This window comes from Diospyros lotus, chromosome 15 (genome assembly GCF_014633365.1).
Source record: "Diospyros lotus cultivar Yz01 chromosome 15, ASM1463336v1, whole genome shotgun sequence".
Classification (NCBI taxonomy): Eukaryota; Viridiplantae; Streptophyta; class Magnoliopsida; order Ericales; family Ebenaceae; genus Diospyros; species Diospyros lotus.
The window spans coordinates 18900488-18972576 of NC_068352.1; the positions used below are offsets into that span (position 1 = coordinate 18900488).

Sequence of the window (72089 nt, forward strand, 5' to 3'; positions counted from 1 at the left end):
CGAATTGGAATTTCTGTGTTGCAGTAGTGCAGATTGGTCCTTAGACTTGAGACATCATGGTAGTCTTATATTTGACTGGTTACGCTTTGGTTCTTTTTTGGATTCCAATGGAGTCATTAACAAATTATCACTGGGCGTAACCTTATCACATATGAAGGCTTGTGAATGTCGAAATAGGATTCATCACTTATCGACAAGATGAGAAGATGTCCTATGTATTCCGATGATTTCATGACTAAGGAAATCCTTGGCCAAGGTGAGATGGAAATCAAAAGGTGTTTTGATTTAATCGAACAAGTCATAAATCTGGAATGGATACATAGTTATTGAATAACTAGGGTTTCGTCATAAAACCATACCCTAAATTCAATCGGGACATAGTTAATGAAAGGATTTTACTGTACGGTAATTGCAATAAAAAAGGTCTGTGTTTTTCATCGTTGGCTAGGCGTTCATGGCATGTTGCTAGACGTTAACCATGATATGTAGGGTTTTAGAATTAATATGATTAATTCTAAAACTATTAATTAAAGAGTTTAATTAAGAAGCCCATGAGATGAGTTAATTATGAAGCCCATAAGTTTAATTAAAAGAGTTTAATTATTCTAAGGAGTTGGGCCTTCATATAGCCCAATAGAATTGGCCCTACATCTAGCCCAATGGTGGACCTAAGGGGTCACACACTTGGGTCGAGTCCGTTCCACAAATTAAAAGAGAGATACGGCCCAATATGATTATGGGCTAGACCTAAATCGTTTAGGGTTTTTCCAAAGGCATAATTAGGGTTTTTACTCTATAAATAAGCCACTTAAGAAGCTGGAAAAACAAGGAGAAATTCGGATCTCTCATTGGAGGCGCCTAGGGTTACTAGCATTACTCAAGGCGTTCGTGGAAACGGCCGATCGTGTGGACCGACTTGGAGGAGTTCGTGTTTGCGGCTCTACGGATCAATCAAGGCAGAATCATATCTTCACGGTTGCCCGGTTCCTAACACAATGTGCTAGCTTCTGCCACTCATATTGTTAGCTATGGTCTGATACCAACTGTGGCGACCCACTCCCACCCACAGGCACCACCAGTGAATAATCGATCGGGTTACTCACCGAGACAATAACTTAAGAGATGAATTATGTTTCAACAAGAAATGTCGTAGGTGGGGACTAGGATTTTTCATTCTCTTCTCTCCACTCGAGGGATCAGTCCCAAAATAATTAAAAAAAATACAGCAAAACAAGACTCGAAACTCGAGTGAGCTTCATCTTTCTTCAACTCACCTCACAACAAGCCAAAGGTGACCCAAGCACACAAAACAACATATCACAAATCTATTGAGTACTGGGGATTTACGGGAAATTTCATATCAAACCTTACACAATCACGATCTTGGCTCACCCAAGCTAAAGCCACTTACAACATGAAACCTCACAATCACATAAGCACAACTACACTATGCTAATTATAACAAACTAAATACCATCCAACACCCAATAACATATACATTCAATACTCATGAATACACACAAGAATATGTACAACATACAAAACTCAAGCAACAACACTAGTCGCCGCTTCATCCGCTCGACATCACCCCGGTCTGCATCTGGACTTGCAATATCTACAACACAAGGTAAAACCTCATGAGTCATAAAGAATTAGTAAGGGTGTAAATGAATGTAAACAAGATAATATATGGGATATAATGACAAGTAAGTATGCATGAATGGCAAGGCATCATTGCCTTCTGAACCCACCTATTTGAGGCATTAACCTCTCATATTACCCCTAGCATGCATCTAATCTCTCCCATGACCATAGGATTCCACTAGACCACCTATAGAACATGCACAACACACAACTACATACAACATACATTCATCAAAGTTTACCAGACATTTGTAAGGTTGCCACCCTTGGGGTCGTCCCTTACCTGGCTCGAAGGCTTTTCTACCAAGAGCAAGAACGTCTGTCTAAACTCTGAACTCTTCTAGGATCACCACCTCCTCGGTCGAACCTAGATGCAACCACACAAAAATCCTCAATATCAAAAATTACACTAGGGTTTATGTTTTTTCCATACACTACAAAAACCACCCATCTACAAATTCCACCAATCCCAACCAAGGGTATAATCCAACCAATGCTAACACATTATCTCACATAATACAATTTACTCAAAAAGACATAATTAATTTACCTCAATCAATCTGGAGGAGAAAATCGACAAAACGCCCACATTAGCGAAGCCCTAGTGCAGTAAAAGAGATAAGTACCAGTGAACCCACACAAAGGACATAATTTTTTAGAACTCAATTCCTTCCACCAATTGGTGCATCGATATACTGGGCTAGTGGAGCAATCATTTTAAGGGAGCAACATTAGTCTTTACATCCAAAGATGATGGGATTATCCAAGATGCGGGAGCGTTGGGCCCGTAAAAGAAATTTGGGTGGAGAGGAAAAGGACCTTAATGGCATGAAACGCGTCAAGGGGTGCTTTATTTTGGTGATGCAATTTGGTGGAAATTTTCCTAAGCCACTTACATCTGCGAACATAATACCAATATTTTGTCAAAACGGTTCGGTGGAGTGCCTACTTCTACAATCATAAGGTTTTGTCGAAGCGGTTCGGCAGAGTGCCCACTTGTGCTATCATAAGGTTTTGTTAAAGCAGTTCGACAAACTGTCTATTTCCACAATGATGAGATTTTTGTTGAAGTGGTTCGGCGAGATACCTACTTCCGCTATGATAAGATTTTTTCGAAGCAATTCGGCGGAATGCCTACTCCCGCTATATAAAGGAATATTTTTGTTTTAACGGTTCAATAAAGCACCTACATCTGTGAGATGTATCAGGGCACGACTCTTGTGGCCCAACATATGAAAGATAAAGATATCAATGTTTCGGTGTTTTTATTTCAACAGTTCAGATCCTTATCTACGTTCACTCTTAGAGGCTGCCTTTAACAAATGGCTATGATGTTACGAGAATTCCTCTGCTCAAAAATCCTATTTTATTAATATCTGTCCGATTCTGAACTTGAGATTATAGGAGATGTGCAATGGGTTAAGCCTAAGGGTTTTCATCCCATTAACTCCCCAGTCCGATTCTCAGTCTTTCCCTAAAATACTGTAAAGCAGATGATACCAACATATATATGTTATCCTATATCTTTTACATCACCGGACCATGTTTGTTTAGGCGGTTCAATATAGGCACCTACATTCGCCATTTATAATGGGTTATGTTAAGCCAACTTGCTCATATTAATTAAGTTTTGATGATTAATAAAAATATATTTATGATATAAATGTATTTTCTTTCTTATGCAAAAAGTAAATTTATTTTGAATTAAAGATAATTATTTTTAGACATATTTTCTCTTACTCATGCAAAAAGTAAATTTATTTTGAATTAAAAGAGAATTACTTTTAGACATATTTTCTTGTTTTAATCATTTATGTCTCAAAAGCTTATATTTGAATTTTCAAATTTTGAATTAAAGGGGAATTATTTTAGACATGTTTTCTCTTACTCATGCAAAACGTAAATTTATTTTGAATTAAAAGAGATTGTTTTTAAACATGTTTTCTTATTTTAATCATTTATGTCTCAAAAGCTTACATTTGAATTTTCAAATCTTGATTTCTCATGCAAAAAATAAATTTATTTTGAATTAAAGGTGAGACATGTTTTCTTATTATTTGAGAAAACCTAAACATTTTTTGAATTTAAAACTTCATTTTAATTCTTTCTTTAATGGCTAGTGTGTTTGGAATATGTATATATATATATATGGTAAGTATGGAGACACAAGTAGAACAAACTTGATAGAACATTCAAACAAAAGTGAGAAGGTTTGAAGTGATGGAAGTGTGTTAGCTGGTGGAATTCTCAATCGTTGGTGGCTTGTTTGTAATTATCTCTGGTTGTAAGTTTATTATTTTTACTCATTTGTTATGTGAGAGGATTATATTTTCTAGTAGTATACTCGTGGTTCTTGCATAGGCAAGAGATTGTATGTTGGTTCTAGCTTCAATTAAAAGCTAGTGTTAATTCTCCCTAGTGGAACCATAAACTAAGTCTTAAAAGCCTCAAGCCAAGTCTTGAGAGAGAGGATTAGGCTCTTTAGAGCCAAACCTCTATAAATTTCTCTTGTTCCTTTTGGTTATGTGATTTTATTGTTATTAATCATACTCCAATCACCACATATTAAGATCACAAATTTAAGAGTTTTTAAAAGAGTTAAAATTATTATTTTTTTAAAAAAACCCAGTACACCTCCTCTTAGGTATTTTTCTAAGCAACAGGTTAGTGTTGCCTTCTTTTGGTTGTTTTTGTTTATGGTTCGATAGCTTCCACTTCCAACCTTGGAGTTGATTGGCTCTGTCTTTAGATATGGCGTTCCTTAAAAGAGCAATATAATGCTGCAAGCGCCTTTGTAGTATTACGCGATCTTATGCCTTTCAAGGAGCTTATGGCCTTCTCAATCTGTCGATCACGGCTTGCCAAACACCTTCCAAAAAAAGAAAATGAAGGGGATTAGTCTAGGAGTGGTTGCAAAAAAATGCCTTCTTAGGGTTATCTTCTAAGATCGACAGTTTGGCTCCTACAGGGTTACTGCAGAAGGTAATGATAATTAATCTCCTCTCATCAGCACTTCGTGCAGCATTACCAACTCTTACCTACCATACTTGATAGAATCTCCCCGAACTCTGAAGATATATCCAAGGAAGTTGGGAAAGTTCGGGGGGGTCCCTCATTTGGCATAAAGGGAACGTATCTAAGGGAACTGCCATGCCAAATGGGCTACCTCCTGGGTTCATAGAATGCTTTTACAGACACATCCTACGAGGTCTTTTCTGCTGAAGAGGTTTTCACATACTTAATTATTCAGAATAACAGTTCTCCATAGGTGCTGGCATTGCTAGGGAGAACGATCATTGGCCATCAAATACAAGTTTGGGAATTAATGCGCTTTCAAACTCGACCTTTATCAATAGGGGGACCATCCTCCTCACTTCCCAATTGCCTAGCCTGAATCCCTACTTTGATGAATAGCATGGACACCTAGTAGAGATACAGGGTGAGGAGGTGCATTCTTCTCTCGAAAACCAACGTAATAGTAGGAAAATAACCTTGGAAGGCTCATAATAGCAGGAGAAAAACCTCATGCCTTCTTTGAGGATTCAGAGCGTGGCTCATTGGGAGACACTATAGAATGAAGTGGGAGCACATTATCTTCACACAATTGACCCTTATGGTGGTAATTAAGGGATGGATTTTTGCTTGATTCCCATAGATGGCTCCAAATTGTTGTTACCTAACTACAACAATTAAATTTATTTGTCTTGAAATTAGTCAAAGCAGAGTCCTTCACCATGGAAAAGGGTTTGAGATGCCACGAGCGAGGTCAAATGGATATGGAACAAGTCAGAGCTGGACCCCGATGAGGCAGGGATCCGGATGGGTCTTCGGGGAGTCAAGAGGAAGGTGCCTTGATAGGTCTTTGGGAGAAGGGGATTTCAATCCCTCTGATGAGCTAGGTTGGATCTTATCCTGCAATCACAAATGAAAGTCAGAAAGGCACGCGGGAGACTCCTTTATGCGGGCCCTCTGAAGCCTAAGTCAGACAATGGTTTGAGAGAAATATCAAAATGTATATCCAATGTCACAGAGATAATGCAAGTGTATGTATATGATCAGTATCTCGATGGGGTATTTGAGTTATGTTAAAGTTCCTAGATGGGTTTTATAGAGTGACGACCAAATGGCTAGAGAGAGTCGGGAAAATAGTTTGAGAATCTAAAAGGTATGAGAGTCTAGTGAGATAGGTTTATCCCAAAAGAGTCTTAGAGGTCTGAAAGGTTGAGTCCCAAAAAGAAACCTTTTGCCTTTGAGGAGGCACCTATTTATAGGGAAAATGGTGGGACCCACAATTGAGCCGAAAGGCTTTTTTGTGGAGATCCATCGAATGAGGCTAGAGGGCCTGGAGAAGTCTTCAGGGTGAGGCATCCTAATGGCTATCTTTGGGTGGTCCCGAAGAGGCTTCAGGCCACCGGATGGCTTTAGTCTAGGAGATCCCGAATAACGTCCTTAGATTTGGGCAAAACTGATGCATGATTTGGCCGATTTTTGAGAACCTATCAAGGGTCTGGGAGGCTCTCGTTCCAGAGACTATCTGGGGGATGATGGACTCGAAAATTGTTTTTGAAACTTAGAAACATTTTAGGGTACCCCATAACACATTTGACTCCAGCTGGGAGGGATTCGTCTCTAAGAGACAGAACACCTTGGTAACCACCAGGTGAATGGGAATGTGTAGGTCGGTCTCGAGGGTATTTGCATAAATCACTAGATTAGACCAAGGAGCTTCATGGCCACGACAAAATTTTGGATAAGAGTAGGTATACTCATCCTTATCAAACCCATAGCCATGAAAGTCTTAACTACCTCCTTGCTAAGGTAGGTAACCTCCTTGGTCAGGGGGCATCTGAGTCCAACTTAGAACTCTCAGGACTTCCTCTCTCTCCCTAAACACTATTACCTCACCATGGATGACAACGTTAGGTGGGTCCCCATAACTAGTAGAGCTTGAGTTTGCCCTATTGCTTAAGCTTATTCTCTTTATATCTATAGACTAGGATAAATAAGACATACCTAATCACTCTTAGGAAAAGGAAGCTAAGGAGAAGGTCAAGAACTCTAAATGCTAGAAGATAGAAGAGTAAAATGACAAGTGTGGGGTAGGTTAGGGTTACCCCCATACATATAAGCATCTTGAGGGAAGGAAAACCGATGTCTCTTCCCCTAATAATGATGAGGCGACACCCCTTCGTTTACCTAGGAATAAAACAGGAATAATACATGTATGTTTGATTGTGATAAGCCAACTGATGGCCTACTTAACAATAAATGCTAAAGAAGGATAGGTAAAAGTTGAAAGATCCCCTTTAACCTCAAAAGTGGAGGGTAGGAGTCGAACAGTTTCAACCTTAACCCTGATCATGAAGTAATCAATAGGGAAAAAAGATCCTTTGCACACTATTCCCTAATCTAACTCAAACCACATAGAATAAGGACTATAGAGTGAGTGATAATGGATATTACTAACAAAGCCTAGAATGACCCAACACAAAGAGTTGGGCCTCGAGATAAAAAAAGGGCTCAAAAGTAGCTTAGCCCGCTGACGGGACTCCCAACCTCTAATCCAATGCCCAAGAAGGGCACATAATTGGTCATCTAGGTCGTCTAATAAATCTCATCTCAACCGATCATGTGGCTTCATCTGGACTACCACCACAGTGCGAGTTACCTATATAAGGCATATTGTTTAATTAATGTGTCAATCCCAATCATAGTGACTAATTTAAATGTCAAAGAACTTACTAGAGGACGAGACCTTGCCTTTCTTTTTCCTCACAAGTATACTTGAGACGTGCTCAAACCCATAGGTAACTAGGAGAGTCTTAGATTTAAGGGTTACACAGGGAAAGTACAAACAAATCACGAATCAAATGGTGATCGACCTCTCAACCTTCATCAATTGATTTGCTTCTTTTAGCTTGATGGGTAAAATAACAAGCTCACTTGTTGGCATAATAATGATATTTATAAAAGAGGCCCTCTGTCCAACGACTTTCATTTTCCAAAACTATGTTATTAAAACTAACAATCTCTTCAAGTTTCAAAATAATTTAATAAATCAATAAGATGTAATATGATTTATTAAATCAATAACCTTTCAAATTTCAAAACTAATATAATAATAATAATAAATTTAATAATTGAAACCATTAAATCAAATAGCTCTAATATTATTTGTTCAGTAATTTGTCTTAATATTTTTATTTTTTTTTAATATAGTTTTGATATTGTCAACGTTCAGAAATGATCAATCAAGTTTCATCGGCCAGTACTAACCTAGTAATCACGAATATGAGGGGAAGAGAACAATAACACCATCAACAAGCAATGCGCAAGAGTTTTTTACATGGTTAGGCCAGAATGAGGCCTAGTCCACGACTGTTCTTTGATCACTTTTGCAGAGTAATAGTATGTATTTTTTATCATACCCGTACAATAGCTCTTGATCCCCTATTTATAGTGTGGGATATAGACAATTTACACAAAGTTAAATGTGGTGGGGCCACCTCGTGAGGGACAAAGTGCCCTTCTTATCTCTTTAAAATAGGGAGTAAAAGTTTCGCACCATGTGGGGTATGGCTTTCCATGGATAAGGACAGGTAAACATCAGATCCAGTTATTCTGCTTCGTGGTCTTCTTTGCGAGCTAATCAAGTTGACCAGCGAGCTAGAGACATCGCCGAGAGCTTGCTTGCTATCGTAATTGGAGCTCGTGCTTTAGCAATTATGCGACATCGAAGAATCATCTTCATTCTTGGGTCCGTTGTACTCCGAGACGTTGGGCCTTATCATTGGACCACTCCTAGCCCAAAGTAGTCCTGTCAATAACCCAAGGCAGTTCAAGAAATGCCTGTAATGTCGGTGTATGTGCTCTAGAGCCAATCAGATTGGGCATGTTATACACTAACAATTGCAATCATATTTATTATTGAATAAGGAGTTATTCAATCTCACAAGAAGTCATTCTACTAGTTTCTTGTTATTATTGTAATAACTAAATGAAACTAGATAGAAGTCCATATGATGTATACTGTGATTAATCGATAAAGATGTGAGATGATGCATCACAGTTTCTAAACATCATTAAATGTCCCAAGTCGTAGCAATGTTAAGAATGGACATTGACAATTGCGGTAAGACATGTATGTGTTATGTTTTTGCTATGTGATAGTAATGGGGGTCTCACACCCATAGGCATGGGGATGTCTAAATAAGTACATAGGTGACTGATGTTAGAGAATATGTCACTGGACATGACTCGCCATGAGAATCCATTTTGATTATATGTTGATGGTATTCTCATACGAGATGGGTGTAACTAATCCTTGGACCTAAGGTTGTTACGGTCATCTCATAAGAAGACCGGTATGCTTTAACATCGTTTCGATGGGCCTAGATAAAGGCTGCACGTGGGCGATCATTGAGCATATCGTAAGGCTTATGGAGATGGGTGCATAGCCAAGATGGGACTCGTCTATCCCTTGATAGAGGATGATGTATCTAAGGCACATTCGGTGGATATTCACTTTAAATCCATGGCTATGGTGAAAGAGATCAATAAGGAGTTATTGATTCACTTTCTATTAACTGATGATATCCGGATGACCGAGGAAAAACTTATGTGATCATAATCAAGCAACACATTGCCAGACTTGAGATCACATAAGATACATTGACGAGAGGATCGAATTACACAGTAACCATACTCGTGAAAGGTTATTTGCGGATTATGAATCTTTCTAAATAATTGGGTAAGCATGATGCATTGCTAGAGGGCAATCTTGTCTTATGTGTTCATACCAACACATTGCCAACATATTCAGAACCCTAATGAGTCATACGCAACAGGTACGGTCCCTGGCTTAAACCAGGAGAGCAGATGTATGGTTAAGTGGGACACTTCGACAAGAAGTTATGTTGTCATAGGTTCTCACCGAAAAAGAATAAATAGACATAATGACGTTGATATGACGAAGGGTCGTCATAAAGGAAAGAGTTTCCTAAAATAGCAATTGATTAAATTAGGAAAGAGTTTCTAATTTAATAATTTTCTATTTGTTGAAGTGGCAAATAGGAAATAAAATATATTTAGGCTTAAATTAATAATTGAACTAAATAAAGTATTTAAGCCAAATATTAAATTAAATATTATATTTGGGCTAAATTGGATTTAGGCCAAATATTAAATATTATATTTAGGCTAAATTAGATTTGGGCTGAATATTATATTTAAACCCATAATAGGATTTGGGCTATTTAATTATATTTCTAGTTGGACTAGAATAAACCCATTTAATTAAGTTCCTAATTGGACTAAATTAAATGGGTCGGCCCATATCTATTAGGGTGTAAGAAACCCTAGAGCTCCTTATAAAGATCCCTTTATGGGTTGCCCAAAATAGAGGAGAGTGATTATTTTGTGTAGTTTTTCAAGAGTTGAAAAACGAATGTCGTTCACTCTTCCTCGTTTCTTTTTTGACATCAATTTGAAACGTGGGCATTCTTTTTCGTCCATACACAAGCCACTAAAAAGAGAAGGAGCTAACACTCTTATTCCACTCTTCTTGCCAATGGACGCATACCGCATATCATGAGTTAGAGGTCGGACGCTTGGACGACTTGAATCCATGAATGACTCGAAAATCTAAAGGTTAGATTTATTTTATTTGTATGTGAATGATTTAATTTCGACGTTGATCCAATCGCTGGGACTGGGGTAAGATTCAAAAATTTTGAACAACGTTGCTTGCCCCGTAGCGATCTTGCTTTACTTTCACGTAACACTAGTCCCTCAGCTAGCGGTACGATCTTCGGAGTGCGAGTTGATAGATGCCGACTGGATTGGGCTATACAAGCTGTCAATCCACCTTTTGGACTTCTGCGTAATCATTTCAAATTGCGCCATTTCATGCCACACGTCTTATCTGAGGCCCCATTAATGCGCACGTTACCCATAATCGCTTAATCATTATGTCCATAGGCCCCATGCTTTAGCGGCCCACCATTGGATCTAGGGCAGCTCGTTGGTCTCTTCATCCAACGGTGGAGTGCCCCAAACTATAAAAGCGTGGGGAAATTCCTTCCCCCCCTTTTACCGTGTCATTTTGAAAATATTCTCTACATTTGCAAACTTCTTCTTCCTCATGGCTCCAAGACTCCATTGCCGACGATTCCGAAGCTTCTTCGCCCTTCGTCTTCGCTTTCTAGCTGGTTCCTCCCCTCAACTCTTACAGCAATCGGTCAAGAACAGTAAGTTTCTCACATTCTTTTAGTCTATTTCATTTCTACTCCCATTCTTTCTGTCAATTCTGTCTCCATGCCTTGCCTCTTGGCGATGGCTATGCGTCTCTTGGGACTAGCTTTCATTTATTTCAGGAGGTTTAATAGGCTTAGAAACTCAGTCCCTTTTCTATCAAGTCATACCCTGTTGCGAAGCGCGCAACCTGATAGGTAGGAAACCTTCTTAGGATCTTTGGTTCGTGAGGACTGGTCTATTCTCAGCGACTTGACTCTTCTTTTCTCTTCTTATTATATTTTCATCGTAGATGTCTATATCGGGTCAGAAGCGCCGCAACCACAGGGTAAAAGACGATGATACCTCTAGCTCCTCGGGGCACATCGGAGGGATGCTGCCGCGGACTACGCAACACATGGTTTCGTCTAACTCAGAGGTCACTGAGAAGGGTCCTCGGCGTATCACCCCTGCAATTGCTCAGCGAGCTTTCGAGGAACGCTCAATTCACGAGGTCTTCAAGCGCTATCCTTAGAAGTTGACGATCAGTGAGCTGAAGTCGTGCGCCTCTACTTATCACTTCCTTTGCGGCACACGTCTGATGGTGCTTTCACCTGGTGACCACGTAGCTTTTCCCCCTGCGGGGTTCATGGCCATCAGCCTCCAACATTTAGAATTCGATTTTAGGTTTCCACTTTAGCCCTACCTCATAGCCATTTTGAACAACCTAAAACTCACCCATTTCCAACTAACCCCCAACTCTTACGCCCAGATAACCTCCTTAACCCTTCTCTTCAAAAAGAATCAACTTCCTCTTCCTACCCCCAAAATCCTCAGATACCTTTACTCCTTCAAAGGTACCAAGGACGAGTTGTATTACATGGCAGCTCATTCTTCATACTACAAGAAGCTCTTACCTCAAGGGAAAGTGAAGGGCAGGTCCAACGTAGGGGACTACAAGTCCTAGTGGTTCTACGTTTCCTGCTCTTCCCTAAAAGACCTCAATAATTTCAGCTTTGTCCTTGTACCACATAAGTAGTTACCAGTTCGCACTTGCAGTAACAATGTATCTGTTGTCATTTCTTATTTATGGGTGTTTTTTCAATTTGTAGACGTCGCTAGTGGGCACCTCGAGCTGACCATCTTCGAGGCGCAAGATCTTTAAACAGCTTCAGAAACGAAGACTAACGAAGACGACTGCGAGTTCTATGACTCTCTACTTTGCGACTACCAGCTAGCTCCCCCATTCGGCATCAAGGATATCAAGAAAGAGGACATTGGAGTTCATGGCCAAAGAGAGATTAGGTCAACTTTTTATGAGGTTGACTTTGACGGGAGCCCAGCCAGGGAAAGCGGAGCTCGTCGAGAAGTCACGGTTGTAGCCCTACCAATGTTATCGGAAACAATGAAGCTCCATCTCGAAAGACCTGGAACTTCCCCGATCTCGAGCTTACCCGAGGTCATCTACGCATCCTCTTCTCTTGCAAAAGTCCAAAAGTCCAAGGGGCAGGAGCTCGTATTGAGGTAGCCGACTCAAGTCACGACCTTGACACTTTGCCCGATTTTGACCCTACACCAACTTTCATGGTTCCTTCAAACCCTGCTCCAGCAAGTACCTCCTTACAGCGAGGGGAGGCCATAGTTGTTGCTGTAAGGCTGTAGTCTACGAGGAGGCTCCTGGTGCTGGGAGTAAAAGAAAAACTCCCCCGACTTTGCAGGCCATTCAATAGGCCCAGGAAAATAAGCGGAAGAAGACAAACACTCCTGAGAAGCCGAGCGGATCTGAGGTCATGACCGGTGGGACATAATTCACTCCTCTTCTCGACAGCTTGGGTAGGGTCCTTGGTAACTATACCAAGAATTTGGACAAGAAAGAAGTATCGGGGGATGTGCTTGATGACTACATTGCTTGCCATAAACTTTTGGTAAGGTTCTTTACCCATTCTTCGTACTTCTTGTTTTATCTCTTTCAAGTGTACTGACCTCTCAACTTTATAGGCTTCTCTGGGCGTCTTCAAGCAGAAAGAGGAGAGAGCTCGAGCCATCAAGGAAAAAGAGAAGCTCGAGATTGTTGTTGAGGTACTGAGGAAAGACAAGAAGAAACTAGAGGAGAGCCTGGCTTTTGTGACCAACAAGTCCAAGAAGTATCGGAACATGGTCGAGGGCTTGGAGCATCGAGTAGGAGAGGCCGAGAGAGCCAAGAAGGAGGTCGAAGTCGAGTTGTATCGCCAGAAGCAGATGCTCAACTCAGCCTATTCCCAGGCCACTTCGAAGCTAAATAAGGCTTAGGTAGAGTTGGCTACAATGCGAGGCAACTTGGAGTAAGCCCGACAGGAGGTTGAGTAGCTGAAGGTCGACGTCGAGGTTCGGGTCGCAAAGGAGCGCGAGAAGGTCGAGCTCTAAAGTCGCCGCCACCTCATCCAAACCCAATCAGGCCGTTGTCAATCTCTCTTCTGAGGACGCTGGCAATCCTGCTCCCCAAGATGCAGCAGCCCCAAGCTCAAATCCTCTAAGCCATTAGACTTTCTTTTCTTTTCTTTTTTTATTCTTGTACTTGGACTTTGGATGCAATACACTTCTCTTATTCAATCGAATTTTTGCTTCTTTGTCATTTTTGCAAACTCAAAGCCGAACACAAAGACGAACTTAAATCAGTTAATTCAAGAACCCCTTTAGCTCGCAAATGATAAATCTTGAAACCAAGCAACTTTAGATAATATGTTAAGATATCGTTAGTTCGAGCCATATGTCCATTAGGTCATGATCACAGAATCAAATCTAAGCTAACATACAGTAGCTCAGTGAATGTTAAATTAATTCGCATTTTGTCGTCAAGTTATATGCCCAGGTAGATCATAATTCGATCCCAGCTAACGTACCATGACTTTTAAGGGCTTAGCGAGGTCAAGATGAACATCCAGGTAGGTCGTAATCCATGACTTTTGTTAAGATGAAAGGACCCCAGCTAGCGAACCATGACTTATAAGTTTTTAGCCGAGGTGATGGCTTAACAGTCACCAAACAATGACATCGTGGTCAAGATGAATAGGCTCTGGTTCGCTGACCATGGCCTAGGGCAAAGACTAAGATGAATGCTCAGATAAGCCGTAAACCATGGCACGTTGGCCAAGTTGAACGGGCCCCAGCTCACAAACCATAACCTTATAACCCCAAATTAGAATTATTTCTACCACTTAACATTTATCGAAAAGCAAAAATAATAAGTGCTGACAATAATGATAATAAATTCAGTTCGTTAATGAAGCAATATCAGCATAAGCAGAACATCAGTCAAACATCATGTAAAGAAAAGACATTGCTTATCAGAAATATGGTATGAGATGCTCCATGTTCCAAGCTCGTGGGAGAATAGCTCCATTCATATCTACAAGGTGGTATGCTCTATTGCCAAGATTTTCTTTGATAATGTAAGGGCCTTCCAAGTTTAGGCCTAGTGCTCCGTCGCTGGCCTTGCGAGCTTCGAGAAGAATAAGGCGCAACACAAGATCACCGACACTATAGCATCGGGCTCGAACTTTCCGGTTGTAAGACCTTGCGATTTGCTATTGATAGCTAGCTACCCTCATGCGAGCTAACTCCCTTGCTTCATCGAGTATATCAAGATTTGTGGCCAATAATTGGTCATTGTCTTCGAGATTGAAAGTGGCTCTTCATTGACTGATCACCTCATTCTTTGCAGGGATCATCACACCTCATATCCATAAACCATAGAGAAAGGAGTTTTTCCTGTTGTGGTCCGAGCTATTGTTCGGTAGGCCCAAAGTACCGTTTGCAATTCGTCTACCCAGGCTCCATTTTCTGGCTTCCAGCTTCATTTTTCAAGATCTGTTTGATTATTTTGTTGACAGCTTCAACTTGACCGTTAGCTTGAGGATGAACCACTGCCAAAAAACACTTTTGGATCCCCAGCGATTCGCAGAACTAGATGAACGGTTCGCTAGTGAACTGGGTTCCATTATCCATAATTATTTGTTGGGGAACTCCGAACCTACAGATGATATTACTTCAAACAAACCTCTCTACTTTTGTTGTGGATATTTATGCGAGCTCCTTCGCTTCTGCCCATTTGGTGAAGTAATCAAGCGCTATTATAGCGTGCTTACATCCACTGTGAGCTATTGGGAAAGGGCCAATTAGATCCATGCCCCAAATAATGAAGGGCCATGGGCTGCTTATCTGCTGCAGATATGCTCATGGAGGTCTTGGGATCTTCGTTAATCTTTAGCATGTGTCACATCTCTTCACTAGGTTTATAACGTCTTATAGAATTCTAAGAATTGTAAGATAGCTTGATTTAATAAGCAATAGTTCCAAACCAATTACATCTGAAATAGAAAGAAAATAGGGCAATTCGAAGGCCCTTAATCTCTCATACTTTATGGAAAATTCTTCCCCCTTCCCTTACCTCCTCTACCTCTCTTTTATTCCTCATTCTCTAACGAAATTAGAATCCGCACATGCAGGTTGTTACACAACCTTGCAATTCCTGTTCTACCCCTCCTATAACAGGCTGGTTGTTACAACCACTAGCCTAATTTCCCTAATTCCCAAACTATCCCTGATTCCTTGGACGCCTTTGGTATGTCCAGTGAATCGATGGTCTATCAGTACTCCCTCCCCCAACTTTCACCTTGTCCTCAATGTGAAAAAATGGAAATTGTTGTTAGATCACTGAGTAGGGCTCCCAAGTGGCTTCCAATGGGGGCAGGCCCTTCCACTGAATCAACATTTTCTGCTCCTTGCATGTTCCTGCCATTCCTTGAACGCACTCCTAGCACCATTGAGAGTTCCACCACCATTTCCAGATCTTCATTAAGCTGTTTGGGCAGCTCCATCTTGGCCTTCACTGCACCCTTAGCCTCCCGTAGTTGGGACACGTGAAATGTTGGGTGGATTTGACAATGTGGTGGCAGTTTCAGCTGGTAAGCAACAGGACCTACCTCCTTCTCAATCTCAAATGGGCCATAATAACATGACGCTAGTTTCTCATTTGCACGAGCAGCCAAAGAATTTTGTCGATACGACCTTAATTTCAAATATACTAAGTCTCCTACCTAGAACTTCACATCCCTTCTTTCCCCATCTGCTCTCTTCTTCATTATTGCCTATGCCCTCAAAAGTTGCGCCTTTAGTTCATCTAGGATCTCATCCCTTTCAATCATCTGCTACTCCACCATCGAGACGGGGGTAGTTCCTTTCTCAAACCTCACTAAGGGAGGCAGTCCCCTCCCATACACCACTTGGAAGGGAGTTAATTTAAAAATTGTGTGATAGGAGGTATTGTACCATAATTCAGCCCATAGTAACCAAGCGAACCAGGCCTTTGGTTTGGAGGAAGCACAACATCTCAAGTAAGTTTCCAAAGTCTAGTTGAGGACCTCAGTTTGCCCATCCGTTTGTGGATGATAAGGTGTACTTTTTTTAGTTTGGTGCCCTGTAGCCAAAAAATCTACTCATAAAATTTTTGTCTCTATCCGACACAATGGAGCTAGGAACCCCATGGAGCCTCACCACTTCCTTGATAAAAGTTCCAGCCACCTCTCCAGCTATAAATGGATGTTTAAGACCAATAAAATGCCCATATTTGTTAGTCGATCCACCATAACGAAGATTGAGTCTACCTTGTTAGATTTTGGGAGTCCTTCAATAAAGTCCATGGCAATGTCGTCCCAAATATGGTTAGGAATTGGTAGTGGCTGTAATAGTCCCTCAGTGACAAGGTTATATATTTGTTTTGTTAACAAGTCGAACACTCACTTACATACCGATGCACATCCTTCTTCATACCCGGCCAATAGACATTCACTGACACCCTTTTGTAAGTTTTTAAAAACTTTGAATGACCTCCCACGCTCCCATCATGCCCTTCCTGGAGTATCAACAGAATTAGTGTGGATCCCTTGGGTAAGTAAAGTCGTCCCTTGTAGATGAGGTGCTTGTCCACCAGCTGAAAATTAGGATGGGAGGAGGGGTCAGCTTGTAACTCTTGGATAATTTTTTGCAGCCCTGCATTAGTGTTTACCTCACTTGCCACCTGCTCCAATTGGACTACCCTAGGCACTGTTAAAGCCATTAAAGTTGTTGTGTGATAGATTTTGGATAGTCCATTAGCCGCCTTATTCTCCATCCCATCCCGATAATTTATCTCAAATTCGTATCCCATCAACTTTACCATCTATTTCAAATATTCTGGACTTATCTCCCGCTGTTCCATCAAGTACTTAAGGCTTTTTTATCCTTTCTAATAAAAAATTTTCTACCCAACAAGTAGTGCCTTCATTTTTGCACCACAAACACTATGGCCATGAGTTCTCTTTCATAAACAGATTTCTTACTCCCTAACTAACTGAATGCTTGGCTGAAATAAGCGATCGACCTCTATTCTTACATCAAAACTGCCCCTATTCCATGCCCCGAGGCATCAACTTCAATGGTGAAAGGCTTCTCAAAGTCGGGTAAGGCTAAAATGGGTAAAGATACCATTTTAGCCTTGAGTTATTTGAAGTCTCTTCAGCAGCCACATCCCAAAAGAATTTTTTTTTTTAATTTATCCATTAGAGGCCGAGCAAGCTTACCATAGTCTCTCACAAAGCGTCTGTAGTACCCCATAAGCCCAAGAAACCCCCTCAATTCCTTTACTGTTGTTGGAGTAGGCCAATCTATCATCGCTCCTTGTTGCTATCAGCTTAAACCCCCAAATAAGAAATAACATGGCCCAAATACTCAATTTCCAGCTACCCAAACACACACTTCTTGTTGTTGGCCACCAGTTGGTTGTCCACTAACACCCTTAACATAGATCTTAGGTGTTGTTCATGTTGTTCCAAACTGTTGTTGTACACTAAGATATCATTGAAAAACACCAACACAAAACGCCTAAAATAATCTCTGAAAATTTCATTCATCAATGCTTGAAAAGTAGCTGGAGCATTCATCAATCCAAAAGGCATCACTAGGAACTCATAATGCCCTTCATGAGTCCTAAATGTGGTCTTTGGGACATCCTCAAGCCTAACCTGAATCTGGTGGTAACCAGATTTTATGTCAAGTTTGGAAAAGACCCTAGCACCATGCAACTCATCTATTATCGGAATGGGAAATTTGTGTGGAACCGTTACCTTGTTCAAGGCCCTATAATCAACACAAAAGCCCCACCCCCCATCCTTCTTCTTGACCAATAATACCGGGCTAGAAAATGGGCTAGAACTAGGTTAAATGATCCCAGCGGCCAACATTTCACCCACCAACGTCTCAATCTCATTCTTTTATAAATATGGATAATGATAGGGTCTTACACTCATTGGTGATGATCCCGGAATGAGATTTATGGCATGGTCTCTATCCCTGCTTGGTGGCAGCCCTTTCTCAGCAGTAAACACCCCTCTAAATTCTGCCAATACACCCTTTAATAATTTTGGAACTGCCCTCGGATCTTCCTCAATTTCAGCTACCAATGTCCCTAATTCGAGCAGCATCCCTTCCCCTTCCTCCTTAAATGCTTTCACCATAGCCTTTAAGGATACCAAGGTCTTGCTCAAGCTAGGATCCCCCTACAAAGTTACAACCATGCCTCCTACTTGAAACTTCATTGTGAGAGTCTTCAAATCCACATTCATCTTACCTGCCACTGCTAACCACTTCATTCCCAGAATCACATCCGAGCTTCCCAACTCTAAAGGTAAGAAATCTTTCACAATCTGCTAGTTTTGGAGCCGAAGCTTCACCCCCTTACAAATTCCAGCCCCTTGAATTACCATTTCAGTCCCCATAATCACACCATAGCTTGTTGTTTCCTCCCTACTTAGGCCTAACAGCTGCACCAACTCCACAGAAATAAAGTTATGGGTTGCTCCTCCATCAATCAGGACTATAACTGGCTGCTAATCTATCTCCCTTTTTAACTTCATCATTTGGGGTGCTATCAATCCTACCATAGAATTCATGAACAGCTCAATAACCTCACCCCCTTGGACTGTTTCCCCTACTTCCTCCCTCTTTTGGAAGTGGCACTAGTTAGCATCTCCTTCCTCTACCCACTGTTCCTCCTCATTTACTTCTTCATCATAAATCATCATTTCATGTAACTCTTTATTCTTACACTTATGGCCTATTGTATACTTCTCGTCACACCTAAAACACAAGCCTTTACCTCGCTTGGACTTCTATTCGGCCTCACTAAGCCGTTTCCAAGGCTGGTTACTCACCCTCATACTGTTTTGGGGCTGAAATGGATAGGGAAAGTTTGTTACCAAATATTTAGGAGTAGGTTGCGTATGGAGCTGAGGTCCCCATCGCTGGTAATTTGGAATAACGAGTGAAGCGGACTGACCTCTATTCGAAGTCGATCCAGCTACATTTCCCCAGAGCACTAGGTTCCTTTCTTCTATTCGTTGCGCCAGGTCCATCATTTACTCCAAACACCTTGGCCTCAACACCCTCAACTCAGCCTTGATCTCCAGATTGAGATCGTTGATGAAGTGCCCTTCTAGCACAGCTTCTAGCAGATTCTCCAAAGGCGATGCCAATACCTCAAAGCTTTGACGGTAATTCGAGACAGTCCCTCTCTACTGAAGAGCTAGAAAATGCTCTTCTACTGACCCTTCTTGGGTGGGTTGGAATCAGCTTCGCAACAACAACTTGAAATCCTCCCAAGTCCTCATTCTCCACTATTTTTCTTCCCACTGAAACCACGAGAAGGCGGGTCCTTCCAGACATATAGTTGTTGTATCCACCTTCTCCGTATTAGTCGTCCCATTTACCGAGAAGTATCGCTCGACCCTGAAAATCCATCCATCGGGGTCACCTCCATTGAAAAGTGGCATTTCCAACCAGTGTCTGTAGATTCTGATCTCCAGCCACCCTCGACCCCCTTCGTTTTAGCTTGCCTCCCACCCACCTCGGGCATTGCCTTCGAGTCACCTCCCCTAGGTGATTGTTCTCCCCACTTCTCCTTGTTCTTCCTTTCTCGTTGTTGCTCCTCCCACCTCACTCATCCATTGAAATTGTTCCAATGAGGAAGCAACATTCTTCTCCACTGATCGAATTTCACTTCTCATGGCATCCATGACTAATTGTACGTTATCCAATCCCTTCTCTAAATCTCCCACTTGATCCGTTAAGTTCACCACTAGGATCGCAATGCTCTAATACCAAAATGGTAGAATTCTAAGAATTGGAAGATAGTTTGATTCAATAATCAAGAGTTCCAAACCAATTACAACTGAAAAAGAAAGAAAACAATGCAATTCGAGATGCCCTTAATCTCTCCTACTTTCTGAAAAATTCTTCCCCCCTCCCTCACCTCCTCCACCTCTTTTTTATTCCTTATTCTCTAATGGAATTAGAATCTGCACATGCAGGTTGTTACATAACCTTGCAATTCCTGTTCTACCCCTCCTCTAATAGGCTAGTTGTTACAACCACTAGCCTAATTTCCCTAATTCTCAAACTATCCTTGATTCCTTGGACTTCTTTGGTATGTCCAGTGAATTGGTGGTCTATCAGTGTCCAGCTTCATCGTGGGCCAATAGAAGCCTTGGCGAAGTGCCTTTTGAGCCAAGGATAGCCCCGTGGCATGATTTCCACAGTGACTTGCATGGATTTCCCTGAGTATCGTTTGGCAATCAGGGTTATCGAGGCATCTTAACAACGGGGTAGTATATCCTCTTTTGTAGAGCATATCATCATGAAGGTAGTATCTGGTCACTCGAGCTCCCACACGATAGGTCTTTATTCTGTCATCTGGTAACCTTTCCTCTTGTAGGTAGTCAATAATGGGCTTCATCCATGAATATGGGGCCACCGTTACTACTAGAACCTCGCCTTGATTCTCCGTGCTTAGTGTTGCTAGGAACTCTACCAGAATGGCTTTTAAGGAATCCGCATCACGAGCTGATGCTAGGCGAGCTAGAGCGTCGACGTGTGAATTTTGGTTCCTTGGTACCTAGCTCACCTCGCACCTCTCAAAGGTGCACATTAAGTCCTGAACTTTCTGAACGTAGGTCACCATCTTCGAGCCTTTTTCTTGATATTCACCTCGTATTTGACATACCATGAGTTGAGAGTCACTGAAGACCATCAACCGTTCTGCTTTCACTTCCTTTGCCAAGCATTGTCATGCCAATAGTGCTTCATACTTTGCTTCATTGTTGATCGCTTTAAACCCGAACCTCAATGCGTATGGAATCTTGTACCCCTCCGGGCTTATCAAGAGTACCCTAGCTCCAACTTCAGCTCTAGCTCCATGCTCGCTGGAAGATCCATTAACATATAACTCCCAGATCGGACTCTCTGAAGACTTAGGCTCTTTTCTGTTGGCTCCGTGAACTCAGCAATAAATTCTTCCAGCACTTGTCCTTTTATGAATGACCTTGGTTTATATTATATGTCGAACTAAGCGAGCTCGATGGCTCACTTGAGTATCCATCTTGATGAGTTGGGCTTCTGCAGGACTTGTTTTAGAGGGTATTTTGTCAACACATCAATCCGATGGGCTCGGAAGTAAGGGCACAGCTTCCTCGACGCCACCACCAAACAGTAGGCGAGCTTCTCCATTGGGGTATATCTGGTTTCTGCATCTAACAATCTGTGACTTATATAGTATACTGGATACTGTATCCTGTCTTCTTCTTGGACTAGCACGGCGCTGATAGCGTATTAAGAAACTCCCAAGTAGGTGATTAGCTTATCTCCTTCTTTTGGCTTGGACATAAGCAGGGCTTGCCTCATATACTCTTTCAGCTGCTGGAAGGCAACCTCGCATTCTTCCATCCACTGGAAATTTCTAGCTTGCTTCATCATATTAAAGAATGAAATACATTTATTTGAGGCATTGGAGATAAACCTGCTGAGGGCGGTGATCTGACCATCAAGGCTCTACACCTCTTTTTTCTTGGTCGGCGACCTCATATAAAGCAGAGCTCGGATCTTTTTGGGGTTTGCCAGGATCCCCATCTCGTTCACCATGAAGCCCAAGAACTTTCCAGAAGCAACACCGAATGTGCACTTGAGCGAATTTAGCTTCATCTGATATTTCCTCAAGATCTGGAACATTTCTCCCAGGTCGCGAACATGGTCGTCCACTTGCTGGGACTTTACTAGCATATCATCCACATAGACTTCCATGATTCCTCCGATCAGATCCCTGAACATCACATTAACTAGACGTTGGTAGGTCGCTCCAGCATTCTTTAATCCGAAAGGCATTACCTTGTAATGGTATAACCCTCGATCTGTAATAAACGAGGTGTGCTTCTCATCCTCGGGTTTCATTGGAATCTGGTTATACCCTGAATAAGCGTCCATGAAGCTGAGGAACTGGTGATCGGTCGTTGCATCCATGAGCTGGACTATTCTGAGCAGAGGAAAACTATCTTTTATGTAGGCTTTATTTAGGTCGGTGAAGTCCACGCAGGTCCTCCACTTCCCATTCTTCTTTTTCACCAAAATTGGATTAGCTACCCAGACCGGGTAATGGGCTTCTCTGATGAATTTGTTCTCCAACAGTTTACCCACTTCTTCTTTCAAGGCCGCATAATGCTTTGTAGTCATAGACCTTCTCTTCTGGTAGACCGGTTTGTGGTCAGAATCTATGTTGAGAATGTGCATCATCATATCCGGATCTATCCCCACCATATTTTTGTGGTTCCAGGCGAACACATCTAGGTTTGCTTTAAGAAAGTCGATCAATTGAGTCTTTACTTCAGGAACAAGGTCCTTACCTAGCTTAAGACACCTTTCGGCATCAGTGCTACTAACCACAACATCTTCCAGCTCGCCTACAGGGCCTGCTGCTCGGTCACAATCCATATCGCGTGGATCCAGGTCGTGACTGACTCCTTTCTAGCTTACGCCTTGCGATCCTCCTCGTGAGACAATGTCGACTTTCTTTCCATTGAATCCCATTTTCAAAGCCTTCTCGTAACACCGTCTCGTTGAATATTGTTGGCCTTTAATACATCCAGTCCTGTTCAGAGTTGGGAATTTGGCGGTCAATGCTTTTGTCGAGATGACCAAATTCAAGTCGTTCATTACGGATCTCCCCATGACAACATTATACGCCAAAAGGGAGATGATGACCAAGAAGTTCGTCATTATAGTTGCTTAGCGGTCTGAGTCCCCAATTGTAAGTGGGAGGCTGATGCATCCTATGGGGATCACCGCATCTCCAGTAAATCCATAAAGTGGCTTTAGGGATGCCTTTAGTTGCTCCAACTCTAGGCTTATTTGGTCGAAGCATCCTTTATACATCACATTTATCGAGCTGCCTGTGTCAACTATAATCCTTCGCACTTCAACGTTTCTAATTCGAGCTTCGACCACAAGAGCATCATTGTGGGGCCAATGCACCTCTCTCGTATCCTCATCTGAAAAAATGATGTCACTGGGGTTGTTCTGGCTTTCTTTGGCGGCATTCCATGTTCACTATACCCGGCAAGTAAGAGGTGACTGGTTTGCCACACATAACGTTCGTGCGACCTATTAGAGGTCCCTGCAATATGAGGCCTACCATGAATAGTGAAGATAGTTCTTACCGCATGTGCCCGGTCTTGCTCGGGAGCTTGGCGAGGTTCCGGTTGGGCAGGATGCTGGGGCTGTTGATCCCTCGGCCGCACCACATAATTCACGCAAGTGACCTTTCATGATCAGCTCCTTAATCGCATCCTTCAATGCCCAACACTCAAAGGTGTTGTGTCTTGCCTCGTTGTGGTAAGCGTAGAACTTATATATCCCTGTTCCTATACCTATCGGGGGTCCTTATGGGACTAGGCCTCCTAAAATTTTCCTTCCCCTTCTCAACAGCGAAGATCCTATCTTGCGTGTCTGACAGGACACTATAGTTCTCATAGCGACCTTGATGTAGAGGTCGCTCACTTCTCTACTCATTTCTTACTTTTTTAGCGACCTGGTCATTGGGATTTCGGCCTTGGCCTCCTTTATCACGGTCGTCATTGCCCTACTTCTTACTCTGGTTATTGCTCCCATCTGTATCTTTTTGGTTGCTGGGCTTCTTCAAGCCAAAAGTTTCCTCCCACCTGATCTCTTTCGCAGCTCGCTCATAGAATTTACCCAAGTCCCTGACATGGGACTTATAAATGCTCTCATAGGGCTTTTCGTCTTTTCGAAATCCTGCGGATATCGCCATCAAAATACTCTCGTCTGAGGGGCTCTCAACATTGTTGACCTCGCGTCTGAATCTCTTTATGTATTCCTTCAAAGATTCATTAGATTGCTGGAAAATTGTAGCGAGATGACATATTGGAGTGAGCTGCCTCCGTAGCGACCTATATTGGTTGATAAGCCTTCTTTGGCTTTCTTCCCAGCTACAAATACAACTGGGGGGGGGGGGGGAGGCTTCTTAACCATATCCGAGGTATATCCTCTAAGGTTGCGGGGAATGCCCAACATTTGGCTAGCGAACTTGAAGTCTGCAGGTCCATTTGGATGTTAAAGGCATCTAGATGGTCGCAGGGGTCACCATCTCTATTGTATTGATGGATGTTTGGGGCCTTAAATGTGCGGGGTAGAGGTTCCTGTTCTATTTCTCTTGAGAATGGGGTCCTTTCATAACGTTCTCCCTTCCGATCACGAGCTCTATGTCACACCTCCGATTGTTGGACCCTTTGCAATAACTCCTCAACAGTTGGATTTTGGTCCAAAGATTGCCCGGGGGGAGATCGCCTTTCCCATCTGCTACCTCGATCTGGCGAATAGCGAGCTTTAGGCTAATGTCGTCTCCTATTCCTTGGTGAGTTATAATGAGTGGTGCGACCTGGGTTGATCCTAGCCGAGTTCTCTCCTGGGCGTGGATTCCCATGTCGTCAGCTCCCTTCATGAACCTCATCACGGCGGTCTTCATAATGATTTGCTCTCGTTCTCGGGTTTGTGGGGTCAGCTTCCAGTCTCTTTCCTCGATATCGTCGTTCCTCCAATCTCCCGAACCGTGAGTTCGAGGAATGCACAGATCCAGCTCGCTGTGATATTCCTTTACCTTCCCTTTCATCTGGAGCGAGTCTTTAATCTCGAGGTTGTGAGATGCCTCTTGGTGGTGTAACCTCCACCCGATTTTGTACGACCTGGACTTGCATTTGGGCCAACATCCTAACTACATCCGCGAGCTGTTTGACTATATTCTCCAATGCCTTTTGACGTTGTTGCCAGGTTTGAACTGCCTCTGTCCTCGGAACAGGGTTCCCTAACTGACAAGGAACCCACGAGAGGATCCCTGAGATCATTCCAGTCAATGGGGGAATGGAAACGGCTGCAGCGGTCACGACCGCACCCCCTACAAGTAGAATTTCCTGTGGCCAATTAGCATGATCTTCAGGTTGATTGGGCGCCACTTCTGAACTTCTTGTATGTCTCCCCATTTCCATTGACGTTGATCAGAACGGGCCCTCCTTTTAGCACTAAAATGTCGACGTTCAAAAATGGTTGACCGAGTTTCGTCGACCTGTACTAACCCAGTAATCACGAATATGAGGGGAAGAGAACAATAACACCATTAACAAGCAATCGCAAGAGTTTTTTAAGTGGTTCAACCAGAATAAGACCTAGTTCACGACTGTTCTCTGATCACTTTTGTAGAGCAACAGTATGTATTTTTTATCATGCCCATACAATAGCTCTTGATCCCCTATTTATAGTGTGGGATATAGATAATTTACACAAAGTTAAATGTGGTGGGGCCACCTCGTGAGGGACAAAGTGCCCTTCTTATCTCCTTAAAATGGGGAGTAAAAGTTTCGTACCATGTGGGGTCTGGCTTTGCACGGATAAGGACAGGTAGACATTAGATCCGGTTATTTTGTTTCGTGGTCTTCTTTGTGAGCTAATCAGGTTAATCAGTGAGTTAGAGCCATCGTCGAGAGCTTGCTTGCTATTGTAATCGGAGCTCGTGCTTTAGCAATTATGTGACATCGCATAATCGTCTTCATTCTTGGGTCCGTTTTACTCCCAGAGGTTGGGCTTTATCATTGGACTACTCCCAGCCCAAAGCAATCCTGTTAATAACCCAAGGCGGTTCAAGAAATGCCAGCAACAGGTATCACTTGATGTGAAATAAATCAAACATAAATAAATTTTCTCACACTCACACAAGATTAAAATCAATTATACACAAATTTCACATATTCAACAAATTATTTATATCCATGTACCAAAAAGATGCTCAATTCCCTGCATAACAGTTGCGTTATAAAAGAGATATATTATATTATTCTCAACCCTATGGTACCAAAACCTCATTAAGATTTCTCCCCAATTGTACCTTAATTAATTTGTTTTGGTAATATGTAATCAAATACATGACTGTATTTATAAAGAGAATAAAATATGTTATGTTATGAGCAAAATACATATTTTAATCATTATATTTGTATATTTTTTTATTTAGACATTCGAATTTTTTGTTATTTCAAAAACATTCCCAAACTTACAATGTCGAGTCAATTGTATTCCTGAACTTTTTATTGTTTTAGGTACACCCCTAAATTTATTATTTTCAACAAATTTGTCAAGATATGTAATTTATTCAAAATTGTATAGTTTAAGAGTGTAATTGAAATAATAAAAAATTCAGAAATGTAATTGACTTAAAATTACATAGTTTATAGGTATTTTTGAAATGATAAAAAATTTGAGTGTTTAAATGAAAAAAACATAAAATACTGAAATTAAAATATGTATTTAGCCAAATTTTATCTTTATCATAATGTGTGAGATTTGAATTGAACTTATTCTTTAGCTTGGATCAACTAAATTTAAATGCAAAACAATTTCAACTTATATCATAATATATATACATATCTCATGGTTTACAGGTTGATTTCACTTTTTTGACACATAAAAATCAAACTATAAATTGTTTTTCTCAAAAATATAAAAATAAAAGAATACAAATCAAACCATTTTATAAAATTTAAATAAAACTAAATCAAATTAACTGATTTGGTCTGACTTAACAGTCTGGACCAAGTTTTCCACACCTCTAAGCTTAATGAATAATATAGATTTTGAGTCTGAATTTAGGGAACATATTATATATGGAAGGAACGAACGAACTATGGGATGGGCCTTGTCCTTCTAAAAACAAGAAAAAGGTCACATAATATATGGTGAAATGGATCATTCATGTCATTTTAGTCCAGTCCAGTATCTTTTAATGAAGGTGAACACTACTGCAAGAGTCCGAGCCCAACTTAATGATGCTTAAAAAGTAAGTTAAGTAATATATAAAGTGTGACATGACTGAAGTCCGAAGGCTCGAAGCAAACACAGGCCCAAATTGGGCTTACATTTTCAGCTTCAGAATCTAAACACGGTTACTATTTCAGGACAGGATGGGCTGAAGTAGGAATAAAGTGGGCTTGAATCTGCCCCAATGTGGCTTCTAAGTCCATTTTCAGCTTTTGCTTAAGCAGATTTGACAAAATAGCATGAACGACCTTAAAGTTTAAAATATAACAAAACCCCCCTTTCGTTCAAGAATTAAGTGAAAAACTATTTTACCCCTAATTATTTAAACTATTTCTTTTTATCTTTCATCTCTCTCACTAGCACATAATTGGTCAATTCTCTTTGTTATCAAAGATATAAAAAAGATAATTAAAAAAAATGAAATAAATTGATGGTACTCAACAATAATAGAAAAAGAATTTAACCCAAAAAATCTCAATATACTAAGATTCAATGATTAAATTATGTTAAAAATTTATCAATACTTGCTATAAATTTTCTATGTGATTGGTAAAATTTTGTACATCGCATATTGTTTGTGAAACTTTTATTGGTGGTTCACTTAAAAAAAATAAAAAATAAGATATAAATGTAACAAAATAAAAATTGAAAGTATTTTTATTATTTTAAAAATTTAAAAATTATAAAGTAACATTACAAGAGAAAGTGAAATGAGACTTGAAAATTAAGAAAGATTTTTTTTTTTAGATGTTAAGGGTGCCCTTAATATTTTTATTAAACCTTATAGATGAGAGGTAATAATTTATTCTCGATGTATTTATACCAAATTTCAAAATACAATTTACCCAAAAATTTAAAAGGGAGGGGAGGTGAGTTGGACCGAACCCAATAAGCCGAGTGGCGGAGAGGGGAGAGAGAGAGAGAGATGGAGAGGGGGAGAGGGGAACCGGCGAGCGGCGAAAACTCAAAAAATTTGGACTCCCCCCATCGAACGTTCATCGGCGCTCACACGAACAAGCCAAAGACAGTCAACCCAAATTAGGCCGTCGATCCATTCCTTTCCTTTCCATTCCATTCCACCGTACTAAAAATCCCTCACATGCTTCTCACGCGTCCTCCCAACCCCAAGCCCAACCGGCAGCAAACCCTTTGGTAACCTCTCTCTCTCTCTCTCTCTCTCGTCAAAATCCTCACCGACGCTCCACCCCCAATCAGTAACCGACAACTTAATCGCTTCGTATGGAGGAGGGCGACGGAGGCGCTTCCACTTCTCCGCCCACGGCCACGGCCACGCCGGCCAAGCATACGCCGGCGATGCCTGTGCGCGAGGACTGCTGGTCGGAGGAAGCGACTCACACGCTCGTCGAGGCTTGGGGCGAGCGTTACCTGGAGCTGAACCGCGGCAACCTCCGCCAGAAGCACTGGCAGGAAGTCGCCGACGCCGTCAACGTCCGCCACGGCCACGTCAAAAAGGCTCGCCGGACGGATGTCCAGTGTAAGAACCGCATCGACACCTTGAAGAAGAAGTACAAGATCGAGAAAGCTAGGGTTTCCGAATTGGCCGGAACGTATACCAGCCAGTGGCCCTTCTTTTCCCGCCTCGACTCTCTCATCGGCTCCTCCTACAAGCCTTCGCCGACGCTGGCGCCGGCGCCAAGAGCTCACCGGAAGACACCCCCGCCGGCGCTCCCTCCCCCGCCGTCTTCGGTTCCGGTCGGTCCAAGGTCCAAGCGTCCGGCGGCGGCTCTTTCTCCGGCGCTGCTGGACAATTCTTTTCTCCGGCGAAACTTCTCGGCGATGGCTGCGGCAGCCGCGGCAGCGGCCGAGGCGGAGGAGGAGTCGGACACATCTAGGTCTAGGTCGAGCGCGGGGAGCCGAAGGAGGGAAGGCCATGGGGACGGGACGGATGGGTATCGGCGGCTGGCGGAGGCATTAGAGAGATTTGCGGACATTTATGAGAGAGTGGAGGAGGCTAAGCAGAGGCAGATGGTAGAGTTGGAGAAGCAGAGGATGCAGTTTGCTAAGGATTTGGAGATTCAGAGGATGAAGCTTTTCATGGATTCCCAGATACAGCTCCAAAAGATTAAGCGGGCAAAGCGGACCTCAGAAGCTGGTGAGAGTTTTTACTGATCTTACCGCCTGTTCAACATTTAAATGCATCCACATTGGTTGAGCATAAAAGATTTTTCTTGCTAGTGAGGAGCTTCTGTTGCATTTGATGTTTTACCTCCTTTCACCTTTTCTTCTGCGTTGGTTCTGTCTTATGCAACTTGGTTGCAGACCATGCGAGTGTGGGAGTTTCAAAATTGTCAAAGAAAGTACCGTTAACATATTGTTGAGCCTTTGCATACATAATGTGTGCTCTGCGTCTATATAATAACTATTTTAGAAAAATAGCATTTTGAACTTTGTTTCCATCTTTGTAAAGGAGCTTGTTGGAGCTGTTGCATAATTGTTCTTCTTTCTCTGGTATTGACTTATTTGCTTATTCTAAGACAAGATATTAGCTATTGGCATGTACTTTGGAAAGAGGACAATAACCATAATGCAGTATTTCAACCCTATCAGGAAGCTACATCCACACACTGTTGTCATACATTGATGTTTTTCTTATAACACAGTATTTCATGTTTGGTTTGTCTTAACAGTTTTGTGCATGGTCAAAGGTTTATGCATAATGTTCAGAATGCCATTTTAGGTTGGGCTAAATGCAATCACTCCCTTTACCTTTAAGCCATTTGGTTATTCAACATAGACTGCCTAAAGAGATGGACAAAGTTCCATGATTGTGTAATGTAGCAAAGCCAAACTAGTGCTTGGGAATTTGTTCAAGTCTCACCCCGAAATGAAAAATCTTCAAAGCATTGCTGTTATTCCTTATTTTGAGGGTTTTATGAAAATCATTTTATTGGTTACAATATATTGATTGGGGGTGGAGTTCTTCTTCCATTAATGTTAGAGTTGGTTTACAAAACATCTTATATTCCCTCTTCTTCCATTAATATTAGGGGTGGAGTTGGTTATATAGATTGTAATGGTCAATCATCTCTATCAATCACCATATCTTTTGCAAGGCTATTGCACCCTCTCAACAACATTCCTAGCCTTTATCCCACCGTTTGCAGTTGACTGCATGAATTTTACCTTTCCATTTATTTTTCTTCTATGATCTTATATTTTGTAAGGTCCATATAATATCAGATCTAAGCGTCTCCCACCAAGTTTTTCTTGGTCTTCCTCTATCTTTTTTACTAAGTATTTGTTTCATTCCATACACTTTCCTCACATAAGCCTTTGTTTATCTTAATTGTGATTCACGCATCTTATCTTCCAACCATTATGGATGACTTCATTTTTAATTTTATCTTTCTTGTATGGCTGTACATCCGTTTTAACATTTTTATCTCAGTTATGCTCATATTTTGTACATGTTGGTGCTTTACTGCAAACTTTTTATATCTTACAACAAAATTAGTCTTATTAAATTTTCTTTTTAGCTTTAATGAAATCTTACCATCACATAAAGTGCTAGATGTACTTTTTCATTTTAATCATCTTGCCTTAATTCTATGGGTAACATCTTCATATTCTCCCCATCTTTTTGTATGATTGATTCAAGATATGTGAGTTAATCTTTTCTTGGTATGATTTGATCTTTTAATTCTAACACAACATCATCCACATTGACATTTTTACTGAACTTACATTTTGTATATTCAGTTTTCACTCTATTTAATTTAAAGCCTTTCCATTCCAAAGTATTCCTCCATATAATGAGTTTAGTGGTCACTCTTTTATTTGTCTCATCTACCAACCTAATGCCATCTGCAAATAGCATACACCTTGGGACTTTTGCCTAGATATGTTTAATGAGATCATCAATTACTAGTGCAAATAGGCAATGGCTTAATGGAGATCCTAGATGTAATTCTATTGTAATTGGAAAAAAATCAATATCCCCTCCACATATTCTAACACATGTTTTTGCTCCATGATACAAGTTTATAATAAGTTGTATATAAGCAATTCGGGCTGTTTTCTTCTCTGAAAAACCCATCATAAAGCTTTCCTAAGAATTATCTCAAGCTTTTTTCTAGGTCTATAAACATTATACAACAACAACACAACAAGCATTTATCCTACTATGTGGGGGGCTACATGAATTCTACATTCCCATCCATTTCTGTCCATTGGCTTATCTCCTATAAAACCCATATACTTAATATCAAATCTAAAGTCTTAAAAGGTTTTTTTGTCTTTCTCTACGACCTTTGTTGACTATTTGTTCCATTCCATCAACTTCTTCACAAGAGCCTTTGTTGGTCTTCTTCTTATATGACTAAATTAGCTTAATTTTATCTCTTGTGCCTTATCTTCAATAGGAGCTACTATGAACTTATTATGAATTACGTTATTTCTAGTTTTATCATTCTTTGTATGGCCATGCATGAATCTTAGCATCCTCATCTTGGTTACACTGATTTTTTGCATATATTGGTAATTATTGCCCAACATTTTATTCCATACAACAGTTGTTCTTATAATTGTTTTATATAAAATTTTCCATTTAACTTTAATGGAATCTTACTACATAAAACGCTAGATGCACTTTTCCATTTTAATCATCTAACCTTGATTCTATAAGTGAGATTCTTATTGATCTCCCTATCTTTTGTCATGTCCCAAGGATAATTAGAAGGGCCATAATGTAATTAGTTGCCTTAGTTTGTTAGGAGCTATTTATGTTATTCTGTTACAGCACATGGGGCTGGTATGGGCGGTTGCTGATCCAATTCTGCCCAAACATGGCACCTTCTCTATGACCTATGGCTTGCAAGAGGCAGAGGAACTACCAGCCTTGCAACCGAAAATTCAGGTAAAAGGTTCATCTTCCCTCACTCGCCATCATTCCCCAATGCCTAGAAAAAGGAAGGCCAGGGGGACTGATCTTGCTAGAAATTTACATGACCAATTTGGGAAGAAGAAGAATATGACTAAGGTGATTGAGGAGTTCAATAAGTTAAGACAGGAGGGATCGATGGCAGATTATTAGGTTAAATTTGAGGAGCTAAGGCCCCTAATGTGGATTGCTCAGCCAACCCTAACGAAGAACTATTTTGTTTCAAGATTTGTTAGTGGATTGAAGGACAAATTGAGGTTAATGGTCAAAATGATGATGCCTACAGCCATGAAAGAGGCAACCGAGAAAGCAAGGTTGTAGGAACTCGCCTTGGAAGCCAACTTTAGGAAGCATGAGCTACAGCCTAACGGATATACAGAGAGCAGCAAACAGATTGAAGGAGCCTCTAAGGCTGCAAATTACGACCAGTAGGAATCTGAGGGAAATTTAGAGCTCGATCGATCAGTTGTAATCGAAAATTCCAACAATGAAGAGAGATCGAACATGGATATTAGTGAAAATCACAGCTTATATTTGCAGGAAGCCGATGGAGTAGCATTGGAAGACGAGGATGACGTTGCAGATAGGTTCCATGCCACTGATGAAAGACAACCAGACAACAAGGACTTGGACCAAAGAAAGAAGCAGGAGGCTAAGGACTTGCACAATCCTACAGCTGTTGTGAGTGACAGTCTTGTTGTTACTTCAAATGGTGTAGATCAGTTACAAGTGTTAGCTCTAGTAGAAAAGGTGAAATTGAAATTGACTAAACAGGAGAACAGTGTCACGACCCTAGGGTTTAGCTAGGGTCTAGGAAGGAATTAGGAAGGATTTGGGAGGGAAACGGAGGAGAATTAGAGGGAGATATAGAGCAGAAATCAAGAGAAATGAGAAAGAACTAGGAAGAATGAGAGGGAGAAAATATGGAGGGAAAATATGAATTTACTATATTGTTTCAGCATATATGTCTCCACATGCTATGGCCTATTTATAGGCTGTTCAAGTAATAGAATATTGTAGAACAACACCCATGTGCACTATAACAGAATGAATAGCATCTCCTAACCAACAATTGTAACTAATGGCAGCATTGCCCCTCTAATTCCTCTTGGGTCATGACAAACAACCTTGTGGTTCAGAAGATGATGGAAAAGGAGGTTGCTATCACATAGTTTAGGAGTTCAGATATTGGAGAAGGGATAGTTGACATGAAGGTCCTAGAAGTCTTTATTGAAGATAAGGAAGGAGAAGAGGTTGTGAAGAGCGGAGAGGATATGACTACACCAACCTCGGAGTTTGAATATTTCAATGGTGAGGGAATCGGTGCTTTAATCAAAGTGAATGCCCATTGGAGTACAATTCAAGCTTGGTTAGAGATTAATGGAGGTTGCTTGTGCTTGGAAGAAATTTTTGTCAAGTGGAACAAGACTCTTGCTATTTTGTGTATTCCCTTTTCAGTTGGAGAACTGTAACGTCGAATCAAATTTTGGCTTGCAGCAAAGTTGGAATTCCTTTCTATGATTGGAAATGATATGGTTGTTGCAATAACGGATGAATTGGAACCATTCTCAATGGAAATCAGGATGAGGGGGATGGCTGGACTTGTTGTTGCAACAAGTCATAGTATTGATGTTTTTGAAGAAAAAGACACGGAAAGGCAAAAGAAAATGAAGATAAGAGATAAGAACTGAGAACAGGCGAAGAAGAAACTAGGTTGTTAAAGCTGGAATTGGTTGAACAACAGGGTCAACAGCTGCCAATTCTTGGGGACAAGAATTGTTTGAAGGGGAGGGGATTGTCATGACCCCCAAGGAATCCCCAGGGATATAATAGTCGTACGAATTAGGGGTTTCTTATTTTGATTGTATTGCTATTATAGCTGCTAGTATATCCAATTGTAAGCCTATAAATAGGCTTGAGTAGTTAGAGAATGGCATGATTTGAATGACAATTGAATTCCAATTCCCTCTCTCAATTGTCCTAACTCCCTCTAGATTTTCCTCTCTTCTCCCTCAATTCTCTATGTTTTGTTCTTCTCTCTCTCCCTTTCTACTCTTTCTCTCTCGGATTCTTACCAACTTACTTCATAAACCCTAGCCAAACCCTAGGGTTGTAACAACACCAGTCGAAAGCTTCCATGTCTGTCCGCGGATCTCCTGCACCAGTCGATCACTCTAGTCGCGATGCTCCTAGCTATCTACGTCACCACCTTCAACGGACTCCCACATCAATTACGAATGCTCCTCAATTCATGTCGCCTTTGGTGCTGTCCGCCTCGCCAACTTCAGCGGATCTCCTGTACCAGTCGTTCGCTCTAATTGCGAATCCTCCTGGCTTGCTCGTCTTGGATTCTGGACAAGATTACTGGAGTCTTAGCTGTGAGCCAATCCCCTACTTCTCCTTCAAATCTGAGCTAGCACTCCCTTCCTCGTGTGTCAGAATCAATTTCAAGATTCAATGGCCGTGGATCATAGGCTCAATTCAGTCTCCTCGATTTGGGTCTTAATCATCGGAATTAATTTTACCAGTCTTCAACTCGAATCAAAACCACAACCAAGAATGGACTGCTCTGATACCAATTGTTATGAACCTAGGGTTTAGCTAGGATTAGATTGGAATTCAGAAGGATCCGAAAAACTTAGGATTAAGAACAAAATGTTTAGAGGGGAATTTGGATAGAAATGGGAAAGATAAAATATAGAATTGAGGGAGAGATATTGAGAGAAAGGGGGGAGAACAAGAGAGAAACGTGAGGGAGGTTGGGAGAGAATTCTAGAGAAAAATGAGAATATTCATTCAATCAATTCAAGCATACTCTTCTCTACATACTTGAGCCTATTTATAGGCTATACAACTGAAAGAAACATCTAGAACTTGGGCTGATAGCTAAGGTTGAATGTGGAAGGCAAAGCAGATTCGAGCCTAGCTGATTCCAGTGGTGAAGCTGACAGTCAGTGTTTGAATTTCTTTAGGCGTAAAAGGAGGTGACTTAGTTGTGAAATCTAGTTATCTTGCGAAGTAGAAGTGCGAAGAAGATTCCAGTGAACTTCGACAATTTCGACAAATCCGAGTTGAAGGCTGGGGTAATCAATTTCAGTGATTAAAAGTTCAACGACTAATAGCAGCGAATTAGTGAAGAGGATTCCACGGGAGGTGATTCCAATCGAATTTTAGGCTGTGAGTCAAGGGAAACAAAGGTTAATTTCGGCTTTGAATTTTGGTTAACTTGTTTGAAGAAGAGCAGTATGTATAGAACCCCTATCCCTTGGTCTTCCAAGTGTCATGTTTGTGAGATGTCGGCCATGGGGAGCAGGGCACACATGAAACAAATGGGGTTTCAATTGCAACCGAAGGATGCTGCATTTTTAGTGGGATGTCCTGCTTGTGAAGCCTTGAGAAGCAGTATGCACATGAGACAGTTGGAGCCTCAATGGCAGCAAAAGAAGGTTGTATTTTTTGCTGGAAACAAAAGGAATCATGAGTAGTTTAGCCAGAAAAATCAGGCATGGGGAAAGTTGGATAATGAGTCCAGCCGAGTTAACAAGGAAACAAGTAGTGAGATATATGGAGTGTGCAAGGAATTCGGCTGTATGTTGCATGAGCAGTTGTAGGAGTTCGCGATGATACTGATTAAGAAGTATCACTACAACTTTCTTGCCGAATTTTTCAATGATTATTGCGGAAGTCTTAACAAAGAAGACTTTCTTAAAATGGAGCAGCTGAAAAAGGAATATCTTGATTTAGGCAATGGAATTGACAAGGAAGGTGGTTGTAACGACAATGCTAGTAGCAACAGTAGTGATTACGGGGGTTTGGTCCAGGGTGTGTGGGCAAAAGGAGAATTGAAGGAACACACTGATTCCTTTGGAAAAGAAGTTCTTGATGGTGATGTTTTTGGGGTTCTTCAACAAGATTAGTCCAACTTTAAGGAAGAAGGAGAAGAGAAAAAAGATGTGGTGGAAGAAGAGAGTGAGGAAGGGGGATTGGAGGATGACACTCAATCAGTTGGCAGTCTCTTAAGCACTTTTACTAGTGTTGAGGCACTTGATGCTATTGATCTCTGGAAGCAGCAGAAGAAGGAGCCAGAAAAGCCTCTTCACCAAGTACTTGAGGAGAAGGAACAAGGGATGGCATCAAGTACACAAGATAAGACAACGAGAACATTGCAGCCAGAAGAATTGGAGGTAATGCATAGATTTTTGCCTACTGAGAGGCTTGAAATTCTTCCCATGATTGAAAAGAATAGAGTGTTAGGATTGACAACTCATACATAACCATTTTTAATGGCAATAAGGAAGAGGGGGACGGTTGAAGGCAGTGTCGCAACAAGTCATAATGTTGTTACTGTTAAGAGAAAAGAAAAGAAAAGAAGAAAAAGCCTAGAAGGATAAAGAAGGAAAGAAGCATTAAACTGATAGAGAAAGCTGTGATTGGATGAATAAGAACGACTCAACGTAATAAGTTTCTTTGGGACAAGAAACCTTTCAAGGAGAGGGGATTATCATGACTTAAGGGTAATTAGAAGGGCAATAATGTAATTAGTTACCTTAGTTTGTTAGGAGCTATTTCTGTTATGGGGTTGTTATTCTAGATGTTTCTTTCAGTTGTATAGCCTATAAATAGGCTCAAGTATGTAAAGAAGAGTATGCTTGAATTGATTGAATGGATATTCTTATTTCTCTCTAGAATTCTCTCCCAATCTCCCTCACGTTTCTCTCTTGTCCTCCCCCCTTTCTCTCAATATCTCTCCCTTAATTCTATATGTTATCTTACTCCATTTATGTCCAAATTCCCCTCTAAACATTATGTTCTTAATCCTAAGTCTCTCGGATCTTTCCGAATTCCAATCTAATCCTAGCTAAACCCTAGGTTCATGACATCTTTTTGGATGATTGTCCTAAGATATCTAAATTGGTATTTCCTCAGTATGATTTAATCTTTTAATTTTACCATAATATCATCCATGCTCATATTTTTACTAAACTTATATTCTATATATTTGTATCTCAGTCTGTCTTAATATAAAACATTTAGATTCTAAGTGTTCTTGAGAGGAGTATTTTTGATATGTTTTCTATTTTGATTTTAAAAGTAAAATTTAGATTAGGTTTTATTTGTTTAGAGATTTACTTATCTTGTCCTGTTTTGATTTATCGTAGTTTTTATAGGTAGAATTATATTTGATTTAGGGAGTAGATGGAGTTATATTTGATTTAGAGATTAGATCATTAGGATCATATTTTGATTAGTTGTAATCTTCTATTTGGCTTTGGATGGTTGAATAATATGATTTCCCCTTCTTGAATCTCTCTCTCCATCTCTCTCTCTTGGCTTTTCTCTTCTTGCTTGTTCTTGGCTTCTTCTCTTCACCAGCTTCTTCTTCTTAATCAATTCTCTCTCTTCAACTTTTTGTGATTCATTGCTGTCCCGCATCAAATTTGGTATTATAGCAAATTTTGATTATGAATTTTCATTAACTTCCATTAGTTTTACATCACCAAACCATCATCATCATCAACACACAAGAATGGCCGCACAACAACATTCCTTCATGAATAGCCACACAGAGTTCATCAAAGACACATCACCATAACAATGGGCAAAGAATCACAATCCTCAACATAAGCCATCAAGCCACGAAAACAAGAAGTTTATCTTACTTTGAGTGAGTCTATGATGACAACAATATTTGAATACTAATGACACAAGTCTAGATTCATAAAAATCAAGGGCGTGAAGAAAAAGATGAGATTTTATGCTCTAAAATTATTTGTTTGGAGGAAGTGGAGAAAGTTATGAAAAAAATGAAAAAAGTGATAAAAGCTGTTGAACTAGATAATATTTCAATACAAACATGAAAAGGCATTGGAGAATAATGCATTTCATGATTGGTGAAACTATTTGATATGATCCTGATTGTCGAATGGAGAAAAACACTCTATTGTCTATTTAGAAGAACAAAGTGATGTTCAAAATGTGAAATTTACTGAGTGATTAATCTAATGAGTCATACTATGAAATTTTGGGGGAGGGTAAATAAGCAAAAGTTGGAAATACAAACTTTGATGTTAAAAAATGAAATTGGTTTCATTCTTGGCAGGTCAATAATGGAAGTTATATTCCTGTTTTGGTGCTTGATGAAAATGTCTAGAAATAAGTAAAAGAATTAACATATGCTGTTTATAGGTTTAGGAAAAGCCCACGATAAAGTTATCAAACAAGTCTTATGGGGAGAATAAATGAGATTGAGTTTCTTAATTTTAGGTTATTGAAGATATGCATAAAAAAAAACCATTTGTTAAGACTTGTAGGAAAAAAACAGAGGCCTCTGTAGGTACAAGTGAATTGAATCGAGCATTTATCTTTTTGTTGGAGTGAGAGATGAACTCACTAAACACATTTAAGAATAGGTGCCTTATTGTATTTATTTATAGATGATATTATCTTGGTAATAAGATAAAATGATATGAATGCTAAGCTTGAGGTATAGAGGGACACTTTAGAATCCAAATTCTGAACTTAGTAGATCTGAAACAAAATATATGAAATATAGGTTTAGTAAAAATAGTAGTAGATGAAGTTATGGTGAGATTTAAAGATAGAAGTTATTTTATGAAAAGATTAGTTTAAGTATCTAGGATTCATTATCAAAAAGATGGGGAGATAATTGAGGATGTTATTTACAAAGATAACACATAAAACTGCTTTTGACATTTTTTGCCATGGGCATAGACAATTGGATAATAGCATGTGCAAAATATGAGGTTAATAATATGACAATGTTATTGTGGATACGTGACTATGCAAGAAAAGACAATTAAAAATGATTATTCATGATAAGGTCATAGTGACCTATTGAGGATAAGATGCATGCGGTGCAATTAAGATGGTTTAGTCATGTGACATAAGACCAATAGGAGACCAGATGGAATGAAAGAAGTTGATAGAAAAAGAGGTAGAAGAAGACTAAGGAAAACTTGGTAGGCAATTTTTAGGCATAACTTGGGTTAACATAGGCTTATGGATGATAGCATCCCCATAGCATGAGGCTTCCCATCTTGCAAGGGTTTGTATATGGTTGTTTTATACAGAAGAAAGATAGTAATATATAGAAAATGATTGGTTAGCTAAAGTCCATGTAGTTAACCCTGCCTAGTGAGAATAAGGCTTGACATGCTGTTCTTGTTTATGATTATTAAAAGATTCTATTGTCTTTATAATAAATTAAGATGGAACCATTGATTAAGGGTATGTGTTTACGTACTTTTAGCCTGGTTGGCAAGTATTATTTTGTCATAGCTATTTTCTTTCTGGTTATAGGTAACTTGGTTTAATAAGCCTATTAGCAAGACATTATGCACTTCAAATATCATGGTTTCCCTTGTCACAAGATATAAAACAATGACAAACTTTTTACACTGTGTTTTCTTTTAGTAATGAACTTTGGGAGAGCTAATGACTGATCCTCCAAGGGCACTTGATGCCCTTGATGCTGATTTATTGAAATTCTCAGTCTTCTTGTTGAAATATTAAATGCTAGAAGATGAGTTGTGATATTTAATTATCATCGTTCTCACAAGCCTCTATTAGGTGGGTCAGCAACATGAATCGTATATGTTTGTCTAAAACTTTCTTACCTCATTTTCTTTGGTATTTCTCTATTTTTTTTTTTTTTTGGCTACAAACTTATTTCTTTCTATCAACTTCCTTCGCAAGTGTGCCTCTTAGTATTCCTCTCACATGTTTAAATTATCTTAGTCGTGTTGAGAATTTTATCTTTAACTCCAATTTTGTTATGGATGATCATTTTTAATTGTCTTGTATACATTCATGCATCCTAACATCATCTTAGTTATGCTCATATTTTGTGCATCTTGGTATTTAGTTGCCCAATATTCTAATTCATACAACCAAAATGGAATTATGAAGGTTGTGTTACACAAACCTCATAAATGGTATTTGTAGGCCTTTCGTATGTAACCCTTGATTTGTACCTTTATTTTGACCATAAAAATGTTGGAATTATGAGGTTTGTGCTATTGAAAATTGTATACCTTTATTCTTTCTAATGGTGCAATAATCAATTTAATGTACATTGATCCATTGTTTAACATATTGTCATTTGTGGTAATCTATGTTACATGGACTTGCTACACGTATTGAGTGCTGGTGTGTCCAAATATTAGACTTTCTTAAACTCTTAGGGTGCATTTGATTGCAAGGGTGGAATTTGAGTGGAAAGAAAATGAATTCTAGGGAATTAAATTATAGGCAAAATGAATTTCTGGAAATTAAAAGTTTAAACTGTTTGATTGGTATGAAGGTTGTTAAAATCGTAAAATCGTAAGAGGGTCTTCGACATATAAAACCGTAAAATCAAGTGCAATTCAACTTTAAAATCGTAAAATTGTAAGGCTTTTCAATGTAAAAAATCGTAAAATCGTACCTGTAAAATCGGGAGTTTAACAACCATGATTGGTATAATTTTCTACCTAGAAAATGATATCTTTTTTCATCTTTTGGTGTTTGATTGGTAATATTTTCTATAGAATTTGATTATTTTCCTGACATTTCGTGTTTGATAGGCATTATTTTTTATAAAAAATGACACATTTTCTATAGAATTCAATAGTGAAAAAGTATTAAAAAACACTGAATGAGACATACACAGAGACACACACATATATATACACACACATATATTCATACACAATCACACATACACATATATACTCATATACACATCCCCGCACACAGACATATATATACATAGATATACACATATATATACGCACACATACATACATATAATGAAAATGAAAAGCTGCCTGCCCGCTCACCGTCGCCACTCACCCACCCGTCGCCGCTGACCCGCTTGCTCACCCGCCCTCTCTCGTTGGCTTGCCCTCCCTCTCGTTCACACACAGATACACACACACACACACACACACACACATATATATATATATATATATGCACACATACATACATATATATATATATGCCCTCTCTCGTTGCCTCCTCGCTCACCCACCCGCTGCTGACCCACTCGCTCGCTCGCCCTTTTCTCTCCCTCTCGCTCGCTCTCCCTCTTGCTCGCTCTCTGTCCATCTCTCGTTGTAGATTTGCTTGTAGGGAAGTTGAAGAGGATGAAGACGGGAGCAGCACAGTGGGTTCTTGCTTCAATTGCCTGGAAAATCGGAGCTCCTCCCCCCAGGGAATTTGGTTTCCATGATTTGAAGGAAAAAGCTATCACGTGACAAGAAATGGGAAAATGAGTTCTCTGGAAAAACTTGGCTGTCAAACACAAATGGAAAATTGGGTGGAAAAAATGTGTTTTCCCAAGAAAAAAGTGGCTATCAAACGGGGCCTTAGTCTTAAGATACTGGATGTGTATCTAATATTTGGGGATGTTGTCAAGTCTTAAAGCCTGACAATGAATTCTCCCTAATTTAGTGTGAATTAGTAAGATAATAGAGAAAATAGAGAGAGAGAAATAGGGAGAGATAAGAGAGAGATTAGTAAGGAGGAAAAGATGATGTTCTCATTAATTCCTCGATGCCCCAGTTCGAGAGGATCAATGGGGTTATATGCAATCTGTCGAAAGGGAGGATTCCCGCCAATGGCAGCTTGTACACCCTTCTATTATTATAACCACTTGCACGTGACTGCCCTCTAGATGTAATAAACTCATATAACAGCAAAACTAAAATCACATGACACATGGGTACATGATGGATTGTGAATAACTAATTATAATGTGCATGCATTAACTTTCTAAACTAAAATGATATTTTTGTGTATAAATGTACTTCAAATTAGAGAGAACATGAAATTATGTCTCCTTCATGATAAACTTATGAAAATTTTCCAATGTCAAACTTGAACAACAACTCCTCTTGTGCGTCTCTAGGACACCAAATATCTTTAAAAATTAGGGGATCCAATTGTCCAATTTGGCTATAGGTGTTAGATACTTCTCATACGCATACCCTTGTCATATCTTGTGGACATGGATATGGAACAGGGATAAACATTCGTGACTTTTGCAAAATTTGCCTAGAATATTACTTCATATTCTCTTTTTATATTTTTGGTTTTTTTTATTTTTATTACAAGTAACCTAAGCATGTTGTTTGCAATGTGTTTAATTTATGTCCCTCCCTTCTTAGGGTGAGTTCTACTTGAGGGTTGTAACACTCCACTGACACAAGTCCTACTGCACTGGTCCAATTTGCATCCAGAGAATAATACTTGGGAGTATCTCCCAGACTTACTCAACTAATTTCCCAAGGCTGCTGGATTATTCTGAATTTCTTACAGATAGGAAATGCATTGGGGGGGGGGGGGGGGGGGGGGGGGGGATTGTCATGTGCCTATGGTTATAAAGGTAGCGGGCTTATGTAGCGTGAAGGCAGTTATAAGCCTTACTTATATAAGCCTGTAGGCAGTTGTAATATTTGAATTTGGCGCCTTTCTCCGAGTGATGGATCAGTATAAAACTAACTGATCCCACTCCCTTTTGAGGCATCCTTGAATACAATTGATAATTAATCTTTCCCGCCTCAACTCTCTCTCTCTCCCGAGATCCTTCCCTCACTTATTCTCTTCTCTCTTTCTTTCTGCCCCTCAATCCCTCTCAATTCTCCCCAATTCAGAGGAGAACCCCCTTGTCAGATCTAAGAATCTGACATGATTCAACTTTGACAACCTTGACATGTGCATTGCATAATTGAATGAACACTATAAACCTTTTAGGTTGAATTGTAGGGGTGGTGCTTAAGCAGTTAAGAGATGTTGCTGGATTGTGATGCAACAAGTGAACCACATAACAAACCTACATCCTACTATGTGGGTCTGCTACATGCGGTTCAACAAGAAAAAGAGAGTAAAAGTTGGAAGTCCACCTTCAGGGAACCAATAACATCTTACAATGAAAATGGTTGGTTTAAATTATCAAACCATTTTATAGATTTTTGCCTATGTTAGAAGAGCTAACAAAAGATTTGTTCTTGTCACTTAGAAGAGCCCCCATAGAAATGTAGTTTTATGAGCCCCCATAGAAATGTAGTTTTATGTGCTTTAGGAAAGGGCATATGTAATACATTTTCAGAATGGAAAAATGTTATGAAATGCAATTAGCAGAAGAGCTAGTGACCGGTGAATGTTGAATAGACAAGCAGTCAAAATTTGTTAGGAAAAAGCTAATAAGGGTGTCCACAATGCATGAGGCTCATATTTGTAGTCTTTCCCTTACTTTTCATTTGCCAGGAGGTTGTTTCTCTCGTGGAGGGTGGTTCTAACTATTGATGATCTTATCAGCAGGATTATTAATACCAGTTGGTGTTTATGTGTGAGCAGGAATGTACCTAATTAGGGCCTAATAAGTGTTTGCTACTTTGGAAAAAAATTAGAAAGGAAATATGATATGCACAGATGATCCCAAGCAAGAATGTACCTAATTAGGGCCTGATTTGACGTGAATTCTGATATTTTGATTCATTCCAATTTTTGGATTGCAATTACTTTACCTATTCTTGCTCATGCTTGATTTCTCTGTTCTTTCTTTTGGAATGCTTATGCTCTGTATTTCTCAAATTTTCTGTTGTGAACAGAGATTTCCATTTTTTTTTCTTTTTTGTATGCTTCTTCCCTACATTATGCATGGATTTATATCTACCATCCATCTTCAATAATAATAAGAATAATTAAAAAAAAGTTAGGTATAAATTTCAGACATCGTTTAAATTATGCTGTAAATGGTTGTTACTATGCCACTAGATTATTTCTCCTCAGCTCAAGACTTCATTTGTGATCTCTTACTATGACAAACATGTGGGAGTGCTGGGGTGAAATTATAGAAAATCAATTCAAGCAGGGATTACAATCCAAGTTTCACCTTATTATTATTGTGGAAAAATTGTGTATAGTTAGCTATTTTAGGAAGGATTTTATGATCAATTAGGCTGATTTAGTTGGTTTCCTATTCTATTAGGAGATTTTATAAATTATGGGATCTGATATAGCTTTCTTTTATTGTTAGAAATTTATGTATATATAGCTACCTTTGTGTATCATTTGAAGAAGAAGAAATACAATTATTCCTTCAATTTCTCACGTGGTATCAGAACAGGTTTCCTAGGATTTCCCAGCCTTAATTGCCTTCATCACCTAGGGTTTTTCACCATTGCCTCTAGTGCGATTTCTTTCTACCCTTACTGGCCTTCATCGCCAATTCATAAACTACCTAGATTGAGAGGTCCGCCTTCACCGTCGCGATCAATGCTTGTGCTGCCATCCTTGTTGTCATTGTTCGTCGCTTTCGACGGTTGCCTTCCAGATCGCGACAGCCTCTGCTTGTTGGATTTGGCCAGATCCGATCGTTGTCCTCTTCCCATCAAGTTTGTCATCGTTGGATCTAGGGCATTCTAATTGTGGAGGTGCTGCTACTACGGCTAACAATCATTCTTACCACTTCCATCGACCCCAATTTCTTCATGAAATAGCCTTAGTCGCATAGAAGGCTAGTTGAGGAAGATGTTAGAAATTGAGACAACAACTGTTACAACCCAATCAGAAGAGGAAGTCCGACCTCAACAACTTGGAGAATTGCAAAGTATTCACGCTGCCTATAGGTTAGATGGAAAGAACCATCTTAAGTGGTCTCAACTCATCCAAACTATGTTGAAAGGAAAGTGAAAAATTGCTTATCTTACGGGTACAAGACCTAAACCCACAAATCCCAAGTTTTAAGCATGGGATGAAGAGGACTCCATGATCATGGCATGGTTGTGGAATTCTATGATACCTAAAATTAGTGATACATGTACGTTCTTGGCCATTGCCAAGGATATATGGGATGCAATGCAACAAACCTACTCCAAGGCTAGGGATGCAACTCAAGTATATGAAGTCAAGGTGAAAACTATGGCTGCAAAACAAGGAAACAGAATAGGCACAGAATATGCAAATCAACTAAAAGCCTTGTGGTAGGAATTGGACCACTACTGAGTGATAAAGACTGAGTGTTCTCAAGATGCAGTGGTCCTAAAGAACTTCATCGAACAAGATAGGGTTTATGATTTTCTAGTTGGACTTAATCTAGAATTTGACTAGGTAAGGATACAAATCCTTGGAAAGTCGGAGGTCCCATGTTTTAATGAGGTTATAGCTCTAGTCCGAGGAGAAGAAAGTAGAAGAGGGGTCATGCTTGAACCACAAGCCACTGACAGTTTGGCTATGGTGGCTAGTGGTAAAGGATCAACCATAAACACGGAGAAAGGAACAACCTTTGAAGGAGGAAAGAATGGTCAATTGAAAGTCCAAAACCGTGATGGATTGTGGTGCACTTATTGCAAGAAGCCTGAACATACATGTGAAAGGTGCTAGAAACTTCATGGTAAGCCTTCAAGTCGTGAATGGGGACTAAAAGGAGGGGATCAGCCTCGAAACAATAGACAAGCTCACATGGCTATAGTATCATAAGGTGAATCAACATCACAGGAGTCGAGTAGTCTCAACCAAGAGGAGATTGAGAGGGTGAGATCTCTTATTAGAAGTCTTGAAAAGCCTTCAGGTATTTGCTCTTTGGCGTATTCAGGTGAGTTTCCATTTTCCTTTGGATTAAATGCCTCTGAGTGTAGTCTTTACCAACTCTTGGGTTATGGACTCAAGAGCTACTGACCATATGACCCACTCATCCCAGTGTTTCTCCATCTATACTCCTTGTCCAAACAATTAGAAAATAGCCACAACCAATGGATCCTTAGCCACTATAGCCGGAGTAGGGGATGTCAAAACAAGCCTATCAATAACCTTGAGAAATGTCCTACATGTTCCTAAATTGTCCACTAATCTCGTCTCTATACAAAAACTCACCCAAGATTTATGTTGTAATGTTGTTTTTCACAGCAGTTATTCTGTATTTTAGGACAAGGATTCGGGGAGGATTGGACATTTTAGGGAACAGAATGGCCTCTACTATCTTGAGACACCTAGTCAATTGAACATGACCAAGGGAAGATTATCCCATTCCTTCATATCAGAATGTGTTCCCTCTAATAGAGAAAGAATTCAGCTTCCCATTCCCGCCTAGGACATCCATCATTTAGGATTATTGCCCTTATGTTTCCTTCCTTATTTATCAATTTACCTACTGAAAATTTTCATTGTGAGGTGTGTGAACTTGCCAAACACATACGTGTTCCTTTTCCAATTAGCAATAAGAGAAGTTCTATTCCTTTCTACCTTGTTCATAGTGATATTTGGGATTCATCTACTGCTTCTAATGTGTTTGGGGCACGATGATTTGTTTCTTTCATTGATGATTGTACTTGGGTCACTTGAATTTTTCTGCTCAAACATAAGTCTGATGTTAGTATAGTTCTTCCCAATTTTTGTTCCATGATTCAAACTCAATTTGAGGTTACTATCGAAAGGTTCTGATCAGATAATGCTAGGGATGATTTCAACCACATTCTTACTCCCTATTTTCAGAAAAAAGGAATCACTCACAAATCATCTTGTGTGAATACCCCACAACAAAACGGGGTTGCAAAGAGGAAGAATGGTCACCTCCTTGAAAAAACTTGAGCTCTATTGTTTTAGACAAATATGCCTAAGGTTTTTTTTTTTTTTTTTTTTTTTTTTTTGGGGGGGGGGGAGTACTTACAGCCATTCATATCATCAATAGTTTTTTTTTTTTTTTGGGGGGGGGAGTACTTACAGCCATTCATCTCATCAATAGGTTGCCTTATCGGGTCTTGGGTTTCAAGAGTCCTATGAATGTTCTTTCCACATTTTATCCAACCCTCACCACTACCAATAACCTTGTTCCTCGTGTTTTTGGGTGTGTCCTTTGTCCATGTGCATGGTCCAAACGGGGGGGAATTAGATCTTAGGGCTCTCAAATGTCTCTTTGTGGGCTATTCTTCAACTCATAAAGGGTACAAGTGTTATCACCCTCCATCCAAACGGTTCTATGTCTCAATGGATGTCACATTCAATGAACATGCATCGTATTTCTCCCATCCTTCTCTTCTGGGGGAGAATTCAATTAGGGAAGGTAAGGAAAGTTTTTTGCTCGATCTGATTCCTTCTTGTACATCATCTCCCCTCTATATGCTCGAGAACTCATCTGACTCTATGCATGAACAGCCTATTCCTGAACCCATGCCGTAAATACCACATGAACCACGAGAACAACTTGATTATGCTCCTGGAGATGTGAGATTTGGCAAGGTGTTCGTGAGAAAGAAGGCGGTTGTTCCTGAACCTATGCAGTTCTAAGAGTCCCAACTCAGATTCCTTGAATGTGGTAACAATTTCCAACTCTGCATTACAACTTGAAACTGAAGTTCAAGAGGATAGTAATGACCAGGACCTTCCAATTGCCATAAAAAAAGGAACTAGAGAATGTACAAAACGACCTCTTCCCTTGCACACTTCTTATCATTTTAAAATTTTTCACCACATCACCGAGCCTTCCTTGTAAGTCTTAATACCATCACCATTCCTACTACCTTATTCGAGGCATTGTCTAATGAAAAATGGAAACAAGCTATGAATGTGGAGAGGAGGCATTAGAAAAGAACAAAACTTGGGAACAGGTGAGATTATAGGCGGGAAAGAAACCGATGGATTGCAAGTGGGTGTATACGGTGAAATACAGGGCAAATGGGTCAATTGAAAGATACAAGGCACGATTGGTAGCCAAAGGATACACTCAGACTTATGGAATTGATTATCTAGAGATTTTTTACCCAATTGCGAAAATGAACATTGTTAGGGTATTATTGTCACTAGCTACTAATTATGGCTAGGAATTGCAACAATTTGATATCAGGAATGCATTCCTACATGGAGAGCTAGAAGAAGAGATTTATATGGAAGTTCCACCAAGTTATGGGAAGAACTTGGCTAATTATACAGTGTGTAAATTGAAAAAGGCTTTGTATGGCCTTAAGCAATCACCACGGGCATGGGTTGGAAGATTTGGAAGAGTTATGTTGGCTATGGGATACAAGCAAAGCCAAGGAGATCACACACTATTCATTAAACACTCTCCATTAGGGGGAGTTAGAGCTCTCTTTGTGTATGTTGAACGACATAATAGTGACAGGAGATGATGATAGAGAGAAGTAATTGTTGAGTCAGTGTTTGGCCAAGGAATTTGAGATCAAAGCATTAGGAAGGTTGAAGTATTTTCTTGGAATTGAAGTTGCACACTCGAGGCAAGGAATTTTTATCTCACAACAGAAGTATGTTACAGATCTTCTCAAGGAAATGGGCAAAACTACATGCAAACCAACAAGCACTCCAGTGGATCCGAATCTTAAGCTTGGAAAAGAAGAGGAGGATGCGGCATTTGACAAGGAAATGTATCAACGGCTGGTAGGAAGACTCATTTACCTATCTCACATACGACCAGATATAACATATGCAGTGAGTATAGTTAGTTAGTTTATGCACAGTCCGAAGACAATTCATTTGCAAGCTGTTCACCGGATATTACAATACCTTAAGGGGACACCAAGTAAAGGGATTTTGTTCAAAAGAAATGGAGGTTTAGTTTTTGAGGTTTACACTGATATTGATTATGCTGGGTCAATTGTTGACAGAAGATCAACTTCTAGATATTACACTTTCCTTGGAGGAAACCTTGTGACCTAGAGGAGTAAGAAACAGAATGTAGGAGCACGGTCTAGTGCTGAGGCTGAATTTCGAATAATGGCTCAAGGAATATGTGAACTACTTTGGTTGAAAATCATCTTAGGAGACTTAAGAATTAAATGGGATGGACCGATGAGACTCTATTGTGACAATAAGTCTGCAATCAACATAGCTCTAGTTTAGATAATAGAACGAAGCATATTGAAGTTGATAGATACTTTATCAAAGAGAAGTTGGAAAGTGGTTTGATTTGTATACCTTACGTGCCTACAAATGGTCAACTAGCCAAAGGGTTGTATTTACCAAAGGGTTGAGTAGTTCAGTGTTCGAGAATATTATATCCAAGCTGGGAATGGAGAATGCCTATTCACCAACTTGAGGGAGAGTGAAAAAACTGTGTATAGTTAGCTATTTTAGGAAGGATTTTATGATAAATTAAGCTGATTTAGTTGGTTTCCTATTCTATTAGGAAATTGCACAAATTATGGGGTCTGATATAGTTTTTTTTTATTGTTAGAAATTTATGTATATATAGTTAATCTCTGTGTATCATTTGAAGAAGAAGAAATACAATTATTCCTTTAATTTCTCACAATTAGGTCTCCAATGTAGTTGCTACAGTATTTGCTTGACTTATTTCAAATCAGACCAATCTTAAGGACATAGTTTACGTACTCCAGTAACTTAAATGAATGTAATGGACATTTATATTGCTATTCTGAATACAAAATAATTGCTGTTTGAATGCAATAATATAGTGCAAACTTTTACCGGTAAAGCTGAATTACAAATCACATCCGTGACTCTGTACATTGGTTGCATGGGTCATTTATCCAGATTGAGCCCAATCTATGTATTGTGGCACAGTTCATATACACGTTATGTTGTTAAGAAAGGATGGTGTTTTAACATTGTTTTCTTTTCCATGTAGCAGAGAGTTACTTGTAACCAAGACAGTCATCGTTGGGGAACCACTTTTCATGCCATGCAGATGCTGATATTGGATAGTGGAGGTAGATTTCCGTTTTACCCTCAAATCACATAGGTTTATACTAACTTTGTAAAAGAGGATGTCTTATGAATAGTACGTAGTTTGTGAAGTGTGGATGATATTTGTTTTTTGTTTGTGGAAATATATTTCCTTAGTTGTGAACTTGTGTTTTATCTTCTTTTGCTCTAGGAAACATCAAAATTACATCGAGAAAGGGTGATTCAAATGCAATGTTTTGCTTAATATTTTTATTTTCCTGGGCTATTATTTGTTAATACTGGTTGCTCCTACTTTATTTAGCAATTAATTACATTGTTCATTTGTTTTTGGTATTATGTCTGCCAAACTTTATGTCAGAAAGTTGGCCCCCTTTTGTTTACCTTTGTATTTCATTACCAATAACAGCTGGGAGATTAACTTTTAATTTATAATATTATTTATGAACAGCTGCAAGCTTCCTTGTATATAGGCTTTTTTTATGCATCTGTAAACGATGGGGAAACTTTTGATGGCATTCCACTCATCACTTCAAACTCAAACTTAAATGCCATGCATTTATTAAAAAATTGCATAGATAAGAGTTTGATTGTATCTTGGTTATATCATAACAGCAATTTTTTATTTCATTAGGTGGGGTTGATTGCATGAATTTTAGATTTTTAGCTATTTTTATTTGTGACACTATTCTATATAAAGTCATTACATTAAATGTCGCGTGAGTGTTTCCTAACAAATTTTTGATTGCCATCTCATTTAGTAAATAATGTGATTCTAGTCTTTTATGCATTTCAATTGACTAATCTCTCTCTCTCTAGCAGTTTATATGTATTTCTTTTCTCCCTTGTGTTTAAGTTGATGTAAATTTTCATAAACTTTTGGCTTTGCTTCACTAGGCTTCGTTTTTTTTCATTTGTTTGGATGTAGAATATTTTTTTGAAAAATATATTCTTATTTTTCGGTGTATGCTTGACCAAAAAAAGAAATTTTACACCAAAAGATGTAAAATAATTTACTAATTCCAACTTTATAAGCCATTCTTCTATTTATCCTAATGTTAGTAAATTATTCACAATATTTATATATATGTATGTTTATATCAATAAATAAATATGCATATGCATACGTGCACATATCAAGCACATATATACATGCATACAAGTACATGTGTACATACATGCATATACACATATTCATACATGTGCATATGCACAAGTACATTCATAAATACACATACATGCACATACACATATATCTATACATACATAGAGGTACATATGCCTGCACATTCATATATACATGGGCATGCATATATATACGTACACATACATAAACATGCACACACATGTATTCATGTTCTATACATACATATATATATATATGTTTATTCACCAAATCCATAATTAAACTCTTGTATTTTGATCATTTTTTTTGTGGTAATTTAAAATTTATATTATTTCAATTATATTCTTAGACCATGTATTTTTAAGATAATTGTGCACCTCTCCAATGTGGCAAACGACTTGTGTTGTCAATACGCTTGATCTTAATTGAAGACTTATAGAAAAACCTTTGTCTATGCCATTTCCCTCACGTGGTCGTTAACTACTTCCTCTTGTTGCTAACCACTTCCTTTGTCTCATCGTCAGCCACTTTCTTTGTCACATTTTCTCATTCATAGTCTATACTTGTTGCAAGCCACCGCTCTTTGCCTTGTCATCGATTGCTTCTTGTCTTGTCACATCACCCACCTGGACTTGTTGTTAGCCACCATCTATGCTAATTCTTCACCATTTGCAAGTCTTCTTATCTTAACTTATTTTCTCTGTTTTCCAATTGTTGTGGCCACATTGAAGGAAGAAATTGTAATAGAGATGGTGGTTGACAACAAGGATTTTTTGAAGGAAGAAATTGTAATAGAGATGGTGGTTGACAACAAGGATTTTTGAGAGATAGATTACAGAGGATGGAGGGATAATTTAGACATTTGGGTTGGGGTGTGTTTGGCCACTAAAGGGAACAAGTCACTCCAAATGATATCTTTTAAGTGCGTTGGTTGCATTACCAAAGTTATTATGAGACAGATCAACAAAATAAGAAATTGACAATGATTACAACATTTGAAATCAAATGTGAATACTTCTAAAAGTAGAGTATATTGCCCTAAAATTCAATTTTTAACAAAAGTGTATTACACGTTCTAATTCAATTTTGACGAAGTATGGAATTGATTAAAAAAAATGCATGGTCTAGGGGTGTAACTGAGAAAAATGAAAAGTTCATATTGTTACATAAAAAAAAAAAAAAAAGAGACAAAAGTATAAGAGTTAAATTATAATTTGACCTAGTTTATTTATACATATAACTATTTTTAAAATATTTTACATTACAAAAACTAGAAAATAAGGTAAAAATAATTTCATTTTACATTAAAAATATTTTACATTCAAACAAATGGAGCCAAAGTGTCTTTATTTATTAATTTTTTCTTTGCCAAAATATATTTTATTTTTTCTTCAATCTTGTAGCAATTAACAAGCTTTCTTGATTTTTATTTTTTATTTTTAGTATTTTTTCATTCTACCACCATAACTCTTTTTTGGTTTAGAGTTCTTAGTATACTGATGATATGAAATATGAGTAATGATACAACTTGTCATGTCTGCTTTATTAAATTGTTTATTCTTAGATAGGTGCTTTATTAAATTCTAAACTAAATTGTTTTGTAAAATCTTAAGCTTATAAAAAAAGAGTGGTAACTTTATTTTTATATGGTTATTTTTATTCTTAATATGCATCTTTATGTGATTAGATTGCATTGCATAATTGGTCAAATATATGCAATTATTTGATTATTAGGTTGATAATAAGGTTTGAATTTACAACTTTTACTTGGTTTGATATTATTTTAAATTTATTAATAAATATTTTATTTTAGAAGTTTAAGTGTATGGATAAAGATAATTTTATTTTTTATATTATTATTTTTATTCTTAACAATATCACTTAAAAATACTTATTTTTAAGTTTTGTGAAATCATTCAACTAAATAACTAATCTAAAACTTCATAGAAACAAATGTCGTATTGAAAATTATTCAACACATTAAGAGTGAAATTTGAATACTTCAAGTATCATTGTAATACCACTAGTTATTATCTAAAAGTTTTCGTTAAAGTTAAGTACTTTAAATTTTTTAAAATTAAACAAATATACTTGAAATTTTCTTTTTTTATATAGGTTATTGACAAGAGATTGAGTTGTAATAAAGTTCTTTTAGATGAGAGTGTTCTTGTAAGTGAGTGATCTAAGATTCACGATAAAAGAGTAATCAAATCTTACATTGATAATACGCGAGAAAAAGTTTTAGTGTATTCTTTAATAGTAGAAGTCCAAATATTCGAAAGTGCGCTAAATCCTAAATTCTTAATTACTAAATTCAAATTGGGTTTGATTAAAAATTATCTACTACATAGATGGCAAAATTGAAAAAAGTTTTATATTTTTAAATTTTAATGTTTAATTTAACATATTCTATATTATAATAAATTTTGTTTGCTTATGAAGGATATGGATAATCCCTCCTATGGAGAATTGAATCTTCCAATATAAGGAAGATGTCTTGATGAGAGATTGATATTGAAAATAAGGGAAAAGGAGATCGAGTAGAGGAGGAAACTTGTGAATCTAAGAGGAAAAATAGCTCAATTAAATTCAAGTCTCAATTGAAGAAGAAGAGAAAAAAGAAGAATGCAATTGTGAGAGCTCAAAAGGGATCAAAAGAGTCCAGGCCAATGATTACGGATTCAGTTTGATAGTGCTAGTCTTTGTCATATTTTTCGATAAATATGATGTAAGGTTAGTTTTGTTTTAATTTGTATTTTGTGTTTTTTGTTGGTTTTTTCTTTGTAATTGCTCGAGATACTCCCTAGCATAAACTGTAAATATTTTGCAGTTTTTTCTGTTAATATAATCTTATTCATCAATTTTTTTTTTATTTTCAAAAATGTTTGACTAAAAAATATATTGTACAAAAGTTATTTTTTACCTGTAAGTGTGATGTTTTGTCACAATACTGATATTCTAATTTGCTCTTACGAGAAAATGATACATCAATTTTTATGATACATATGTTTTATTTTTAAAAAATTAAAATATTACACTTGAAAACAAATGAAGTATTTATTTTATTGAGTTTTCCAAATTGAATATATGGATATAAGTGACTATGCAAAATAATTTCATATAAATTTTTATCTACAAACTTTCTACCTGTACAATATTACCATGGTTTTTGTCTCTCATTCTTTGTTTTTTCAATATATAGGTATTGATGATTGAAAAAACAAATATTTGAGGACAATTTTTTTCTTCCAAATCGGGTATGTGTTTTTTTTTAAACATATATCTAATACAAATTTATGAGATCCAATCCAAATACAAATGAATCTATACCAATAAATCAACCAATCAAGTATGGACTAGATCGCCCTCAAGGCACATGTCAAGTGGTTGGGTCATGATAAACTAAGATTCACACTAATAGATCGTGGGTTTGATTCCTTACCCTACGTAGTGAGGCAAAGTCTCCACCTACGATTTACCTTATCTGTCGAAATCGAGAGCACGAGCAATTAAGAACCGCACAAGAGCAGTAATCCCAAGTATGGACTAGGTCCGTTAGTATTGATCATAGGCATTATTAATACAACTACATAAAAGGTAAATATGAATGTTGGATTTTTTCTAAGTTGAATGAACTGCAATTTTGTATGTCATGTTGCATGCCTCATTTGGTGGGAGTAACTAGCATATGGTTTTACCTTCACCTTAATACTATTTTGTGATCAACAAACAAAAATGAGATAATGTAACATTCCAGAATTTTGGAGACAAATAGTTATTATTAATTATGATATTTGAGGTTATTATTGAATATTTGGAGGTTTAAGTAGAATATTTATTTATGTCAAAATGAGAAATTAAATAATTATTTTAATTGGGAGTATTTAAGGTATTTATGGAAGTAATAAAATAGATTACATTAGTGGTTTATTGCAAGAGTTAAGGAAATATTTAATCCTCTTTGTTTCATTTAAGGGCCAAGATCTCAGTTTTCTTATTAATATGCAAATTCAATTCTCTACTCCTTGTTGTTGTAAGTGCCTATTTCTTAAATTCCTAAATTGCAAGTTATGCTTCTATTTTACTAGGTTATTTTTTAAGTTACTCCCCTTTTCCAGTAAATTATTCTATGGTTCTCATTTATACATCCTGAGTCTCAAATAGAGTTTTGAATCACCCTATCTTTTTTTGGGAATGATGCTTTATTGAGGACATGCAAGGGTATGATGTGGTCTTGCATGAATGTTACTCTGTTATGCATACTGCTTCGTTTAATCGCATGTCAATTATATATGAGAAGTTATTACAAATATGCATGTTATGATGATGCATGAAGCATATGCATGAAAATGATTTTTAAAAATATGTAAAGGTTTCATGATGCGCGCGCAGCGAACGAGTCCGCAGGATATATTCGCAGAGAGAGCTTCGGTTGAGAGTTGGACTTCGATCCCAAGTTTATGATACGGACTTCGGTCCCAAGTTTATGATACGGACTTCAGTCCCAGGTTTATGATACGGACTTCTATCCCAAATTTATGATACGGACTTCAGTCCTAGGTTTATGATATGGATTTCGATCCCAGAGTTTTGGACTTCGGTCCCATGATTATGATTTTTGAAAAGATTGCATATGAGTATGACTGCATTTTACACCACATTATTCATGATCTTTATTGTTTCTCATTACTTATAAGTCTCATGCTTCCCTTTATTTCAAGTTATACTTGCTAGGCCTTGTGGCTCATTTGTTTGCATCATTCCAGGTTAAGGAAGGAAAAGTTCAAGATCAAGTTTAGTGGTATCAGATCCTTGCTGATAGCCATGTGTACGGGGCTCTCCCGATCGAAAAGATCCTTGGAGGTGAGTGAGGACAAGGGCTTAGATGGAGTGTTTTGTTAAATTTTATTAGCTGATGCTATGATCTAGATGTAAGAGCCCCTGAAATGTGTATTCGTAATCAGTTTACTTCCGCTATTGTAAATAAAAATTGTGGTGAAATTTTTGACCGTTACAGATAAACTAAATCAAGGATTAAATAATCCTACTATAAGTAGGACCTATTTAATACTTAGGATAAACTAATACCACCTCCCACTTCGGTAGGAATAAAACTCTGCCTCATTTGGATAATTTTACCCTTAGATATAAAACCTATTTTTCACCATTCTCTGAACTCTTATTTCTATTTCAATTTTCAAATCTCGTCGTTGCCACCACCATTATCTCTTTCTCTTTCTCTCTCTCTTTCGTTGTCCATTGCCACCATATTTCTTTTTCTAGATTTCAGCTCTTTTTCCAATTTTAGTCTTCTTAGATTTCTTTAATTTTAGTTATCACCATCGTTATTATCATAATCTTCTTGTCTTTTGTTCATCTTTTTTCGATTTTAGTCCATATCTATTAGTTTGAGCAATCAATCCATGTTTTTAATAAGTAGTGAAATTTTATTAATTATTTAATCGAGCAATACCAAGAACAAAGATCGTGAAATTTCTAGATCTATTGCTCATCTTCCTCCTCTTTTTCTTCTTTTGATTTCAATCTTTTTAGATTTTTAGGGCAAAAAGGTAAATTATCAAATAACTTGGTAATACCTCTGTCCAGATTTCACAAACCAAATATGGGATGGTATGAACATTAGGTAATACCTCCTTTACTAAATGTGTGAAAATCTATCTTAATCCATTACTATTTTATTAATCATTATTTAATTTGGATTCCAAATGGGTAGATGGGGGAAGGGATTTGAAGATTGTCAACTTAGAGTGGCATTAGTTAAGTGGGAAATCATGTTGATGCCAAGAAGTATCTCTGAATGAATGATAATGTAGTTTTCATTAGATAAACTACAAATTTTCTTAGTTCTCATAACTCTAGATAATTTCTCGCTCACTCTTACATAACTCTAGGTATCAAGTTGTAGTATACTCTCACTTCATAACTATCTCTATTGGGTGGGGGGGAAGGTTTGAGGGGCTCTATTTGTAGGTAATTTCTAGTAGTCTCTTACTTTTGTTCCAATTTATATTTCACATCAAATTAGGAGTACTAGATGAGCTCAACAATATTTCTATCTAATTTGAATTTAATGAGTAATTAAGGCCAAATACAAAGATGCAACAATCATTAATCAACATATATAGTATGTACCCAATTTGAGGCTCTTTCTCTCTCTACCTAAGAGGAATTTCAAATCAACCCCATGACTTGTCATATCTTAAGTTGGTGTTCTACCACCCACACCACTTGTATTTCCTCTCTACATTTACCACATTCGTTTTCTCTTTTAATCAAACCTCTCCTTTTACTCATCTCTCCCTTAATGTCTTCACCAAAATTAGAAACTACTAAAACCAGTCGGAATCTACCTTCTCCACATCCGATGCCCGCACTGAAATACATACTCATTGCAACCACTCGAGTCAAGCTTTACCCATTCTATTGTTTGGCTACTACACTCATGGAAACAATAATTAGTCTTAATTGAAACAAGCTCATTCCCAATCTAGGGGAACATTGACTATTTGGATGATTGAATCCACTTAACAACTTATGTAAACCCTAGTATAGTTGGATCCATTATCATAAACTTATGAAACCTTAAGGGCCAAGTAACTGTTGGTGTTAATGCCTTAATATTAGATTTAGATGACATCTAGTATGCGTATTGGTTCTAGTGATATAATCTTGCTTGTTATTTAAATGATCATATCTTCATTCATAGCTCTCCATTTATATATATGAATGAGTTCCTAGATATGCTAATGATCTTTATTCTTAAGTTGTTAATGTAGAGAAAATTTGTGTTTTGATTTAATGAGAAAAAGATTTTTAGTAAATTTAGTTCAATGATGATGACTAAAACCATTTGGAAAAGTCTTAAATTTGATAAATTTTTATTCGAGTACAATGTTCAAGATAATCAAGTACTTGATAGAGTATGTGAGAAATCAGTAAAGCTTTCAAATAAAAATCAATCGAGTAAGCTTTGAGAGTAATCAAGTAATGCTCAGTCATTTTAAAAATAATCAATTGAAAATATTAGAATAATCGAGTGAAAATGAAAAGTTCTTGACCATCTAATTCTTTGTACTCAAGTGTGATATGAAACTTTCTGTTATTTTCAAATTAATCGAGTAAGGTATTTTTGATAATCAAGTAATTACCCTGTGTACTCTAGTGAATCTGCTTTGTAATCGAGTAATCGTAAGCCAAATAGTTTGGGCATCTTTTTACTTGAGTGAATTATTTTTATTAATCAAGTAATCTTGTTTTTGTACTTGAGTAAATATCTTGTATAATCAAGTAAACATAGCCTCAAATTTGGCTAAGGTTTTGGACCTAATTGATAATTCAGTAATGATTTGGGTACTCGAATAAAGATCATAAGTAATCAAGTAATCCTTGCTGTATAATCAAGTAGATAATGCATCTAATCAATTAAGGTTCAAAATTAGTCGAGTAGTGCTAAAATATACTCAAGTATTTCTTGTCAAAATTCAAAAAATATAGTCGTTACACTGCATTTAATGATCATGTTTTGCTTTTTCAATTCATTTAATGCTCTTAAGACATCATACACATATTTTATCAATATCTAACCATTTGATTGAAGTGTATAGAGACAAAACATGGCAGTTGTGAGACAATCCAACATTCTTTTGTAAATTGACCTATCAGCAAGCATTGAATACAAAAAATCTATAAATAGGCGTTGGAGCATGATGAAGAATGTAACTACATTTTTACAAGACACTGAACCTGACTTCAAAAAATTGCACACAGTTTTCTAATTTTCTTGTGCTTTCTGATCTTATCTTTTGTGAGATTTCAAAAGAGAGTTCTGTAATTTCACATTCTTCATCTCTCTTAAGTTTAAGAGAAATTTTTGTCCACATTGTAATATGCTATATTTCTTGAGAAATCCTTTCATATGTTTTGTGAAAACTTGTAAAGGTTAAGCTTGAACCTTAAAAGTCATTGGTTGTGGCTAAGCTAAGTGATAAAAAGCTAATTTGTAAAGGTTAAGTAATTGATCCCGTTTAAAAGCTACAAGGTAAAGGTAAAAACTTTGTGTTTTCCAAACTCCTTGGTGAGAAACCAAGGTAGTAGATTAGGCTTTAAAACTGAACCACTTTAAATCTATTGTGCTGCTATTTTTACATTTATAATTTACTTTAGTTTTTTAAGTTTTTCTTTAAGGGTGAAAAAGACTTAATTTACTCCCTTCTTAAGCTAACTATTTCAACAAGTGGTATTAGAACATGTCTCATTCACAGGTCTAACAAACCTAGAGCAAAGATCAGATGACCAACTCATCATGTAACACATACCAAGAAAGCCAGTCCTGCAACAAGCCACCCTACTTCGATGGCAACAACTACGCTTACTGGAAGAACTGGATAAAGACATTCATCCTTTCAAGAGACCTTGAGGTGTGGAGGGTGATCGCCAGTGGCTTTCAAATTCCAATTGTTGCAATGGGGAACTCAAATCATTCCTAAGCTAGAAGAAGACTGTAATGAGCAGGACATAAGGTAGATCAAGCTGAATACATCAACAAAGAATATGCTGGAGTGTACCCTTAGCCCACAATCGCATCTCAGCATGTGAGACTACTAAGGAGATATGGGACAAGCTTGAGGTAACACATGAATGAACCTCTGAGATAAAGAGGTTCAAAATAAGAATGCTTAAACAAGATTATAAAAGGTATGCACACTAGGTTAAATAATATAGTGTCTAATTTGAAGAATATAGGAAAACTTATTTCAAATGAAGATATTGTTGAAAAAATCTTGCAATGTTTACCACAAGTGGCATCCTAAGGTCACTGCTATCCAAGAAGCTCAGGACTTAGAAAAATTATCTCTAGATGAACTCCTAGGATCACTAATGACTCATGAGCTTAGCATGAGAAGGCAAGAAGAAATCCATGACAATAAAAATAAAAGAGTAGCCCTTAAAGTAACAAAAAATGAAGAATATGAGTTTGAATCAAGTGATTTAGAAGATACTGCTATGCTTTCTAAAAAATTTCTTAGAAAATTCAAAAATAAGTCTTCTAGGAATTTTTGTAGGAACAGGTCTAAGAAGGGAGAAAAGAAGAAAGAAAAACTAGAAATAAGGTGTTATGGTTATGGAAAACCTAGATAGATCAGACTAGAATGACTAGAGGCAAAGAAGGAGAAAAGATGAAAGAAGAAAAAGAAAAAGGTCTTAGTAGCTTGGAGTGATGAGGACTCATCATCCTCATCAAAGGATGAAGCCCAAGAGATTGCAAATCTTTGTTTATTGGTAAAGGAGAACTCAGATGTAAGTGACTCTAACATCTTTTTGGATTCTAGTGATGATGAGGGTGAGAATAGCTCAACTTTTAGAAAATTATGTGAAAAACTGTTCTTTTATTTAGAAAAATCAAGAGAAAAAAGTTTGAATCTTGAAAAAGAAAACACTACTTTAAAAGAAAAAGTTACAGTTTTAGAAAATGAACTTAAAGACTCAAAACTTGTTTTAACAAAATTCACTGCAGGTAGTACTATTTTAGATAAAGTACTTGAGTCTTAAAAAGGTTTTTATGATAAGGAAAGTTTAGGCTATAATGGAAATAACAACAAATCTTTTAGAAAATTAGTTAAAACTAAAGCAAAACATAAAGGCCTAGGACCAAAATACATCAAGTGTAAAAAGTATGGTCATAGGAGTCTTTCTGTCAAATAGCAATGGGAATACCATATAAGATCAAAAAGATTTGGATTCTTAAAGAAGAAATAAAACTAGCTGCTAAGAAGATTTGGGTAGTAAATAAAACTGAAATAGTAGGAGGTTAGGTGTCTAATCCATTGGACCCAAAGTCCTTGGGTACCAATCTGGTTTTTCTTTGAATGTAGTCCTTGTGCCTTAAAACAAACAACTTGAAGGTCAGATGGTTTAGTGATAGTGGTTGTTTAAGGCATATGAGTAGAGATAGGAGTGTTTTCAACAGGCTAGAAGATCATCATGGCAGCCATATCACATTTGGTGACAACTCAAGAGGTAAGATTGAAGGTATAGGCTCAATTGGTAATTTTGTTCATACTTACATTTATGGTGTTTATTATATTAATGACCTTAAGCATAATCTGTTAAGTATTAGCCAATTATGTGATAAGGGTTACAATGTTTCTTTTAATGAGCATGGGTGTAAGGTAGTAGATAAGAATACAAATGCTGAAATTTTTATTGCTAAAGGAAATGGAAATATATACATAATTAACATAGGAGAAGTAAGAAATGATACATGCCTAGTTGCTTTAAATAAAAATGAAATATGTTCTATGGCATAAGAGACTAGGACATGCTAGTATGCATCTGATCTAAAAAATAATAAAAAGCAATTTGGTAAATGGACTTCCTAAGATAAATATAGATAAAAATAGTTTTTGTGATGCATATATGAAGGGTAAATAGGTTAGATCTTCATTTAAGTCTAAGATCATAGTCTCAACCTCTAGGCCACTTGAACTTCTTCATATGGATTTATGTGGACTAATGAGAACTCATAGTCTAGGAGGAAAATCTTATATCTTTGTTGTTGTAGATGATTACTCAAGATTTACTTGGACAATGTTCTTAAGAAATAAGGATGACACATTTGATGAATTCATAAAACAGTGCAAAAGAATTCAAATTGAAAAATATCTAAAAATTTCTAACATTAAGAGTGATCATGGAAAAGAATTTGAGAACATATCTTTCAAGTCTTTCTGTGATGAAAATGGAATTTCTAACAACTTTTCAGCTCTTAGAACTCCTCAGCAAAATGTAGTTATAGAGTGGAAAAATAGGTCTTTAGTTGACATGGCTAGAACCATGCTTTGTGAGAATTCTTTGCCTAGGTATTTTTGGGTTGAAGTAGTGAATATTGCTTACCACATATTGAATAGGGTTTCAATTAAGCCAAATCTCAAGAAAACCCCTTATGAACTATATAAAGATAAAAGACTAAATATTTCATACTTTAGAGTCTTTGGGTGTAAATGTTTTGTGTTAAATAATGAGAAAGATAACTTGGAAAATTTGATCCCAAAAGTGAAGAAAAAATATTTTTAGGTTATTTAATATCAAGCAAATCATATAGAATAAACAATAAAAAAACCATGGTTGAAGAATCAATTCATGTAAGTTTCAATGAAAATATTCCTATATCTCAGCAAAATCAAAATCAAAATGAATGGGAAATTCTAGAGAAGCCTATTGAGGAAGATAATCAAAATTCCCAAATAGAAAATGAAGAGCAAGAAGAACCAAGAGATTCTTTTGTCCATAGAGAAAAATCCTATGTGGATGAATATAGAATTTTAGGACATGTCACACAAGGTGGAAGAACAAAATCCCATCTTAGAAATTAATGTGAGCATGTGGCTTTTCTATCAAACCTAAAACCTAAAAGCATATATGAAACTATAGAAGATCCTAGCTAGTTGGATTTTAGCTATGCAAGAAAAGCTAAACCAGTTAGAAAGGAATAAGGTATGGACCTTGGTACTTAAACGAAAAGATAAGCAAGTCATTGGAACAAAATGGGTCTTTAGGAATAATATGGATGAAATTGGAACTATAGTAAAGAATAAGGCTAAATTAGTGGCTCAAGGTTATAGCTAAGAGGAAGCAATAGATTTTGATGAGACTTATGCTTCTATAGCAAGATTAGAAGCCATTAGGTTATTGCTAGCTTTTGCTTATAACTAAGGTTTCAAGCTATACCAAATGGATGTCAAGAGTGCATTCCTAAATAGGTATATTGAGGAAGTTTAAGTTAAGCAACCCCCAAGTTTTGAGGATGCAATACACAAGGATTATGTATTCAAGCTTACCAAAACCCTATATGGACTTAAACAAGCTCCTAGGGCTTGGTATGAAATTTAAATAATTTCCTCATTAAGAATGAATTTAAGAGAAGGAATGTGGACACCACTCTCAATATTAAGAAGGATAAAAAGGATATTCTTTTAGTCCAAATTTATGTAGATGAAATAATTTTTGGATCTACTAATGAAAGCTTATGTAAAAAAAAAATAGAAATGATGCAAGCAGAATTTGCAGAATTTGAAATGAGTATGGTAAGATAATTAAACTATTTTCTAGGATTGCAAATAAAACAATTAAAAGATGGTATATTTATTAGTCAATCCAAGTATATTAGGGATATCTTAAAGAAGTTCAATATGGATACCCCAATGAGCACATCTATAAAAATGGATAAGGATGAATTAAGATGGAAAATCTATGGATCAAAAGAAGTATAGAGGTATGATAGGATCTCTTCTCTACCTTACCACTTCTAGGCTTGGTATTCTCCTTAGTGTGGCCTTATGTTCTTAGATATCAAAGTGATCCTAAGGAATCTCATTTAGCAGTTGTTAAGAGGATATTTAAATATCTTAAAGGATACCCATCTTTAGGCCTATGGTATCCTAGAAATTCTCCTTTAAAATTTCATGCCTATGTTGATGATGATTTTGTTGGATGCAAAGTAGATAGAAATAGCACTAGTGGCACATATCAATTGCTTGGAAGCATGTTGATCTCATGGTAATCTAAAAAGAAAAATATTGTGGCCACCTCCACTACTGAAGCTGAAGATGTATTAGCCAATAGTTGTTGTGCACAAATTTTGTGGCTAAAACAACAATTGGAGGATTATGGAATTAAGGTTAATCATATATCTATCAAATGTGATAATTCCAGTGTTATAAATTTAAAAATTCAATACATCATTCAAGGACAAAGCATATTGAAATTAGGCATTATTTTTTTAGAGATCGTGTGCAAAAGGGATATATAGTCTTAGAATATGTGCTAACCAAAAATTAGTTAGCTCATATTTTTACCAAACCTTTAGAAGGAAATCAGTTCACAAAAATCAGGACTGAACTAGATGTTATTAAAATTTGAAGTGAAAAATAGTCAATTACATAACCTAGTATAATCGAGTACATTTGGTTCTTAGTCGAGTATCTTAAGCTTTTAATCGAGTAAATTTAATCTATAAACAAGTAAGACTAAGTCATTAATCGAGTATCTTAAAAATCTTTCTGATGAACTATCTTTAATTTAGTAAGAAAATAAGTATAATTGACTATCGTGAATCCTTAATCGAGTAAGAATAATCAATAGTCGAGTAATTTTTAATGTAGAGAAGATGAAAGCCTTACTTGAGAAACATATCAGAGTTACTTGACTAAATTAAAGGTGTTAATCAATTGCAATACTTATATACTCAAGTGACTGGTTAATATCAAATATTACTTGAGTACAAGAGAAAAATAGTTGAGTAAATATTCAATCCATACTGGGTTAATTACACCAATAATAACTCAACTTTGCATTCTATTACTGTTTGGTCATTGAACTTTGAAATATTACCTATTAGTCACTGATATTTCAAAACTGTTACTGCTTAGTCACTGAACTTTAAAATGTTACCTATTTGTCACTGATATTTCAAAATTGTTACTACTTAGTTACTGAACTTTAAAATATTACTTGTTAGTCACTAATATTTCAGAATCGTTTCTCATCCACCACTCGTGAACTTAAAGTTCAATGACTAACGAGTGATGGGTGAAAAATAATTTTGAAATATTAGTGACTAGCAGGTAATATTTTAAAGTTCAGTGACTAAGTAGTAATAGTTTTGAAATATCAATGACTAATAGGTAATATTTTAAAGTTCAGTAACTAAGCAGTAACAGTTTTGAAATATCAGTGACTAACAGGTAACATTTCAAAGTTTAGTGACCAAACAGTAATAGAATGCAAAGTTGAGTTATTATTAGTGTAATTAACCCATCCATGCTCGATTACACCTTAGCCCCACTGCACGGGCACGTGACCCCATAAGATCACACATGATGGCCATTAGGTTGCCACGACCACATGAAGCATGATGTATGGAAAGTAGAAAGATATGCCTTACACAAAGGAAACATGAAAGTGAAAGGCACAACCAAGCACAAATGATTCAACAAATGGTCAATATGAGACAAGGAGAATGCAGGAATACTTCACCTTTACTGTTTACCTTTGGAGGTTACTGTTCAAAGGGTATTGGGATTGAATCTTCTGCAATAACACGAATTTCTATCACATGAATATTAGATATTTTTACATAAGGTTGTAGAAAACATTTAAATAAATATTTTTGAAAAATTGCAGGGTCAAGGCAGGCTGCACGTGCCTCCAAAAGGGCTGTCACGCACCTCTAAGCATAGGCTTGGCTGGCGCGTGCTATGCATGCACCGGTCTTCGTCTTTGCACATGGTCATCAGATTTTCGGGCTAGTTATTAAAACAACCATATCTTCTTCGTTTAGGCTTTGTTTTGCCTCTCGTTTGAACCTACAATTACCTTATTCAATCCTTTATCCAATTATGAAAAAAAAAAATTGAACTTACCTCTTAGTTTTCTGGCGGTTATAGTGGCTTTTCAGGCGATTGCACGATTTTTTGACGAAGTGAGTTTTCTCACTAGTTTTCACTCCGATTTCATTCTTGCTTATACCAGAAACTTTCGCACACTCTTTAGAGCAAGCTTATGACTCCAAATCCAAGAAATCTAAGCAAATACCCACTCTATCTTACTTTGTTTGGTGTAGTCTTGAAGCATCCACCCCATACCTATTTATAGAGTTCATCCTCTAATCACAAGCCTCCATTTTAATGCCAACTCATGCCTCGTTTTACGAGCTAATGATTACTTTCTAACGGCTAGTTAGGTTATTTAGTTTCTTGGATGACCCAGTTATGAAGTTCCAAAAATTACACTTATATCCCAGCATTTTTGAAAAATTACACTTTTACCCCTGCATTATAACCCACAACTTTCAAATGTTCTTATTTTTCATATACATAAGTATTTACAAAATCTTGGGTATTACAACCTAGAATTTCAAATGACTCTTAAGTGAGTATAAATAGGTCCTCACTCGATTAAAACTCTAGCTCTCACATTTCTCTCGAACCCTACCACTTGGTTTCTCGATTTCATGTAATCTCTTGCTTTGAATCTCCTTGTTTTTCGTTTAATCTTGTATGAAATCTTCTTATTTTGATTCAATCCCATCTTGTTCAAATTGTTTCATTCAAAATGTCTTTCCTTTGGTTATCTTCAAATTGAATCTGAATCTTCTAAAATGGCACCCAAAGATAAGGAAATCCCTTTTTCACCTAGCCAACCATCTTCCTTATCTAAGAAGGCTAGAACAAAATGACCTCCAAACCCATAACTTAACCCTAGTAGTCATACTCACTCTAACACCCAAACTCCTCCACCTAAGTTTAAGACTGATCGAAATAAAGCCTTGTATTCACAAGCCTTAACTAGAGGTTTCTTACCAGGTAGGAATATTGGAATGATTTTGAAACAATTAAGTTTGGGTAAAATCTTAAAAAATAGGTTACAGATATGGGGTGGTTCAAACTTTCAACCCTAAACCTACCTTTGTTTCCCAAATGCTTGGCTGAATTTTATGCTAGTTTGACTAAATCTCCTATAGAAAAAAAAAAAAAAAAAGAGGAATATGAATTAGATAATCTAAAATTTAGATTTTGTGGAACTAATTAACAAATAACTAATGAAAGGCTAGTAATCTCCTAGAGCTAACACCATGTGATAAAGTCATAGATGACATTGAGTTTAACCATGATGAGATTTGGACATTTCTAACACAAAAAAATGAACCATTTGTAGCTGTTCACCACCCTAGGTCTCGTGAATTCTTAGATCCAGAACAAAGGGTTGCCCATGTAACACCCCCTCTCCTAGAACTGCCCGAGAAGAGGTGCTACGGGAAATAAAATAAAACTAGCTGATAAACTGAAATATGATACCATAATGGATATCTCAATCAACTGAAATAAAACTTTAAGTCAACATAAATTGAAAACCATAAACTCTGTCTAAGGGAAAATCCCTCAACTGAAATATAAACTAATACTAAACTGACAAACATTATAAATTAACAAACTCCAAGACATCTTTAATCTTGAGCGGCTCTACGTACACACACTAATGACCACTGCTGCTAGGCCCTACAACTGGTACTCCCCCGCTAGGACCTGGAATGGTGAAGAGTACAAAGTAAGTTACAAAGCTCAACAAGTAATAAGTTGGAAAGAATAACTGTAGCTGAATCGGACAATATCAATACTGATAAAATACTTACTGAACTTATACTAAGTATAACCTCTATCTGTTAGCATTCACAAAATGTAATCCACATAATTGTAAACTAAATGTAGGTATGTAACTTTGGCACATAGGCCCATATAATTGTAATACATACCTGGTTAATCTGAATCCTGCAAACATAAAAGCTGTAAGCACATACTGTGGGCAATATGCCCCTAGTGTAATACCCCGCCTTCTAGGGCATTAAAATATATGCTAGGATTTTTTTTTATATATATACACCAACACAAATCAATAATAAATCCTCAACATAACCTTTATATATAACACTCCCAACTATAGCGAAGGAATGATACAATTTAAACATAAGCAGAAGCAAAATCAGAACCTGCATGAAACCTCGAAAACATAACATGGGTTCATAAACATTATTTACCCAACACATTTATTTAAAATCTAAATAATATAGCCGAATGAAATATATGGTCCTAGTCCCATATGGGACCCACAAAATTTCTGTCGCGATCAGGCCTCGATCACCTCCTTGCCCTTCCGGCCGCTTGCCTCACCTGGAATGTGGAATATTCTAGGGACATAGTCCAATATTAGAAGATGAAATCTTCTAAGTGAGGGCTAATAATCATGAATGAATAAATGATGCATGAACATTTATAAACAGATACCCTTAGTGTAACTTCCCTGACCTATCAGCCCGGCACAAAACCCTAGGTAAAATCCTGAACCTTTGCAGGATAACCCTAACGTTGTTCCATTAATTTCCCTTGGAGAATTATGGCTACACTCTTAGGGCGACATCCCAATCCCATGCACGAGTTTCAATATGACGATAATATCGTGCCATGTGAGTATCACAACTTTCCATGCAAATAGAATATGAACAAATATGACGAAGATGATCATAACATACATAAATATCATGTATAGAAACGTATTCATGTTAGGTATGGATTATAGGGACAAATCACTTATCTTTCACAAAAATTGAGATACCTCGAAATACTTCCCTCATTTTTCATGCCAACTTCAAAAATCGCACCAAATGTTTCACCTCAAGTCCAACAGTACCCTAGGTAATATATTTATTTAAATAATCAATAAACACTATTTTTCCTCATTTTCTTTCCATTTTTCTTTATTTTTCTTCAATCAATCTCTCTAACAATCTAAAATAAATAACTATATCACCTTTTTTTCAAAATATTTTTACATGATGAATCATAAAATACTTTTCTAAGGATTTTAAAAAGAAATTTAGAAAAATCCAAGCCCGCATGCTCCCGTGTGTGGTAGGGCGTGTGAGACTGGCCCGTGAAGCCCACGCACCAGTAATCTTTTCCATCAATGGCTTGCCGAAAAATCTGGACTTTTGCACCTCATGAAACTACATGCTATGTTGATCACGATGGTACCTGAATCATCCTGAAAGGAGGTTCAAAAATCGGTCAATCGAGGGCTTGAAGTGTCGGCTAGAGAGTCCACTTGGGGCTCCGACGAGGCTTCGGATCTCGCTCGTTCTTGCTCCGTTGCTCACGAAATTCTCCAAAAATGCTCTCTAACTTATGGGCAATAAAGCCCTCTATCCTTGCCTTTCAGTTCGTTCAAAAATGGCTTCGATTTGAGCTTTCATTTTCTAAAACTTTTGGCCATTGTTAAGCTCTATTTATAGGCAAAGTTGAAGCTCCAAATGGCCTTGGCCGCCTTGCCCATTGCCTTAAGCATCCTCACCTCCCCTGGATCGACCTAAAGGCATCACTAATCGTCTATAAAATGAGTTATAGGTCTCACCATTTTCGGTCAGCTTTCTTGGTCGATTTTTTCGAAAATGCGACCACTTCGGTGGCCATTATCGGCTCATCATCACTCCTTAGCCCTCCCTGACCACTGCCCATGCAACCCCAGAAGCTTTCGGTGACCCTTCGTGGCTTTGTCGGATTCCATGGCCAAGATTTTCATTTTTTTACACTTTTGCCCCACTGCTTTGGTTTTTTTCTACTTTGGCCCTTCTTCACAAAAGCCCCTCAACTTTTGAATATTTTCCTCAGGTCCCTCAAATCCTAACCTTTCCATTTCTCCCTTGAAACTTTTGGAAAAATGTCATTTTGACCCCTTTCGGCAATTTTGAAAAATTACACTTGGGCCCGAATTTTCATTTTGGCTTTAAATCTCTCAGTTTCTTCCCGAAACTTCCAAAAGGTTGTCTTACTCAATGAACCGAAGCTTCCCAAGACTTTCGATACCTTCTGGGGAGTCTCCTACGACAATTCAGTTTTTCAGCCCGATCCATAGCTATACCGGGAATGGTTTCTGATTCGATTTCTTTTGGTCTTAAAAATCTTGCCTCGATATGCTCGTTAAAGGCGTTCTTTTTTCCTTAGACATTTAAGCTTCAGGGTTCTCCCTTCGGTTGATTCAATAAAATTTTCGGGCTTTTGAGATACCTATTTTCCCGGAATTTTCATTTTTCCTTTAAAATAACAACCCAAAGCTCTTGGGTATTACATTCTCCCCTGCTTAAAGAAATTTCGTCCTCGAAATTTTTGCATTTATACTTACTAAAACATCAATATCTGGCTAATGACTTATAAGAGTAACGTCTTTCATTTCTTAGCCAAGCATTACGGTCGATCTTTTTTTGTGCAACCACATCAATTTGCACTATTTACACAAACAATGACTATCGGGCATACTGTGTTTATTATAGAATGTCCCGTTGTAGCTCTTTACCATGGGTCACACATATCAAGAATAGTCTATATTTACTCAAATGCAAACGTACTATTCAAAATTATCCCTTTATTTCACAATACTTTTAGTACATTATATAAAAGCCACAAGGTTTTGCTACTCACGTTCTATTTCCTCGAACAACTAGAGATATTTTTCCCTAATCGTATTCTCGAGCTCCCACGTAGCTTCTTCCTTAGTGTGATTTCTCCATTAAATCTTTACCTGCGGGATGACTTTATTCATCAGAGCTTGGTCGCGACGATCTAAGATTCGCTCGGGCGACTCTGGATAAGTCAAATCGTCTCTTAGCTCGATTACTTCCACACGAATTTCTTGGGTTGGATCCTGTACATGTCTTCGAACCTGAGACACATGGAAGACAATGTGGATGTTGGACAAGCTAATAGGGAGTTTCAAACGGTAAGCCAATGGTCCAACTCGTCCTTTGACCAGATAAGGTCCTATAAATTGGGGTCTCAACTTACCTTTCTTCTTTCTCCGCGTTGCCAAATGCTGGGGCGATACCTTTAGATACACATGATCTCCTATCTCGAATTCCAGATCTCGCCTCCTTTTGTCTACATAAGACTTTTGTCGACTCTGCACAGTTCGAATTCTCTCTCGTATCTTCCAAATCTTTTCCGTAGTTTGCTGAACCAACTCGAGTCCCAATATTTGTCTCTCTCCTACCTCAGTCCAACAGATAGGTGATTGACATTTTCTTCCATACAGAGCCTTATAGGGTGCCATTCCTATACTGCTATGGTAACTGTTGTTATAAGCGAACTCCACCAAGGACAAATGCTCTTCTCAGTTACCCTCAAAATCCAAGACACATGACCTTAGCATGTCTTCTAGTGTTTGAATGGTCCATTCAAACTGTCCATCCGTTTGCGGGTGATAAGCCGTACTAAGATTCAGTTGAATCCCCATGCACTCCTGTAGGCTTCCCAAAAATCTTGAGGTAAACCTCGGATCTCGATCGTAGACTATGCTTACCAGAGTGCCATAAAGTCTGATTATCTCTCCAATATACTGCTCTGAAACTTTCGTACTGGCCTATCCATTTGCATAGGCAAGTGTGCTGACTTCGTTAGCCTATCTACGATGACCTAAATTGCATCATTACCTTTCTGACCCCTGGGAAACCCTGTCACAAAATCCATCGTGACATGCTCCTATTTCTATTCTGGGATATCTAATGGTCTCATGAGCCCAGCCGGTCTCTGGTGCTTAATCTTTACCCTCTGGCAAGTATCACATTGAGCTACTTTCCTTGCCATACTTGTTTTCATTCCTGGCCACCAATAGACTTCTCTGAGATCTCTATACATCTTCGTGGCTCCCGGATGTACTGTATAATGAGTTCTGTGGGCTTCATTTAAAATCCTTTCCCTCAAGTCTTTCAAGTTTGGCATGTAAATCCTTCCCCGAAATCTCAGTATGCCATCATGCATTTCAAAGTCAGATCTCTTAGGCTGGCCATGCTTGTCCACCCATAGATGTATTTGCTTATCATCCACATATGCCTCCCATATTTCGTTTACCAAATCCAGCTGAACTACCATGCCAGCGATAAGGACGGACGATTCCTTCGGCACTACACTCACCGTCAGATGGCTAAAAGCCTTTAACATTTGCCACTCATGGGCCATCATCCTGGCCATTGAAATAGGCACATTCCTACTCAGTGCGTCAACCACCACATTAGCACGCCCCGGGTGATACTATATGGTGCAGTCGTAGTCCTTAAGAAACTCCATCCACCGTCGCTGTCGAAGGTTTAACTCCTTTTGTGAGAACACATACTTCAGGCTCTTGTGGTCCGTGAACACCTCAAAGGTTTCACCATACAGGTAATGTCTCCATAGTTTCAAAGTATATATTACGGCTGCCAATTCCAAATCATGCGTCTGGTAGTTTACTTCGTGCCTCTTTAACTGTCGCGATCCATATGCGATCACTCGTATGTGTTGCATTAACACGCAACCTAGACCTATCTTAGAGGCATCCGTATACACAATGAATCATCTGGGCCCACCTAGCATTGCTAAAACAAGTGCTGTGGTTAGACGATTTTTGAGCTCTTGAAAAATTTCCTCGCACTTGGCAGTCCATTCAAACTTGACATCTTTCTGAATAAGCTTCGTTATAGGTGCGACTAATTTCAAAAATCCCTCCACTAATCTTCGATAGTAGCCTACCAATCCCAAAAAACTTCGTACCTCCATTACACTCGTTCGTTGCTTCCATCCCTGAACAGCCTCAACTTTTGTCGGATCTACCAAGATTCTTTCGATAGAGATCACGTGTCCATGAAACGCGACTTGGGGTAGCCAAAACTCGTACTTTGACAACTTGGCGTACAACTGATGCTTCCTGAGAGTT

The 72089-nt window shown here is 37.9% G+C and overlaps 1 protein-coding gene across 2 annotated transcripts; it reads left to right on the forward strand.

The window, feature by feature from the left end:
- The first annotated feature begins 27979 nt into the window (after nt 1-27979).
- Nucleotides 27980-49906, forward strand: LOC127792388 (trihelix transcription factor ASIL2-like). Of its 2 annotated transcripts, none has more exons than XM_052322864.1 (2): nt 27980-29206; nt 49596-49906. In XM_052322864.1, the coding sequence occupies exons 1-2, from the start codon at nt 28333-28335 to the stop codon at nt 49610-49612; spliced, it is 891 nt and encodes a 296-aa protein (XP_052178824.1). In that variant the 5' UTR covers nt 27980-28332; the 3' UTR covers nt 49613-49906. The 2 variants fall into 2 exon arrangements, with proteins under 2 accessions (XP_052178824.1, XP_052178825.1); XM_052322865.1 differs by having other exon boundaries at nt 27983-29206; nt 49599-49906.
- Nucleotides 49907-72089: the final 22183 nt, after the last annotated feature.

Bases quoted from the DNA above. Each gene is read 5' to 3' on its own strand.
- LOC127792388 (XM_052322864.1), top strand. From the start codon at position 28,333: ATGGAGGAGGGCGACGGAGGCGCTTCCACTTCTCCGCCCACGGCCACG.